The sequence below is a fragment of the Heterodontus francisci genome, chromosome 36 (genome assembly GCF_036365525.1).
Source record: "Heterodontus francisci isolate sHetFra1 chromosome 36, sHetFra1.hap1, whole genome shotgun sequence".
Taxonomy (NCBI): Eukaryota; Metazoa; Chordata; class Chondrichthyes; order Heterodontiformes; family Heterodontidae; genus Heterodontus; species Heterodontus francisci.
In genome coordinates this window covers 51,855,790-51,916,737 of record NC_090406.1, presented here as the reverse complement: position 1 = coordinate 51,916,737, position 60,948 = coordinate 51,855,790, and the positions used below count along the sequence as shown (strand labels likewise).

At 45.4% G+C, this 60,948-nt stretch overlaps 1 protein-coding gene across 1 annotated transcript; it reads right to left on the bottom strand.

Moving 5' to 3' along the window:
• Window positions 1-450: 450 nt before the first annotated feature.
• On the bottom strand, window positions 451-50,701 carry tax1bp3 (Tax1 (human T-cell leukemia virus type I) binding protein 3). Its single transcript, XM_068016694.1, has 4 exons — window positions 50,552-50,701; window positions 41,881-42,000; window positions 7,732-7,809; window positions 451-2,494 (listed from the first exon to the last, which is right to left on the bottom strand). Exons 1-4 carry the CDS (start codon window positions 50,588-50,590, stop codon window positions 2,360-2,362), a joined length of 372 nt encoding a protein of 123 aa, XP_067872795.1. The 5' UTR covers window positions 50,591-50,701; the 3' UTR covers window positions 451-2,359.
• Between the last annotated feature and the right edge of the window lie 10,247 nt (window positions 50,702-60,948).

The following is a 60,948-nucleotide window of genomic DNA, read 5'->3' as shown; positions in this document are numbered from 1 at the left end:
CAGAGAAAGGTTTTTCAAATATTAACAGTGACAAATGTCTCTCCCAATACCCAACAAATTGTTTGTTGTTTAGCCTCTGGGAGGAGCACCTCCCAATTAGCATACTATTCACCTTTCACTTACCCACCTTCAAACTTGAGAATTATTTTTAAAAATTTGTTTAAAATATATAACTTTTCCCAACTTCTTTCTGTGGGAAAACAGCTCAAAAAACCCAGGGCTACAACAGGTTGGAATGGTGATGGAATGTGCTGGACTTGTTGGACCAAGAGGAAGCCACACATGGGCTGGATGTTGATCTGTACAGTGGTCAGTTACAGGATTATTAACAGCAGTGGCACCATTCCCACCAAGCTGCTAACGTGTGCAGAATGCCTCAGATCAAGTAGCAACACATACCTCACCTGCATGAGGCACTGGATTCTTCACAAATGAGTCACAGGCTTCTGTTTAGCAACTTGTGTTTTTATTGAAAACAGTTTAATAGTGACAACTTTATTTTGTGCAATGAGTTATCTCATGTCTTATCTTCTAGATCATCCACTAACAATTTAAGCCCAATCATTAGAGTCTTATACATTAAAAATACAAAAGCATTTTGTGATCCACAAGATTTAGAAACAAAGAATGAACTTTGCAGTCACAATGCTGACAGGCTGTTTTGCAATCATTTGTCCATTTAAAAAATTCAGTCAGAGGTTCAAAATCCCCAGTAAAATTACATAATGACAGATCAATGCCGTGAGGAGCCCAGGCTCAGCGTGTAGTGTCTGTGTGCAATCTAGACAGATCTATTGTCTGGTGTGGGTTAGCAGTGGTTGTGCAATACCCATCAGTACTAGAGTAAAAGGTGCAATGAGGCACAAAAAGAACTGGTAAAGCAGAATGTTAGAATCCAGGAGCCCTCAGCTTCTCAGAATATCCTGTAAAAACCATCCGACCATACATTACTAGTGCTCTAGCTACAGCAAGTACTGGCTACACCAACCAGGCATGCAGACCCACACCCCAGCAAGAACACAACCAGGTAATCAGGCAATCGTGCACACAAGCCCCTGACACTTAGTCCAGGTACAATTTCCAAGGTAAAATTTTACAATTTTATCTTTGTATACGTGGAAGATCCCAACAACCGCAGGAAGAGAAGGGAACACCAACACAGGCTTGTGTTAGGGTCACTGCAGTGAAACGTTCTTTCCCTTCATACATTTTGGTTTTTTTTTTTGGTTAGTTACATGCGAGAGCTGGGAATTAAGGCACTTTAGGGGGCCCTGGATTATTGCTCAGTTGTGTATCTGTGAGCACAGCTCACAAATGAAAGTAACCCTAGGTAGGGCAGAGTGAGAAGAAAGTGCACAGAATAAATAATCTGGCTCCCATTCCTTTTGTGATTAGTCACTCGTGGTTGTACTTTGTAACCCGAAATTAGTAGTGTGGTTAAGTGTATGAAGGCACAGGGTTGTGCTTAAAATAACATTAGAAAAGACTATTCGGTAAAAAGAGTATAAAAAGAACATTTTTAAAAGTGTCTTCAGACAGATCTCAAGAACTTCAAAACACCTGCATAGGTTCCGAATTTAGAGATGTACAGATGTCGATTGTTTTGGTACAAATTGTTTTTTAAATGAATCACTCATTCTGCCAAAACTCCTCTTACCCCCAATGATCCGACAGCCCCAGTGCAGTCCTAGAGCTCGAAGTGCTCAGCACTCATTGGGACACATGACACACAAAATCATACTGCATCTTTGCTCATTTTGGCATAGTGCCCACTACACTGAACTCACACTTTAAACAGCAACTGTCCATTGTGTCACCCAGTGCCAGTACCAGAGGACACAAGCAACCAGTTCTAGTGCACTCCTGCCAAGAAGATCTAATTAGTCATACCATATAAAAGACATCTGGGAATACCAGCAATGTCTTACAGCACTCCTGCATATGGGTGATGGCTTTAATAACAATTCAAGTGGGCTACAGTGTGCATTCAAACAGCAATCAGAAAATGTCACAGGAATATGTCAAGTATTTGTCCATCAACAGGCTCAATGCTCCCGTGTTAAATGTGCCGAGTTCACTCACTTTGGAGTCATGGTCCCAATGATAATATTGTTGAATCAGTGTTGGTGCAGCTTCTCTATAGAATGGTGCATTACACCAAAGAGAGTTTCATATAATTCTCAGTGAGATCTGTGTGCAGATACTTTTGTTATCTATACCCCTAAATAGCAAGTGACTTTACTGGTCTACTAGTGCTGAATACTGGCAGGCCATGACCTGCATAATACCTTCAACTACAGGATAATTTCTCTTTAAATTGTGAAGTTCAAGTAGGCCACCAGTCCCAGTGAGAACTCAACTACTGCAGTGACTGTCGTATTGCCTGCTGCAGAGATTTACGGGTTACCAGAAGCCGAACCACATCCTCATTCTTCTTAGTGAGACGCTTCCTGGCCTGGTCATGTGTTACCATCGTCATATCCCAACCATTCACCTGCAAAGCAAACAGACATCAGGGTGTGTGGATCAGAACACTGTCCATTACAGTCACACTAATTCAACATCAAGAAAGACAATCTTTTTGCAATGGATCCTCTCTGATTTTGAGGTTTTACACTAAATATTTCCTTGGATTCGGTATCAGTGATCAATCCATAAAGTGGACCTGCTGTCCCCTATGAACCAGAGTGTACCCTTTCCTGTCCAGTACCCAGGTAAATGTATCAAGGTTCAGGAACTAAACGAAGAAACTTCAACACTGCATTTCACCTTACTGGAAGGTACCACAGGCCATGCGATCTCATCTTCTGTAGACAGGCTGTAAACCAACAGACACATTTACGAGACATTAATCAGGTAAATGAACAGTACAGAGTACAAGGGGACATAACCTTAAATTCAGAGCCAGGCTGTTCAGGAGAGAAAAGTTAGGAAACACGTCTTCATGCAAGATATAGTAGAAGTGTAGATCTCTCCCATAAAAAGTAGTAGATGCTAACTCAATTAATAATTTTAAAGCTGAGATAGAGAGATTTTTGCTAGTCAAGGGCGAAGGTATAAAAGGATATGGAGCCAAGGCATGTGAATGCAGTTAAGATACAGATCAGTCATGATCTCACTGAATGGCGGAATAGGCTGTAGGTGCTGAATGGCGTTCCCCGTTTCTATATTCCTAGACTGCAAACTGTTTATTTACAGAAGTTATAAATTATACTAATCTCCATGAAGTTCAAAAACAAGAGAGAGACACTTTTCCTGTACTAACCCTCACCACAATCTAAACTGAAGGTGAAGCACCACACCCTGATCGTGTAATTAGCCCAATTAGCTGTGTGAAGGTTGCCACATATAGATCTACAACTGCCAGCAGCTAGCTACACAGCTGTCCATGAAATAGACTGCAAGGAATTACAGCCATGCCCTCTCAAGACTGACCCAAGGCTTCCTTTCATTGCCAGGACAAAGGAATCCAAACAGCTTTTCTACACACAAGTACAGCTGTCTGCTGGAGCCTGACTTTGGGGGGGCGTGGTTCAAGCTGTCCAAATTAAATAGACCAATGACCAGAGCAGAAAAAAAAGTCATGAAATTCTTCTTAGGAATAGTGCATCAGAAGTGATCCTTCAGATCTCAGATGGTTTTCCACAGCTTACTAAATCAACTAACAGTAACTAACTATAACCCTCGGTGCTGTGACCGGAAAGAAACAATGCAATAAATAATCCATCAACAACAAAGAAGCTTCAATACTAATAGATCCTGATTGCATGGTTACCTCACAACACAAGGTCAGCCTGACAGGACATGGTGATTGTATGGAATGGGCATATGGAATTATATTATTAGAATAGTATTTCAGAATACCGAATTAATGATACAGAGACATAAGTCAAATCCCACCGCGGCTGCTGGAGAATTTTAATTCAATGAATTAAATAAATCTGGAATAAACAGCTAGTCTCAGTAATAACAACCAGAAACTACGGAACTGTAGTGTAAAACCCATCTGGCTCACCAATGTGCTTTAGGGAACAAGGCCTGCCATCTTTACCTGGTCTGGCCTATATGTGACTCCAGACTCTCAGCAATGTGGCTGACCCTTAACCGCCTTCTGAAATGGCTTAGCAAGTTTTACCAAACCGCTACCAGCGATTCAAGAAGGCGGCTCACCACCACCTTCTCAATGGCAATTAGCAATGGGCAATAGATCTGTATACACATTGAACCCCTCGTCACTGGATACACTACCTGTCCACATATGTGAGTGTACAATAAACATCAGACCACGCTCCTTCATAGATGACCTGATTAATGACCAGTGAATTGATAAACAGTAGCAAGGACAGACAGACATAACATTACTACAAACTTCAAAGCAATGTCAAATAGGACCTAAAACAAGGCCCTTGAACATAACCATGTGACAGTTCACTGCTAACCTTCCATAACATCTCCTAAATCTGTGTGTATCTCTGTCTGTCATCAGGAGGAATTGTAAATCATGGCCAGTCAGCTGTGAGATGTACTTTCAAAATCTCTGGAGATAAGCCTCTCCTCTACTCCTCCTCTGCACCACCTGCCCCCCCTTCCTCATCCACTACCACATCACACTCCCACCCTCTCCTAGATCCTCCTTTTTTTTTCTCCCTTATCAATCCTCCCTTACTTTCTTCCTCCCTCCACTATCAGCCCTCCCATTGTCTCTCGCTCACTCACTCTCTGTGGGACACAGCTTAACAAAAGTAACTGGCCTTTCGTGACTAAGGGGAAAAATGAAAAAATGTTAACGCTAAAGACACTATATTTGAATGTTCAAATCATTTGCAAAAAAATAGTTGAATTACTAGCAGAGGCAGAAATTAATGGGTTTGAATCTAATGGATATTATGGAGACATGATTGTAGAGTGACCAAGATTGGGAACCAAATATTCCAGGATACTTTTAGAAGGGATAGGTAAAATGGAAAATGAAGGGTAGCCCTGATTATAAAAGGATGGGATAAAGATAGTAGAGAAAAAGGATCTTAGCTCAGAAAATCAAGAAGTAGAATCAGTTTAGGTGGAGCTAAAAAACAAGGGGCAGAAAACATTGGTGAAAGTAGTTTATATGCCCCCCAACAGTGGTTTCTGTGTCGGGAGGAGCAAAAATTGGAAAATTACAGGTGCCTGTATCAAGCATATACAGTGATAATGGGGACTTTAATCTTGAATAGACAGGAAGAAACAAATTTGCAGTAGTGTAGCGGACGAGTCCATGGAATGCATTGAAGAAAGTTTGAGATCAGTATGTCAAGGAACCAACTAGGGAACAGGCGATCTAGTTCCATGCACTGAGACAAGGTGAATTAATAATCTTGTAATAAAGGAGCCTCTGGATAAGAGTGATCATAATATCCAGAGTTTTATGTTGAGTTTCTTCGATTTACTTATGCTTGAAACTAGGGTCTGAAATCTAAAAAAAAAAAATCAAGCTGTGTAGTTATGAGGGGTGAGCTGGCTAAAGCAGATTGGGAAACTAGGTTAAAAGATTTGATGGTAGATAAGCTGTGACAAATATTTAAATAATTAATTCATAATTCATAATGATTATTTAGTATTTAGGAATAAAAAACCCTTAGGAAAAATGGTCCAACTATGATTAACAAGAGAAGTTAAAGATAGTATTAGATTAAAAAAAGGCTTATAATGTTGCCAAACAGAATATTAAACCAGATTGGGAGGATTTTAGAATTCAGCAAGGGATGACCAAGAAATTGATAAAGAAAGAAAAAATACGATGAGAGTAAACTAGCACGAGACATAAAAAGATTGTAAATGTTTCTATAGGTATGTAATTGGAAGAGATTAATAAAAGTAAACATGGGCCCATTAGAGACAGAGACAGATGAAATTATTTTGGTGAATAGGGAAATGGCAGAGACAATAAACAAATACTTTGTATTACTATCTTCACTGTACAAGTCACAAAAAACATTACGGAAGTAATAGAGAACCAAGGGTCGAGTGAAAATTGGGAACTAGTTAAGAAATAGTACTGGAGAAATTAATAGCACTAAAAGCAGAAAAATTCAAGGGACCTAATAGCCTACATCCTAGGGTTTTAAAAGAAGTAGCTAGAGATAATGGATGCACTGGATTTGATCTTCCACAATTCACAATTCTAGGTGGTCCCAGTGGTTCGAAAGGTAACAAACATTAACCCTGCCATTCAAGAGAGGGGGAAAAAACGTGGAACAATAGACCAGTTAGGCTATCAGTAGTAGGGAAAATGTTAGAATTTATTATTCAGGACATGATAGAAAATCAAAATATGGTTGGACAGAGTCAACAAGGATTTATGAAAGGGAAGCAGCATGTGACAAATCTGTTTAGAGCTTTCTGAGGTTGTAACTAGCAGGGTAGCTATGGCGGAAATGAGTGGATGTTGTAATATTGGATTTTCAAGAAGTATTCGATAAGGTGCCACACAAGAAGTTATTAGACAAAATTATGGCTCATGGGATTGGGGTAATATATATGCATGGATTAAGGATTGATTAATGGACAGACAACAGAGTATAGGAATAAACAGGTCATTTTCAGCTGACAGACAGTAAATAGTGGAGAACCGCAAGGATCAGTACTTGGGCCTCAGCTGTTTACAATCTATATCAATTATTTTGATGAGGGGGATCAAGTATAATATATCCAAGTTTGCCGATGATACAAAGTTAGATGAGAAAGTAAGCTATGAGGAGGACTCAAAGTGGCTGTAAAGGGATATTGACAGATTAAGAGTGGACAAGAATGTGGAAGGTGGAATATATCATGCAGAATTGTGAAGTTATCTACTTTGGTAGGAAAAATAGAAAAGCAGAATATTCTTAAATGATGAAAGGCTGGGAAATGTTGGTATTCAGAGGGATTTCAAGCAATTTCAACAGCAAATAGTATGTTAGCCTTTATTACAAACAGATTGATGTCCAACAGTAAAGAAATCTTTATGCAATTGTATAGGGCTTTGGTGAGACCAGACCTGAAGTACTGTGTACTATTTTGGTCTCCTTACCCAATGAACGATATACTTCTCTTTCAGGGAGTGCAACAGAACTTCACTAGACTGATTTCTGAGTTGAGGGGATTGTCCTATGAGGAGCGATTGAATCGACTATGTCTATATGCCCTAGAGTTTTGAAGAATTAATTGAAACAAATAAAATCATTAAGGGATTTGACAGGGTAGATGCTGGAAGGCTGAGAATCTAGAAAACAGGACCTCAGTCACAGAATAAGACAGTCACTTAGGACTGTGACGTGGAAAATTTCTTCACTCAAATGGCTGAGAACCTTTGGAACTCATGACTGCAGAGAGCTACGGATGCTCAGTTGTTGAGTATATTGAAGATGGAGGTTGACAGACTTTTAGATACTAAGGGAATCAAGGGATGAGGATAGTGCAGGAAGGTAGAAAAATCAACCATGATCTTATTGAATGGTGCAGCAGGCTCGAGGGGCCGAACAGCCTACCCTTCGCCCTATTTCCTATGTCCTCCCCCTCCCTCTCCATTCTTTCTCCGCCCTTCTCTGTAGCAGTGCTGTATAAAACTCAGCATGACTCCAACATAAGTTTGGAGTATATCATAAGGGACATAACTGGCGCAGCAATTTTCAGTCAGTTAGCAGACAGAACTGATTACATGGACACTAACTGACTGACCACAATCACTGTACACAGCAACATTGCAAACCCAACCTGCATTATCTTGTCACCAATCAGGAGTCCCGCAACTTCAGCTGGTCCACCCTCTGAGACTCTGGTTACATATATACCCTGTAAATACAAACAGAGAAGCACAATTGGTTGTGGTAGTGTAATGTCAATGGGGGGCTATACTCATTTAAACAGATTAATGACCAAATATGGAGACAGCGGCAGTAAACTGAATTAAGAACTTATCAGCAATAAATATGAGGAGTGAAAAACTGGCAGCCTCTGCACCAAGTGACTTCAACCTCCATATCAATTCATCATGCTTTCTCTATTGAGCTCACTGCTCTCCTATCCTCCCTTAATCTCTCCCTACATGTAAACGCCCCAACCCATATTCACGGTTGCCCCCGTGACCTTGCCATTTCACGTGGTCTTGCTACTCCCATCGTATCAATCTCATCTCTTGCTCAGATCTCTGTATCGCTTTCCATCCACATCCTACTTCTCCCTCCAAACCCTACTTCTTTCTGTGTCCGCCCTGGAAAATACTTCCCCAAATTTATTTACGATTGCAGTCTCAAAATCCCAACTGTATAGCTTTTGGCTCTTCCTTTACCACAACATTTCTGCAGCTACCGATCTGCTTAACAACACCCTACCTCCACATTTAGGAATATAGTTGAGGCCTGCAACAGATCAGCCATGATCTTATTGAATGGCCGGGCAGGCTTGAGGGGCTGAATGGACTACTCCTGCTCCTATTTCTTATGTTCTTATGTTCTAGGAGCAGGAGTAGGCCATGGAGCCTGCCCTGCCATTCAATATGATTACGGCTGATCATCCACTTCAATGCTTTTTTCTCACACTATCCTCATATTTGTATTTAATGCCCTCGTCCCCACTAAAACCATTATTCTCATATTATGGACTGTTCTGTTGCTATGGCCCTCATCTCCACTCCCTTAAGTCTAAGGGACACAGACTTAAACAGATATGGCGAAAACTGGTTTAACCGTTCATCCCCAGATCTGGCTGGATCACGTAAAGCACTATTGGGCCCTGCTCACTATTCCAGGATCATCTGGGAATGTAAAGGTAATGCCCAGCATTTTTTCTTTACTGCAAGAACAGAACCTTAGTGAGGCCACACTTAAAATATTGCGTACAATTCTGGTTGCCACACTACCAGAAGGATGTGGAAGCTTTGGAGAGGGTACAGAAGAGGTTTACCAGGATGTTGCCTGGTCTGGAGGGCATTAGCTATGAGGAGAGGTTGGATAAACTCTGACTGTTTTCACTGGAACGTCAGAGGTGGAGGGGCGACATGATAGAGATTTACAAAGTTATGAGTGGCATGGAGAGAGTGGATAGTCAGAAGCGTTTTCCCAGGGTGGAAGAGTCAGTCACTAGGGGACATAGGTTTAAGGTGCAAGGGGCAAAGTTTAGAGGGGATGTGCGAGGCAAGTTTTTTTTTTTTTACACAGAGGGTGGTGAGTGCCTGGAACTTGCTGCCGGGGGAGGTGGTGGAAGCAGGTACAATAGCAACGTTTAAGAGGCATCTTGACAAGTACATGAATAGGATGGGAATAGAGGGATACGGTCCCCGGAAGTGCAGGAGGTTTTAGTTTAGACAGGCATCATGATCGGCGCAGGCTTGGAGGGCCGAATGGCCTGTTCTTGTGCTGTACTGTTCTTTGTTCCCTCTGCCCTGTCTCCTCCAAGCTCACCTGCAAATACAAGTGCAAGTAACTCATGGATTTCTTCGTCATTAAGATCATTCGATCAGCTGCCTCTGTCATTTCCCTCCTTTCCCCTAGACCACCTGGACAAACTTCCTTTAAGGCTCCCCCTTGCTCATGCCCCCAACTTGCATCTTTCTCTAGTTTCTCTCCTATCTCCCCTTATGCCCTCTCAGAGTTTATCTTGTCCACGAGACCTACCTTCTGCTCTCTCAATCCTATTCCCACTAAACTACTGACCACCCGACTTCCATTCCTGGCTCCCATGCTAGTTAACATTCTGACGTTCTCTCTCCTAAGGTTCTGTCTCATTCTCCTTCAAATCTACCATCATCGTGCCCAACCCCCCCCCAAAAAAAAAAACAACCCTTGGCCCACCGTCCTTGCAAATTACTGCCCCATCTCCAACCTCCCTTTCCTCTCCAAAGTCCCTGAATGTGTTGTCGCCTCCCAAACTAATGCCCATCTTTCGCTGAACTCCATGCTTGAATCTTTCCGATCAGGTTTCCACCCCTGCCACAGTATCGAAATGGCTCATATCAAAGACACAAATTATATCCTGTGTGACTGTGACAAAGGTAATAAACTATTCCTCCTCTTTCGTCTCTACCTGTCCACAGCCTTTGACATCCTTGATCACACCATCTTCCTCCAATGCCTCTCCACTGTCATTCAACTAGGTGGGACTGTACTTTATTATTAGAGATACAGCACTGAAACAGGCCCTTCGGCCCACCGAGTCTGTGCCGAACATCAACCACCCATTTATACTAATCCTACACTAATCCCATATTCCTACCAAACATCCCCACCTGTCCCTATATTTCCCTACCACCTACCTATACTAGTGACAATTTATAATGGCCAATTTACCTATCAACCTGCAAGTCTTTTGGCTTGTGGGAGGAAACCGGAGCACCCGGAGAAAACCCACGCAGACACAGGGAGAACTTGCAAACTCCACACAGGCAGTACCCGGAATCGAACCCGGGTCCCTGGAGCTGTGAGGCTGCGGTGCTAACCACTGCGCCGCCCTACTCACCTGGTTCCATTCTTATATAGATAATGGTAGCTACAGAATCACCTGCAATGGCTTCTTTTCCCACTCACGCACCATTACCTCTGGTGTCCCCCAAGGATCTATCTTTGGCCCGCTCCCGTTGCTCATTTACATCCTGCCACTCGGTGACATCATCCAAAAACACATCAGTTTCCACATGTATGCTGATGATACCCTGCTCTACCTCACCAACACCTCTTTGGTCCCCACCCTAATCACCGCTCCTTACCCGCCAACTCCATCCCTCTCCTTGGCAACTGTCTTAGGCTGAACCAGACTGTTCGCAACCTTGCTGTTATATTTCACCCCGAGATGTGCTTTCAACGACATATCCATGCCATTACTAAGACCGCCTATTTCCACCTCCTTATCATGCGCTGGAGGTGCTTCAGGGGAGGCTTACTAGATTGATACCTGGAATGAGCGGGTTATCTTATGAGGAAAGTTTGGACAGACTTGGCTTGTTTTCACTGGAGTTTAGAGAGTGAGGGGAGACTTGATTGAAGTTTATAAGATCCTGAATGGTCTCGACAAGGTGGATGTGGAAAGGATATTTCTTCTTGTGGGCGAGTCCAGAACTAGGGGGCACTGTTTGAAAATTAGGAATCGCCCATTTAGGACAGAAATGAAGAGAAATTTTTTCTCTTAGAGGGTTCCTTTGGAACTCTCTGCCTCAGAAGGTGGTGGAGGCGGGGTTGAATATTTCTAAGGCAGAGGTAGATAGATTCTTATATAAAAGCAAAATACTGCGGATGCTGGAAATCTGAAACAAAAACAAGAAATGCTGGATTCACTCAGCAGGTCTGGCAGCATCTGTGGAAAGAGAAGCAGAGTTAACGTTTCGGGTCAGTGACCCTTCTTCGGAACTGACAAATATTAGAAAAGTCACAGATAGATAGATTCTTGTTAGGCAAGAGAATCGAGGGTTATCGGGGGTAGAGGGAAGTGTGGAATTGGAGACACAAACAGATCAGCCATGATCTTATTGAATGGCGGAGCAGGCTGGAGGGTCCGAATGGTCTACTTCTGCTCCTAATTCATATGTTTGTATGTATCGCCTGACTCTACCCCTGCCTCAGCTTAGCTGAAACTTTCATCCATGACTTTCTTACCTCTAGACTTGATTACTTCAATGCACTCCTGGCCGGCTTCCCAGATTCTACTCTCTGTAAACTCAAAGTCATCCAAAACTCTGCTGCCCATGTCCTGACTTCCACCAAGTCCCGTTTGCCCATCACCCCTTTATTCACTAACCTACATTGGTTCCTGGTCAAGCAACGTCTTGATTTTAAAATCTCATCCTTGTTTTCAAATCCCTCCATGGCCTTGCCCCTTCCTATCTTTGTAATCTCCTCCAGCCCTACAACTCTCAGATATCTGCACTCATCTGATTCTGGCCTCAAGCATCCGTGATTTTAATTGCTCCACCACTGATGACTGGGTCTTCAACTGTCTTGGTCCAAAGTTTTGGAATTTCCTCCCTAAACCTCTTAACCTCTCTTTCATGCTTTAAGACACTCCTTAAAACCAAGGTCTTTGACCAAGCTTTCGGTCATCTGACCCAATATTTCTTATATGGCTTGGTGTCATATTGTTTTATAATGCCCCTGTGAAGTGTTTTGGGACATTTTAATATGTTAAAGGCGCTATATAAATGTAAGATGTTGTTGAGATACTTTGGGAACAAAACCATATTAATGCTACATGGGCCTCCGGGCAAGCAGCATTTCTCATTCCTCTCAAGATCATAGAATAGTACAGCACAGAAGGAGGTCATTCGGCCCATTGGGTGCACGTTGGCTCTTTCAAAGATATAGTCCCACTCCTCGTATCCATGCAATTTTTTCTCCTTCAAGTATTTATCCAATTACCTCCTGAAGGCTACAATTGAACAGTCCAAGTAAAGCTCACCTCACCAGATCAAAGAGCGAAAGTGGACACGGGCAGTAAACTGGTTAATCACCAGTGCACTATAGCAGTAATAGCCCTATATATGGGATCATCTGGAAAAGCATCATTACAGATATTTGTTAACAAAAGTTTATAACATTTTTTTCTCCTAACCCTGCAACTAACCCCAAAATATTCACATCTGTCTGAAGTCTGTTTCTAGGACTTCACTTGTCTGGTGTATCTGGAATCAATAAAGCAGGGCCAAGGAGTTTAGTTCTGCATCAATTGCAGGCCCCTTCAATGTTTCAGTGGAGAAATATACTGCCTGGTGTGGTACCAAACCACAGATGCTAGGAAGTGCTCAGGAATCTCTGCGCTGTGCTTGGCTAGCCTACTGCAGCCCTGCACTTCAATTCATTATCCCTGAATGCCAGCCAAAAACAGGACTGGTGTTGGATGTAAAAGCAAAATACTGCAGATGCTGGAAATCTGAAATAAAAACAGAAAGTGCTGGAAAAGCTCAGCAGGTCTGGCAACATCTGTGGAAAGAGAGGCAGAGTTAACGTTTCAGGTCAGTGACCCTTCTTCAGAACCAGTTCCAAAGAAGGGTCACTGACCTGAAACATTAACACTGCTCTCTCCACAGATGCTGCCAGGCCTGCTGAGTTTTTCCTGCACTTTGGTTTTATTTCTGGTGTTGGATGTGATGGCCCCACAGTTGTATAGTAAGTGGTGCTCAAGGAAGAAGATGCTACCTAGGCCACAGTGAAAGAGGATGTAATTAATACACTAGAAGGAATTAAAATTGATAAGGAGGAGGTATTAGATAGGCTGTCTATACTTAAAAGTTGATCAAACAACAGGACTGAATGAGATGCATCCAAGGATAAAGAGGGAAGTGGGAGCGTAAATTGCAGAAGCACTGGTCATAATTTACCAGTCTTCCTTAGACTCAGGGGTGGTGCCAGAGGAATGGAGAAGTGCAAATGTTACACCCTTGTTCAAAAAAGGTGTAAAGATAAGCCCAGCAACTACAGGTCAGTCAGTTTAGATTCAGTGGTGGGGAAACGTCTAGAAACAATAATTCAGGGCCAAATTAATAGTCACATGGACAAATGCAGGTTAATTAAGGAAAGCCAGCACAGAGTGGTTAAGGGAAAATCATGTTAAACCAACTTGCTGGAGTTTTTTTTGAAGAGAGTTGATGAGGGCAGTGCTGTTGGACTTCCAAGAGGCATTAGATACAGTACCACACAACAGACCTGTGAGCAAAATTATAGCTCATGGAATAAAAGGGACAGTGGCAATATGGATACGAAATTGGTTGAGTGACAGGAGAAAAAAATAGTGGCTAACGGATGAGCTTTGGCTGGAAAAAGGTTCGTAGTGGAGTTCTCCAGGAGGCAGTGTTGGGACCCTTGCTCTTCCTGATATATATTACCATGACCTAAACCTTGATGTACTGGGCACAATTTCAAAATTTGCATATGATATGAAACTTAGAAGCATTGCGAACTGTGAGGAGGATACACATAAACAAGTTGGTGGAATGGGCAAACAAGTGGCAGATGAAGTTCATTCATTTTGGTAGAGACAACATAGCAAAGGGTACAACAGCAGAGGGACCCGGGGGTATTTGTGCATAGAAACATAGAAAATAGGAGCAGGAGTAGGCCATTCGGCCCTTCGAGCCTGTTCCACCATTCATTATGATCATGGCTGATCATCCAACTCAGTAACCTGTTCCCGCTTTCCCCCCCCCCATATCCTTTGATCCCTTTCGACACAAGAGCTATACCTAACTCCTTCTTGAAAACATACAATGTTTTGGCCTCAAATGCTTTCTGTGGTAGCGAATTCCACAGGTTCATCACTCTCTGGGTGAAGACATTTCTCCTCATCTCAGTCCTGAAAGATTTACTCTGTATCCTCAGACTATGACCCCTGGTTCTGGACGCCCTCACCATCGGCAACATCCTTCCTGCATCTATCCTGTCAAGACCTGTTAGAATTTTATAGGTTCTTATGAGATCCCTCCTCACTCTTCTGAACTCCAGCGAATATAATCCTAAACCATTGAAGGTGGCAGGACAGCTTGAGAAAGTGGTTAATAAAGACTAGGATTCCGAATTAATAGGGGCATAGCATACAAAAGCAAGGACACAAGAAATAGGAGGAGTAGACTGTATGGCCCATCGAGCCTGCTCCACCATTCAATACGATCATGGCTGATCTTAGGCTTCAATTCCACTTTCCCACCTGCTCGCCATATCCCTTGATTCGGAGAGACCAAAAATCTGTCTATCCCAGCCTTAAATGTATTCAATGATGGAGCATCCACAACCGCCTCGAGTAGAGAATACCAAAGATTCACAACCCTTTGAGTGAAGTAATTTCTCCTCACCTCAGTCCTAATTATAATCTTCTAAAGTTTTAAATTTAAAGGGTTTAGTCATGGCAGGAGAGCTTGAAGCCGTGGTTTGCTCCTCTTGCTGCATGTGGGAATCCGGGAACATTTGCAGTCCCCGGGACCAGCATGTGTGCAGGAAGTGTGTCCAGCTGCAGCTCCTGGAAGCTCGGGTTTCAAAGCTGGAACGGCGGCTGGAAACACTGTGGAGCATCCACGAGTCTGACAGCATTGTGGATAGCACGTATAGAGAGGTGGTCACACCGCAGCTGAAGGGACTTGAGGAAGGAAGGGAATGGGTGACCACCAGGCAGTCCAGGAGAAACAGGCAGGTAGTTCAGGAGTCCCCTGGGGTCCCGCTTGCAAATCGGTATTCCATTTTGGAGGCTGATGAGGCTGGTTCCTCCAGGGAGTGCGGACAGAGCCAAGCTTCTGGCACCACAAGCAGCCTGTCTGCAGAGGAAGGGGAAAGAGAGGAAGATAAATAGTAATAGGGGATTCTATAGTCAGGGGACCAGATAGGTGCTACTGTGGCCGTCAACGTGACTCCAGGGTGGTATGTTGCCTCCCTGGTGCCAGGGTCCGGGATGTCACTGAACGGCTGCAGGGCATCCTGAAGGGGGAGGGTGATAAGGCAGAGGTCATGGTACATGTTGGTACCAATGACATAGGTAGAAAGAGGGATGAGGTCTTAAATCAAGAATTCAGGGAGTTATGCAGTAGACTAAAAAGCAGGACCTCTCGGGTTGTAATCTCTGGATTACTCCCAGAGCCACGTGCTAGCGAGTATAGAAATTGGAGAATAGCACAGATGAATGCGTGGCTTAAGAGTTGGTGCAGGAGGGAGGGTTTTAGATTCCTGGACCACTGGGACCGTTTCTGGGGAAGGTGGGATCTGTACAAGCGGGACAGTCTACATCTGAACCAAGGGGGACCAACATCCTTGCTGGCGGGTTTGCTAGTGCTGTTGGGAGGAGTTTAAACTAATTTGGCAGGGGGAGGGGATGCAGACTCCTAGCAGAATAGGGACACAGCTGAGCACAGGAAAGTGAACAAGTCAGAGGGAATACAGCAGAAGTAAGTTACAAGGGAGGTGTGTCCAGCTGCAGCTCCTGGAAGCTCGGGTTTCAAAGCTGGAACGGCGGCTGGAAACACTGTGGAGCATCCACGAGTCTGACAGCATTGTGGATAGCACGTATAGAGAGGTGGTCACACCGCAGCTGAAGGGACTTGACCACCTCCAGGCGCGTATCCATTGTCTCTCGAGATAAGGAGGCCCAAAAGAAAGAAAAGAAAGAAGTTACAAGGGAGTAAGACCAGGATGGAAGGCCTCTACTTTAATGTCAGGAGTATTGCAGGTAAAACGGATGAGTTAAGGACAATGATTGACACGTGGAATTGTGATATAGTAGCCATCACGGAGACATGGTTGAGGGAGGGGCAGGATTGGCAGCTCAATATCCCGGGATATAGAATCTTCAGGCGAGACAGAGGAGGGAGTAAAAGAGGAGGGGGCATTGCAATATCAGTTAAGGTATCAGTTACTGCAGTAAGGAGAGATGATTTCTTGGAGGGGGCATCAAATGAAGCTTTATGGGTAGAGTTTAGGAATAAAAAAGGGACAGCCACATTGCTAGGTGTTTATTATAGACCCCCAGATAGTCAGCGGGAAATTGAGGAGCAAATATGTGCGCAATTTGCAGAGGTGTGTAAAAATAATAGGATAATTATATTAGGTGATTTCAACTTTCCCATTAATTGGGATAGTCATCGTGTTAAGGGCTTAGATGGAGTGGAGTTCTTAAAATGTATACAGGAGAACTTTTTAGCTCAATATGTAGAGGATTCAACAAGGGAGGGTGCAGTGCTGGACCTAATTCTGGGGAATGAAGCCGGACAGGTGGTTGATGTGTTGGTGGGGCAGCATTTTGGTGATAGTGACCACAACATGGTACAATTTAAGCTTGTTATGGAGAAAGAAATAGACAAGTTGGAAAAAAAGGTTTTTGAATGGGGGAGAGCGAATATTAGTAAAATAAGGCAGGATCTGGCCAAGGTAGACTGGAAAGAGTTACTTGTCGGGAAATCTACAGAAGAGCAGTGGGGGGCATTCAAAAAGGAAATGGGAAGGGTACAGGCCCAACATGTTCCCTCTAGGGTAATAGGTAGGAGCAACAAGCCCAGAGAACCATGGATGACCAGAAACATTCAGGGTCCGATGAGAAGGAAAAGAGAGGCTTTTAGCAAATACAAGGAGAGCAAATCAATGGAAGCATTAGTGGAGTACAGAAAGTGTAGGATGGAGCTCAAGAAAGCAATTAGGAGAGCAAAGAGGGGAGATGAGAAAGCTCTGGCTGGTAAAAGTAGGGAAAATCCCAAGATATTCTATAAGTATATCAATGGGAAGAGGATAACCAGGGAAAGAGTAGGACCCATTAGGGACCAAGGGGGAAATTTGTGGGTGGAGCCAGAGGACATTGGTAGGGTGTTGAATGAATACTTCACATCTGTCTTCACCCAAGAGAAAGAGGATGTAGATATGGAACTTAGAGAGAGAGACTGTGAGGTTCTTGAGCAAATTGTCACAGGGAATGACAAGGAGGTTTTGGAAGGCTTAAAAGTAGACAAATCTCCAGGTCCGGATTTCAACACTCCCACCTGCTCTTATGCTCACATCTCTGTCCTGGGATTGCTGCAGCGTTCCAGTGAACATCAACGCAAGCTCGGGGAACAGCATCTCATCTACCGATTAGGCACACTACAACCTGCCAGACTGAACATTGAGTTCAATAATTTCAGAGCATGACAGGTCCCCCACTTTGCTTTCATTCTTAGTTGTTTTTTCTTTTTTCTTCTTTTTTTCTTTTTTACATTTTTTACAACCTTTTTTTTTTGCATTTACTTCATTTCATCTTAGTTTGTTCAGTTTGCTTACCCACTGTTTTTTTTCATGTTTGCACTTGCTGCTGTTCAATATTCAGTCCGTTAACACCTATTCTGTACTAATGCTTTGTCTTTCAACACACCATTAACATATTGTTTGCCTTTGCTCCATGACCTTTTGGTCAGCTATGTGGCTTTGTCCTGCACGTTCTCCTTTGTTATCTCTTGCCCCACCCCCACCTCACTTGCTTATAACCTGTGACATTTTTAATATTTGTCAGTTCCGAAGAAGGGTCACTGACCCGAAACGTTAACTCTGCTTCTCTTTCCACAGATGCTGTCAGACCTGCTAAGTGGTTCCAGCATTTCTTGTTTTTATTTCAGATTTCCAGCATCCGCAGTATTTTGCTTTTACCCCTTATTTGAAGGGTCAGTTACGAGGGGTCACAAGTTTAAGGTGAGGGGCGGGAGGTTTAAGGGGGATTTGAGGAAGAACTTTTTTACCCAGAGGGTGGTGACGGTCTGGAATGCCTTGCCTGGGAGGGTGGTAGAGGCAGGTTGCCTCACATCCTTTAAAAAGTACCTGGATGAGCACTTGGCACGTCATAACGTTCAAGGCTATGGGCCAAGTGCTGGCAAATGGGATTAGGTTGACAGGACAGGTGTTTTAATGCATCGGTACAGACTCGATGGGCCGAAGGGCCTCTTCTGCACTGTATTATTCTGTGATACTGTAAATGATCGACACCTCATCCTGAGACTGTGCCCCCCCCCCCTTTCCAGCCCCTTCAGAATCTTGTATGCTTCAATGAGATTGCCTCTCATTCTTCTAAACTCTAGAGAATATAGGTCCAATTTACTCAGCCTCTCATCATAGGACAACCCCCTCATCCCAGGCACCGATTTAGTGAACCATCGCTGTACCGCCTCCAATGCAAGTATAGTCTTTGTTAAATGTGCACACAGTGCTCCAGATGTGGTCTCCCCAAAATTGTATACAATTGTAGCAAGATTTCTTCATTCCTGCACTTCAATCCACTTGCAATAAAGGCCAACATGCCATTTGCCTTCCTAATTGCTTGCTGTACCTGCATGCGTACTTTCTGCATTCCTTGTACCAGCACACCCTAGTCTCTTTGAACATTAATACTTACAAGTTCCACACCTTTTAAAAATATTCTGCTTTTCTATTCATACGACCAAAGTGAATAACTTCACACTTCCCTACATTATGCTCCATCTGCCATCTTGTTGCCCACTCACTTAGCCTGTCTATATCTCTTTGCAGCCTCTCTGTGTCTTCTGCACAGCTTACCTTTCCACCTAACTTTGAATCATCAGAAAACTTAGACATATTACTCTCTGTCTCTTCATCTAAGTCATTAATATCGATTGTAAATAGCAGAGGCCCCAGCATTGATCCTTGTGGCACCCCACTATTCACTGCCTGCCAAGTTGAAAATGCCCTGTTTATGCCCACTCTTTGCTTCCTGTCCATTAATCAATCCTCTATCCATGCTAACTCCATGAGCCCTTATCTTGCCTATTAACCTTTTGTGTGGCAGCTTATCAAATACCTTTTGGAAATCCAGGTATACTACATCTACTGGTTCCCCTTTATCTACCCTACATCAAAGAACAAAGAACAGTACAGCACAGGAACAGGCCATTTGGCCCTCCAAGCCTGCGCCGATCATGATGCCTGTGTAAACTAAAACCTTCTGCACTTCCGGGGTCCGTATTTCTCTATTCCCATCTTATTCATGTATATGTCAAGATGCCTCTTAAACGTCGCTATCATACCTGCTTCCACCACCTCCAGCAAGTTCCAGGCACTCACCACCTTCTGTGTAAAAAAAAAAAATTTGCCTCGCACATCCCCTCTAAACTTTTCCCCTTTGAGCTATGCATTCATTTCTCTAATCTTAATTGTCCTATACCAATTTGCACTTGGATCAGGTAATAATCCTGAGATTATCTTTGAGGTTCTGCTTCTTAATTTGGTGCCTAGGTCATCATACTGTCTGTGCAGAAACTCTTTCCTTGTCCTGCCTATGGCGTTGGTACCTACACGGACTACAATGACTGGATCCTCCCCCTCTCACTGCAAGTTCCTCTCCAGCCCTGAGCAGATGTCCGGAACCCAGGCAACATAGCCTTCTGGACTCTCACTCTTTGCTGCAGAGAACAGTGTCAATCCCCCTCACTATACTGTCCGCAACTACCATTACTGTCCCTTTTGCTCCCCTCGCTTGAAAGGTTTCCTGTACCATGGTGCCACAGCCAGTCTGCTCACCCACCCTGCAGACCTCGCTTTCGTCCACACAGGTTGCAAGCACCTCAAACCTGTTTGACAACTGCAAAGGCTGATGCTCCTCCACTACTGTCTGCTTGATCCCTTTACCTGTCTCACTCAAGGTCGCACCCTTCTATCCCTCATCACTAGCCAAAATAGATGAGCTTATTCTACCTCCATTAACCCGTCTTTCACTGCAAGTAAGCTTTCAGAATTGTAGCAGAAAAGGCACAAAGCTTCAGGACTCATGTTTTCAGCCTGCGGAGAATTGAAGAGAAAACAGACACACTATAGCAGTACAAAACAGAGATGCAGACAGCAGTAAAGTACCACTAGGAGGAGCCCAGCAGGGTACGGGAGCACAGAGGCATTAAAGAAAAAGTCTTGTATTTCTATAGTACCTTTCACAACCTTAGGACGTCCCAAAGTGCTTTACAGCCAATTAAGTACTTTTGAAATATGGTTACTGTTGTAATATAGCCAATTTGTGCATAGCAAGCTCCCACAAACAGCATTGAGAGAATGATCAGGTAGTCAGTTTTTGTGACATTGATTGAGGGATAAATATTGACCAAGACACTTGGAATAATTCACCTGCTCTTCTTCGAAATTGTGCTGTGGGATCTTTTACTTTTACCTGAAAGGCAAATGAGGCCTTGGTTTAAGATCCCATAGAAAGACAGCACCGCCAACAGTTTAGCACTCTCCAAGTACTGCACTGGAGTGTCAGCTTAGATTTTTTTACTCAAATCCTGGGACTTCAACTCACAACCTTCTGACTCAGAAGCGAGAATGCGATCGCTTCCCATATCGAGTAAACTTCAACACTAGGAAAAGGACACCGGGTCATCCCCTGGAGGCAAGATAACAGAGACACTGTGCATTTAAATGCATCAGATTATCTTCACCATTCTTAGGCACCTTCCTCAGTACAAGCTGTAGTTCTAGTGCCTGCCTGGTCATGGCAGCAGAGACAACGATATTGAACACATATCCAAGAGAAAAACAAGAGTCAGTGCTGACATTTTCTATGTCAAGTTGAATGGCATTCACAGAATAAGGAAGACCAGACCAAACTGCTTTCCTCAGTTATTTAAATCCACATGTACTCAGTGTGCTAAAAGTAGCGCAGAATCTGAAAGTGGGATTCCAAGGACCAGACCACCTTGGAGCACTGTGATAACAAAGAAAACAGGGGGAGGCTATTCAGTCCCTCATGCCTATTCTGTCATTTAATTAGATCATGGCTGATCTGTACCTCAATTCCATTTACTCACCTTCGCTCTATATCCCTCAGTCTCCTTAACTAATAAAAACTACCATGCAGCGTAGAGCATCAAGGGAGGAGCTAACCATTTTTAAATAGGAGCAGCAACGAGAAAGAATTACAGGCAGCGTGGGAGGGGCCGACCTTGCTTTAAAAAGGAGTGATGCTGGCAGAATCACCAGTCAGTGCTGAGCATCAAGGGAGCAAAGGATTCTCTGAATTTTGGTAATGTGACTTCAATAATGCCATCACAGAGTGCACCGAGGAGGAGCTCTGACGGTGAGTATATCAGGTGAATCAACAGTTCGTCATTTCTTTAACAAAAGCAGTCTTCAATTGGAGAGCCCAGAGGTAAGGGAGAGCAAGGTGATTGGTGAGTAACTGTTAAGTTTCTTTTGTCCAAATTAGGGACAAGTCTCGAGTATTTTCTGGCAAGTTTAGCTAGAGATCTAATAAACATAGGAATGGCAGGGCACACCAATTCCATTGAATGCACATCCTGTTGCATGTGGGAACTCCAGGACGCAAGAAGTGTCCTGGACAACTATGTGTGCAGTAAGTGTCGTCAGCTGGAGGAACTTGAGCTCGGGGTTTCAGAGCTTGAGCGGCAGCCGCAAGGCTGAGAGCTACATGGATAGCATGCTTCTGGAGGTAGTTACCCATCAGCTTAATAGTATGCAGGCAGAGGGGATGCGTAACTGCCAGGCAGTCAAGGAGCACCAGGAGACCCCAAGTCCTCCATCGTGTGGTGTGGCACTACCACTGTCCTAAATAGATAGATTTTGAACAGATCTAGCAATGCAAAACTGGGAGCCATGAGGCGCTGTGGGCCATCTGCAGCAGCAGAATTGTACTCAACCACAATCTATAACCTCATGGCCCAGCATATCCCGCACTCTACCATTACCATCAAGCCAGGAGACCAACTCTGGTTCAATGAAGAGTGCAGGAGCGCTTCTGCAGCCACAGACATGACTCCAGGATGGTATGTTGCCTGCCTGGTGTCAGGGTCAACAATGCCACTGAACGACTGCAGAGCACTCTGAGGGGAGCCAAAGGTCATGGCCCATATCAGTACCAATGATATAGACAGAAAGAGGGATGAGGTCCTTAAAGCAGATTTGAGAGCTAGGAAGGAAATTTAAAAACAGGACTCCCAAAAGGTAGTAATCTCTGGATTTTTCCTGGAGGCACACACTAGCCTGTACAGAAATAGCTGGATAGTGCAGATGAACACATGGCTGGAGAGATGGTGCAATAGGGATGGCTTTGGGATGGGTTCTGGGGGGATGGGACCTGTACAAGCCAGACAGTTGATAGTAAGGAAGAAAGCTGTGGACTGCAGGAAGATAACAATGGACTGGTTAGGTGGGCAGCAAAGCAACAAATGGAATTCAATCCAGAGAAGTGTGAGGCAATGCATTTGGGGAGGGCAAACAAAGCAAGGGTTAAAAAAAAACAAAGTAAGAAGTGTAGAGAACAGAGAGACTTTGGAGTGCATGTCCACAGATCCCTAAAGGTAGCAGGAAGGTAAGATTAGTTAAAAAGGCATATAGGATACATTTCTTTATTAGCCAGGGCTTAGAGTCATAGAGTTATACAGCACAGAAACAGGCCCTTCGGCCCATCGTGTCCGTGCCAGCCATCAAGCACCTATCTATTCTAATCCCATTTTCCAGCACTTGGACCATAGCCTTGTATGCTATGGCATTTCAGGTGCTCATCTAAATACTTCTTAAATGTTGTGAGGGTTCCTGACTCTACCACCTCTTCAGGCAGTGTGTTCCAGATTCCAACCATCCTCTGGGTGAAAAATATTTTCCTCAAATCCCCTCTAAACCTCCTGCCTCGTACCTTAAATCTATGCCCCCTGGTTACTGACCCGTCCGCTAAGGGAAAAAGTTTCTTCTTATCTACCCTGTTTATGCCCCTCATAATTTTGTACACCTCAATCAGGTCCCCCCCTTAACCTTCGCTGCTCTATGGAAAACAATCCTAGTCTATCCAGTCTCTCTTCATAACGGAAATGCTCCAGCCCAGGCAACATCCTGGTGAATCTCCTCCGCACCCTCTCCAGTGCAATCACGTCCTTCCTAGTGTGGTGACCAGAACTTTACACAGTACTCCAGCTGTGGCCATCATAACCTCCCTGCTCTTATATTCGATGCCTTGTCTAATAAAGGCAAGTATCCCATATGCCTTCCTAACCACCTTATCTACCAGTCCTGTTGCCTTCAGTGGTCTATGGACAAGTACACCAAGGTCCCTCTGACCCTCAGTACTTCCTAGGGTCCTACCACCCATTGTATATTCCCTTGCCTTGTTAGTCCTCCCAAATGCATCACCTCACACTTCTCAGGATTAAATTTCATTTGCCACTGCTCCGCCCATCTTACCAGCCCATCTATATCGTCCTGTAATCTAAGGCTTTCCTCCTCACTATTTACAACACCACCAATTTTTGTGTCATCTGCGAACTTACTGATCATATCTCCTATATTCACATCTAAATCATTAAACAGGAAGGGTCCCAGCACTGATCCCTGTGGTACACCACTGGGCACAGGCTTCCAGTAGTAAAAACAACTCTCAACCATTACCCTCTGCCTCCTGCCACTAAGCCAATTTTGGATCCAATTTGCCAAATTGCTCTGGGTCCCAGGGGCTCTTATCTTCTTAACCAATCTCCCATGCGAGACCTTATCAAAAGCCTTACTGAAGTCCATGTAGACTACATCAACTGCTTTACCCTCATCTACACCTCTAGTCACCTCCTCGAAAAATTCAATCAGGTTAGTTAGACATGATCTCCCCCTGACAAAGCCATGCTGACTATTCTTGATTAATCCCTGCCTCTCCAAATGGAGATTAATCCTGTCCTTCAGAATTTTTCCCAATTGTTTCGCTACCACTGATGTTAGACTCACTGGCCTGTAATTACCTGTTTTATCCCTGCTACCCTTCTTGAATAATGGTATCACATTCGCTGTCCTCCATTGTGGCCAGAGAGGATTTGAAAATTTGTGTCCGAGCCCCTTTGCCTCATATAACAGTCTGGGATACGTCACATCTGGGCCTGGGGATTTATCCACTTTTAAGCCCGCTGAAACTGCTAATACCTCCTCCCTTTCAATGCTAATTTGTTAGAGTGGATCACAATCCCCCTCCCTGATCTCTACACCTACATCGTCCTTCTCCATAGTGAACACAGATGAAAGGTAATCATTGAAAACCTCACCTACGTCCTCCGGCTCCACACACAGATTGCCACTTTGGTCCTTAATGGGTCCTACTCTTTCCCTGGTTATCTCCTCTAGGGCCTCCGCTGTTTTCAGCCCTCTGAATCGGTCATAAGCCTCCTTTTTTTCTCTTATCCAATCCTCTATTTCCCTTGACATCCAGGGTTCCCCGGACTTATTAGTCCTACCCTTCACCTTTACGGGAACATGATGGACCTGAACTCTCACTATTTACTTTTTGATTGACTCCCACTGGTCTGAAGTAGACTTTCCTAGAAGTAGTTGCTCCCAGCCCACTTTGGCCAAATCCTGTTTTACCAAATTGAAACAGACCTTCCCCCAATTCAGTACCTTTATTTCCGGTCCATCGTTGTCCTTTTCCATAACTACCTTAAATCTTAGAGTTATGGTCACTATTCCTGATATGCTCCCCCACTGACACTTCTACCACTTGTCCGGCCTCATTCCTTAGGATTAGGTCCATTACTGCCCCTTCTCTTGTAGGACTTTCTATGTGTTGGCTCAAAAAGCTCTCCTTTATGCACTTTAAGAATTCGGGCCCCTTTAAGCCTTCTGCACTAAGACCATCCCAGTTAATATTGGGGAAGTTGAAATCCCTTACTAGAATATGAGCAAGGAGGTTATGCTAGAACTGAATAAAACGGTAGGTGTATGCAATTATGAGGGGCCTATATAAAGTGGATAGGAAGGATTGATCTGCCTTAAAATAGAGGTCAATAATAGGGGGCATTAACTGGGGTAGAGAATTCCAAAGATTCACAACCCTCAGAGAGGAAATCCCTCCTGATCTCCAACTTAAATGAGCGATCCCCTTCAAAAAAATAAGTCAACAGATTCCCCTATGAGGAGAAAAATCCTCTCAGCATCTACCCTGTCAAGGCCCCTCAGAATCTTTTGTGTTTCATTAACTCTATGACTCTAAGATTACCTCATTCTCCAATGAGTATAGGCCCAAACTACTCAACCTTTCCTCATAAGTAACCCTTCATCCCAGGAGTCATCTTAGAAAATCTTCTCTGAACTGCCTCCAATGCAAGTATAACCCTCCTTAAATATGGAGACCAAAACTGTATGCAGTTCTCTCAGTATGGTCTCACCAAGCCCTGTACAGTTGTAGCAAGACTTCCCTATTTTTATACTCTATCCCTCCTTGCAATAAAGGCCAACATTCTATTTGCTTTCCTAATTAGTTGCTGTACCTACATGCTACCTTTTTGTGATTCATGTACAAGGACACCCAAATCCTCTGGACTGCAGCACTCTGTAGTCTCTCTCCATTTAAATAATATTTTACTTTTCTATTCTTCCTACCAAAGTGGACAACCTCACATTTTCTCATTATATTCCATCTGCCAAATTTTTGTCCACTCACCTAACCTATCTATATCCCTTTATAGACTGTGTCCTCTTCACAACTTGCTTTCCCACCTATCTTTGTATTGTCATGTTCGGAAGGAGCCATGGTGAAATAAACAATGAACTGGAGAAATTAGGACAATAAAAAGTCAACTGTTAAACTGAACCACAAGAAAATGGGCACATCTGTACCACGGACAAAATGGAGTAGAGGTCAGGTGACCCCTCCTATACTGGCAATCAACAAGCCTGTCTGCAAAGACAAAACTCATTAACTGCGTATGAATTGGCTCTGGGGAAAACCCATTGAAATTGAAAGGAGCCCATTGCCTCTTAATGACTCCTACTCAGAAGAATGGGACAAACAAATGTCCTATAAGACAGACTGACTCCACAACCCAAACACAGATGAATGGGCATGAAGTAGCACCATTGTAACAGAATTGTCCCCATCCAGATACCAAGATAGCAATGGTTTCCATATCCTGGTCACACCAGGGGAGAAGGCCCTGCAACACCTGAAAGAGACTCTGTGATGGATTTTTACCTTAAAAAGGTAGCCTACCCGAGAGGGGAGATCAAGAAATAACCACAGAAAGCCAGTTCCAGCCAAAGTCTACGCGATCCGTCCAGCATAAGGAAGAAGCCCTGCTGCTGATACTATACTTCAACTTGCTGAGAACTTATAAGTGACCATCATCCCGGTCTGCAGTTTTAATCACCAGAAATCTACAACATCTCAGCAAGTTCATGACTACAAACATCCAGGCCTGCACCTTTGAAAAGACTTTCCGCCCAAGAAGATTCAACAGGTTTCTGTGAACCATGAACCGTTACATCACTTTAGACTTGAACTGCAATCTACCCTTTCTCTTTCTATCTATTCTTGTGTATTTTGGTCTTCGCTTTTAGACGGGCACGGTTGAACAACCTGCCACCTGATCTTGTGTGGAGGAAAATTCCTTCTTCTGAGGACTTGAACATATGTGAGAGCAGCAGGGAGAAGATCCCAAACAGTGTAGGTGCGAGAACACAGCCCTGTTTCACGCCACTCAGGATTAGAAAGGGGTCTGATGAGGCGCCGCTATGCTGAATTGTGCCTTTCATATCGTCATGGAATGAGGTGATGATACTTAGTAGCTTTGGTGGACATCCAATCTTTTCTAGTAGTCTGAAGAGACCACTTCTGCTGACGAGGTCAAAGACTTTGGTGAGATCAATGAAAGCAACGTAGAGAGGCATCTGTTGTTCACGGCATTTCTCCTGTAGCTGGCGAAGGGAGAACAGCATGTCAATGGTGGATCTCTCTGCTCGAAAGCCACACTGTGCCTCAGGATTGACACGCTCAGCCAGCTTCTGGAGCCTGTTTAAAGCGACACGAGCGAAGACTTTCCCCACTATGCTGAGCAGGGAGATTCCACGGTAGTTGTTGCAGTCACCGCGGTCACCCTTGTTCTTATAGAGGGTGATGACATTGGCATCGCGCATATCCTGTGGTACTGCTCCCTCATCCCAGCACAGGCAAAGCAGTTCGTGCAGAGCTACAAGTATAGCAGGTTTGGCACTCTTGATGATTTCGGGGGTAATGCCATCCTTCCCAGGGGCTTTTCCGCTGGCTAGAGAATCAATGGCATCACTGAGCTCCGATTTTGTTGGCTGCACGTCCAGCTCATCCATGACTGGCAGAGACAGGGTTGCATTGAGGGCGGTCTCAGTGACAACATTTTCCCTGGAGTACAGTTCTAGGTAGTGCTCCACTCAGCGGTCCATTTGATTGTGTTGGTCAGTGAGCGTGTCCCCTGATTTAGATTTGAGGGGGGCAATCTTCTTGACGGTTGGCCTAAAAGCTCTCTTAATGCCATCATACATCCCTCTGATATTTCCTGTGTCAGAGGCCAGCTCAATTTGACTGCATAGGTGTTGCCAGTAGTCATTTGCGCAGCGCCTGGCTGTTCTTTGTGCAGCACTTCTAGCAGCTTTAGGTGCTATGGATGTTAACTCACCAGGGGCTTTCTTGTAGTTCAGCAGTGCAATGCGCTTAGCGGCTATGACAGGTTCCAGCTCTTCAATGTGAGATTGAAACCAGTCTGCATTCCGCTTCACACAATTGCCATAGGTGGTCATTGCTGAGTCACAGATGGCTTCTCTGATGTGGGCCCACTTGGTCCCTGCATCCCCTGTGGGAGTGTTTTGGAGGGTTTTTCAAGTGAATTTAGAAACTTGCGTAACAGCTGTGGATGAGAAATTCTGCTCACACTGAAGAGTGTCTGCAGAGACTCATCGACAGGATTGCGGCTGCCTGCAATGAATTTGGCCTAACCATCAGCCTCAAGAAAACGAACATCATGGGACAGGACGTCAGAAATGCCCCATCTATCAATATCGGCGACCACACTCTGGAAGTGGTTCAAGAGTTCACCTACCTAGGCTCAACTATCACCTGTCTCTCGATGCAGACTGGCCAAAAGAGTGTGGGAAAATGGCGCACTGTCACAGAACACAAAAGTCCCAGTGTATCAAGCCTGTGTCCTCAGTACCTTGTTCTACGGCAGCAAGGCCTGGACAACGTTCGTCAGCCAAGAGCGACGTCTCAATTCATTCCATCTTCGCTGTCTCCGGAGAATCCTTGGCATCAGGTGGCAGGACCGTATCTCCAACACAGAAGTCCTCGAGGCAGCCAACATCCCCAGCATATACACCCTACTAAGCCAGCGGCGCCTGAGATGGCTTGGCCATGTGAGCCGCATGGAAGATGGCAGGATCCCCAAGGACACATTGTACAGCGAGCTCGTCACTTGTATCAGACCCACCGGCTGTCCTTGTCTCCGCTTTAAAGACGTCTGCAAATGCGACATGAAGTCCTGTGACATTGATCACAAGTCGTGGGAGTCAGTTGCCAGCGATCGCCAGAGCTGGCGGGCAACCATAAAGGCGGGGCTAAAGCGTGGCGAGTTGAAGAGCTTTAGCAGTTAGCAGGAAAAAAGACAGAAGCACAAGGAGAGAGCCAACTGTGCAACAGCCCCGACAACCAATTTTATCTGCAGCAACTGTGGAAGAGTCTGTCACTCTAGAATTGGCCTTTATAGCCACTCCAGTGGCGGCTTCACAAACCACTGACCACCTCCAGGCACTTACCCATTGTCTCTCGAGACAAGGAGGCCAAAGACAAGACAATTCTTGTGTATGCATGCGTGTGTGTGGATGTGTGAGTGGGTGAAGGTTGCGAACAATTTGGGTTTTGCTGTTTAAATTAAAATTTATACTGCCTTTTTTAAACCTATGAGAAAACCCATCATTATTTGACCCTAAAACACTCAGGGACTGACATACCATTTTTAACAAAACACTATTTGTGGCCAGTTGGGAGGTGAGAAGTGAAAGTAACCCATATCACTTACTACCTGTCCATAATAGTATTGTCAGCAAATTTGGCTACAATGCACTCGGTCCCTTCACCCAAGTCATTAATACATATTGTAAATAGTTGATGCCCAGCACTGATTCCTGGAGTACCCCACTAATTAGTTTGCCAACCTGAAAATGACCCATTTATCCCTCTGTTTTCTGTTAGATAGTCAATCCTCTATCCATGCTATTACCCCCAACACCATGAGTTCTTATCTTGCGCAGTAACCTTAAATGTGGCATGTTATCAAATGCCTTTTGGAAATTTAAATACAGTGGGCTGAATTTTACCAGCTCCCTGACATCAATGGTCGTGGTGGGGGTGGGGGGGGGGGGGGTGATGCCCGGAAAATACTTCTGGGAGGGGCCCGCCACGGGGCTCGGCACCAGGAAGGTCCCATCCCATTTTATTGGCAGCAGCAAAGCCTCGGAGTGGTCCCCCAGCCGCTTGAGTGAGTGGCTGAGGGGGGGAAAAGAGCGTTTTTCTGCGCATGCACTTGTTAGTCCTGGCAAGGCAAGACGTAGGCTGCACATGCTCAGCATCTCAGAGCGCAGGAGATCATTTGTGCATGTGCGCAGCTTGGAGTGCTCGGACGTCTGCAGGCCACTGCATTGTTAGGAGTCACTTTGTAAAAAAAATTGGCTTAAGGATAGAAAGCATGAGTTGTGGTAAATGGTTGCTTTTCAGACTGGAGGATGGTAGATAGTGATGTTCCCCAGTGTTCAGTGCTAGGACCACTGCTTTTTTTGATATATAAATAAATGACTCGGCTCTTCGAATAAAGAGAAAAGTTTCAAAAATTTGCCAATTAGACCAAACCTTGCAGTGTGGCAGACAGTGAGGATTATATTCATCGACTGCAACAGGACAGACAGACCTGCAGAAAGGGAAGACTAAAAGCAGATGGAATTTAATATAGATTAAGTGGGAGGTGATGCATTTTGGCAGAAAGGAGAGGGAGAGCTAATACAGAATGAATGGGATAGTGATAAAGAGTGTACATGATCAGAGGTACCTGGGGGTTGGGGGTTCACATGCATAGATCTTTGAAGGGAGCAGGGCGTATTAAGAGAGTAGTTAGCAAAGCAAATGGGTTCTTGGGCTTCGTAAATAGAAGTATTGAGTACAAAAGTAGGGAAGTGATGCTGAAACTTTAGAAAGCTCTGTTTAGGCCACAAATATAATAATGTGTCCAGCTCTGGTCACCACACTTTAGTAAGAATATGAGGGTCCTTGACAGAATGCAGAGGAGATTTACCAGAATAGCTCCAGGGCTGAGGGATTTTAGCTACAAGCTTAGGCTAGAGAAGCTGGGGTTGTTCACCTTGGAGTAAAGGAGATTGAGGGGAGATTTGGTAGAGGTGTGCAAAATTACGACAGGCTTAGATAAAGTAGACAAAGAAAAGCTGTTCCCAGTAGCTAATCGTACAAGGATTAGGGGACACAGATTTAAGGTTTTGGGCAAGAGATGCAGAGAAGATGGGAGGGAGAACTTTTTTTTTTTAAAAACATAGTGCGTAGTAATCACCTGGAACTCGCTGTCTTCGAGGGTGGTGGAAGCAGAAATGATGAATGATTTCAAAAGGAAATTGGATGGGCACTTGAGGGACATAAACTTGCAGGGATATGGGGACAGAGTGGGGGACTGGGACAGATTGGATTGCTCTACAGAGAGACGGCATGGACTCCTTATGTGCCATAACGACTATGGCTAGTTTGCCTCGTACTTTCTCTAGTGAAATTGTCCATCTTGGCAGGGAGAAGATTATCTAAATGATGAGAGATTGCAGAGCTCTGAGATGCAGAGAGATCTGGGTGTCCTAGTGCAAGAATCGCAAAAGATTAGCACGCAGGTACAGCAAGCAATTAGGAAAGCTAATAGAATGTATCATTTATTGCGAGGGGGATTGAATACAAAAGTAGGGAGGTTATGCTTCAGTTATACAGGGCATTAGTGTGACCACATCTGGAACTGTGTACAGTATTGGTCTCCTTATTTAAGGAAGGATGTAAATGCATTGGAAGCAGCTCAGAGAAAGTTTACTAGATTAATACTTGGAATGGATGGGTTGTCTTATGAGGAAAGGTTGGACAGGCTAGGCTTGTATCCGCTGGAGTTTAGAAGAGTTAAAGGCGACTTGATTGAAATATATAGGATCCTGAGGGGTCTTGACAAGGTGGATGTGGAAAGGATGTTTCCTCTTGTGGGAGAATTTAGAATGAGGGGTCACCATTTAAAAATAAGGGGTCGCCCATTTAAGTCAGAGATGAGGAGGGTCGTGTGTTTTTGGATCTCCTTTCCTCAAAAGGCAGTGGAAGCAGAGTCTTTGAATATTTTTAAGGCAGAGGTGGATAGATTCTTGATAAGAAAGGGGGGGGGAAGAAAGGTTATTGGGAGTAGGCAGGAATGCGGAGTTGAGGTTACATGCGGTCAGCCATGATCTTGTTGAATGGCGGAGCAGACTCGAGGGGCTGAGTGGCCTACCCCGCTCCCAATTCATATGTTCGTATGTAAAATACTTTCAAAGTCTCTCCCATTTCCTCATTTCACATTTTTAATTCCCAATCAGGAGGAGATTGAGTGAGACCAGCGGTGTTTAAAAAGAGCAGAGACAGCACGCCTGCGTTTTGAAAAAAAAAGCAAACAGTGACATCAGAGGAGCTGCAAGGTGATTGGTTGGTGAGTAGCAGCTGTTAGAATATCTTAAAAAAAATAAGGGGTTCGTTTTTTTTTCTGAAAATAAAACCTCTGGTGATAAGGCGAGTACAACTAAAGTGATTTTTTTTTAAAGGACTTTAGATTGGAGTGGGTAGAACAAAGCCCCTACTATAATTAGTATTTTTAAATTAAGGGAGTAACTAATTAACCCAAGGGTAAGTCATGACAGGAGAGCTCAGCCCCGTGATCTGCTCCTCCTGCGCTATGTGGGAAATCAGGGACGCTTCCAGTGTCCCTGATGACCATGTGTGCAGGAAGTGTATCCAGCTGCAGCTACTGGCTACCCGCATTACGGAGCTGGAGCTGCGGGTGGATTCACTGTGGAGCATCCGCAATGCTGAGGAAGTCGTGGACAGCACGTTTAGTGAGGTGGTCACACCGCAGGTCATGGCTGCACAGGCAGATAAGAGATGGGTGACCACCAGACAGAGTAGTAGGTGCAGGCAGATAGTGCAGCAGTCTCCTGTGGCCATCCCCCTCTCAAACAGATGTACCGCTTTGGATACTGTTTGGGGGGGGGGGGGGGTGGGGAGGAGATGACCTCCCAGGGGAAAGCAGCAACAGCCAAGTTTGTGGCACCACGGAGGGCTCTGCTGCACAGCAGGGGAGGAAAAGAGTTGGAAGAGCTATAGTGATAGGGGATTCTATCATAAGGGGTGCAGATAGGCGTTTCTGTGGCCACAAACGAGACTACAGTCGGACTTCGTCTCACTTTGTGTAACTAATGGGATCCAACAACTTGGCGTAGTCGGCAGGATCGTTGGAGGATAAAGACCGAAGCCACAGACATCGGACCTATATTGGCGCCCCTGAGGTAGAGACTCCTCTTTACATTAAAAGTCCTTGGTCGTTGTTTAAATTTCGGTTCCCTGCCACGTGATCCCGAACTTGGCGGTATTTGACGGAAATACCTTTTCTTGTGCAGCTCGAGACCCCTTTATAGACGTCTAACTTGGCGGTATTTGACGAAATACCTACTCGGCGGAAAAGCCTGACGGCTCGAGACCTACTTCCCTACTCGAATCGATAACATGACTGACGAAGGCAACCGACAGTTATCAACTACCGTCAAAGGGGGGCGAGCCCCACCTGACGTTCCCGAAGATGAAATACTTCGGCAGTTGAAAGAATATGTGGAGCAACAGTTTAATTTGGCTAAAACGTACACTGAAATTGGGCAAAAATATGGCACCTCCACGGGACAGTGGTCCCTAGAAGATATAAAGAGTGTCTGGGGAGAAACAACCCGTTTAAAAGGATAAAGAACGGACCCAATGGTCCCTAGCCGTAATGGGCCAGATTCGGCAGTGCAATGAGATTATGCGACAAACCCAATGTGATCGCAACCTAACGAGTGCAAAGGATCAACTGAACACGGTATGCGAACAACTGAAAATTGAAAAGCTTAAATCGGAAAGGCTAGAGATTGAAAATAAAGAGCTTAAAAAACAACTACAAGACCAGCAGACGACCCAACCGAAGGAACCAGGACAGCTCTGCAAACCCCACCTCCAACTAACTTGTATCCGAGTTTGAAGTTGTTACAAACAGAACAACGGAAGACGCAACTGCGTGAAGCAGGTCTAGCAGAGTCTTCCAGTGAAGAAAGTGACAATGATGCTGGGTTACCGTTTCTGCAACCAGCTCCCCTTAAACAGAAACGCGTTAAGGTCAAGACAGAAAAGAAGACTGTGGACGGTAACGAGGTCACCATGGCCAAGCACAACACGTACTGGACACACATCCCGGCTGCCCCTGAGAAAATCGACAAGTGATGCACAAGATTGCCCGACCCGAAGAAAGGGGGTCTGAAAACGTGGGAGCAGGTGGAACGATTGAAGGGAATTTACGATCTCCATCCATGGGACAGGGTACAGATTCTGACCGTAATGGTGTCCGGGCGAACGAGCCGAAAGCTAAGGAGAGAGGTCCAAATTGCTTTGGGTGAAGATGGTCAACTACTAGACGCCGGATGGACTGCGATTAACAAGTGGTTGCGAGAGTTTTGTCCTGCAAAAACGGACTGGGGCAAAATTGCAGCCTGTCAGCAGAAGAACTCGGAGGAAGTGCGGAAGTATGAAGAAAGGTTTAGGTCCACCTGGGTGGAATACTCAGGGATAGTAGACCCTGCTCCAGAGGAGCTGGACGACACCAGTTTTGGACCCTTAAAAACCGCTTTTGTTGCTGGACTAAAGCCAGAATTGTCTAAAATACTGAAGGCCACCCTACCGGATTGGGACGCAGTAAGAGTAAAATACTCAGTTAATTGACAGATGCGCTCAGCTGGACAGGGATATGGGAGTCAAGCTTCGAGCCCTGCAGACGGATCCAGTACTGAAAGAGTCCGACAAAGAGCAAGATAGGCGATAGGTTATTACTGCGGGAAGGAAGGCCATTGGGCTAAGGCGTGTAGAGCGAGAGGACGAGGTAGAGGACGTCAAGGACGCAACCCGGCACCCAAACCAGCTCCCTCCCCTGATGCCAACGACCTCTTTGAGAAGTTCAAACGGTTGACGCCCCAGCAACAGAAGGAGATGTCCTCCTTACTCGATGCGACAAAAAACTAGAGGAGCCCTCCCTCGCCTTTTTGGTGCCTCTCCTGGCGCTAGTAGAAAATAGAAAAGATGGATTGTATGTAACTGCGAGGGTGGGCGACCAAGACATTGACTTCTTATTGGATACCGGAGCCGAATTAACGTGCCTACCTCAACAATACGGAAACTCCCTACCAATGGACGGTAAGACTAAAAGAGCTCACGCAGCTGGGGGCAATGGATTGGTAATTGAGAGGACCCAGCCTGTACGCATTGGTCTTGGTCCGCACGAGTTGATAACACCGGTCTGGATAGGCCCGGTGGAACAAGCCCTTCTCGGTATGGACGTTCTCACTCAGCTGAACTCTTCGTTGCATTTTGAAGGCGGCCAGGTAACTTGGTCTATCAGAAGTTTGAAGGAGGAGGAGCTGAGGGAGCACCCAATATGGGCCCAGGATAAGAACGATTGTGGGCTGCTTCAGATGGAACCAGCAACGTTTACGGGATCCGCTCTGCCCTGTACTAAGCAATACCCCATCAGTCAAACATCTATTGCAGGAATCCTACCCGTAAATTAGACAGCTAGAGGAGAAAGGCGTGCTGGTTAAAACACACAGTACCTCAAACAGCCCTGTGTGGCCAGTACGGAAACCTAACGGGACCTGGCGGCTTACTGTCGACTATAGAAAGGCTAACCAGTGTATTGATCAAAAGGCCCCTCTGGTAGCTGACCCCTCTATGGTATTTAATGCCCTGAAGCTGGAACACGAATGGTTCTCTGTTATCGATATGGCCAACGGATTTTGGTCGGCACCCGAGGTTCAACCGTGGTTCGCCTTTACCGTACTACAACAGTACACCTGGACACGCCTGCCGCAGGGTTTCCACAACAGCCCTACAGTATTCCATATGGCACTACAAAATCATTTGAGGAAGTTACCTTCCATGCACTCCACGGTCATCCAGTACGTGGACGACATTCTGTTAGCCTCTGAGACAGAAGAACAGCACGAACAAGATCTGCGTACCCTGCTGGACCACCTTCATCAGAGAGGACACAAGGCCAGTATTGACAAAGCACAGATAGTAGAAGGAGAGGTCGTGTACCTGGGACAAAAGATTTCGAAAGGAAAGAGAGAACTCACCCAGGACAGGACCGTCGCCATTCGAGCTGCCAAACTGCCCACCACTATCCAGGAGCTTAGGTTCTTTTTGGGTTTGTGTAACTTCAACAGAAACTGGATCGACTCCTACACACAGCTGGCTCAACCATTAACCGATCTCTTGAAGGGAAAGCGGGCCTCTAAAGAATCAGTTACCCTAACCAAAGAACAAGAAGAAGCTTTCGAAAACTTAAAGAGGGCTTTGTGCTCACCGCCAGCCCTGGGAATCCTGACAACGGGAAACCATTTACCCTGTTTGTACACGAGAAAGAGGGATATATGACTGCCACGCTGACACAGGAGCACGGGGACAAACAGAGACCTATTGGATACTATTCGAAAAGACTGGACACCGTCGCCCTAGGATGGGGCAGTTGCTTAAGAGCCATGGAAGCTACATGCCAAGCGGTGATGGCTACTGCAGGTCTGGTATTAGATCAAAAGTTAACCATTAAGTGTCCGCACACAGTCCACACATTGCTATCTATGAACAGAGTATCCCAAGTGACAGCAGCCAGATGGACCCGATAGACAACAGCCCTAGAGGCTCCCAATCTCCACATCGTCCGGGCCAGCCCGGTAGATCCGGCGACTATGCTCCCTTGGCCTGGAGAGATGGAGGAAGAAGAGCATGATTGCGTGGAGATTATGGAAGAAACAGAGGAGGTAACCCTAGCGGCAGAGGAAGCATTGCTCAACCCAGATTTAATCCTTTTTACAGACGGATCCTTCTTTGTCGACAATGGTACACAGAAAGCAGGATGGGCAGTTACAACCCTACATGAAGTTGTGGAAGTGGGATGCCTGCCTTCAGGGACATCAGCCCAACAAGCCGAACTGCGAGCCCTGTCGGAAGCGTGTCGAATAGCAGAGGGGAAGACAGCTAATATTTACACAGACTCACGGTATGCTTTTGGAGTCGCTCACAACTTTGGTCAGCTGTGGCGCAAAAGAGGATTTCTCACTGCTGCTGGTACACCTATTCGAAATGGGAAAGAGGTCCGAGACTGACTAGAGGCCATGCAATTGCCACAAAAGTTATCTATCTTGAAATGTAAAGCCCATACGAAAGACAACACCATAGAGGCAAAGGGGAATGCCCGAGCCTACAAGGCAGCCGCCTCGCAAGGTGATCCCCCCGGACACAAATATGTAAACTGAATGCATCCCATCTGACACAAGACCTACAAGTGATGCAGAGTGAATGTTCCAAAGGTGCAAAATGGACCTGGATAGAAGCAGGGATGAAGGTATCAGCATCTTGGGGTGACCCACCAGAAGGAGGGCACGACATCATCCCGGGAGTCTGGGTCTACATGAAGAAAATACACGAAGAACCTTTGGGCGCCAAGTGGGAGGGACCTTTCCAAGTGCTACTGACCACCCAGTCAGCAGTTAAAGTCGAAGGAAAGAAAGCCTGGATACACGCCTCTCACGTAAAACGAGCGACCCGTGATTGAACGCCGAATTCTTTTTAGTGATGATTGTAATTCTGTATTTGACGTTTTTGCTTATTAAGTGTTGTCGTAAACAAGTAACTGAAGCCCCTGCAAAACTTATGCCTTTACAGAGCTCCCGCGGGCCCCTCTTGTGGCACAAGCAGGCAACGTATTGAGTGTGACCCCTCCGGGTGTTGAAGGCTGTTTCTAGACAAGTAGAGACCACTAAAGGCACCTAGGTGGGATCAAGGGAATGATTCTTAAAAGTGTTTGAAGAATCAAAGGGGAGACTGTGGGAACAGAACTATGGGGACAGAATAATGGGGACATGTAAGGTGAAATAATTAATCAATCATTTATTACTAACAAACTAACTTCAGTGCTGCACAGACAGCTTATCAGTAGAAGCAGACTAACGAGCAGAAACTAACAGGAACGCTGCAGACTGTTTAACAGTAGCCTATTGTATCACAATCAGCCTAATGGTCCAAGGAGATAGGGGGATGAGAAACTGCTAGAGGAGAAGGTGACAAGACAGTACCCCAATCAGGCCATGACACCAAGAAACTGCAAAGTTTGTAAACCAATTGGGAACATAAAGGGGGTGTCACTGATCTGTATGAAGACGTTTAAGAAAGGCTTGATTTCCCTGCACAAGCAGGAAGGTGGAGGCAGAGGTGTGTGTATGTTCGCTTTGCTGATGATGTAACCATTTCGTACTGCAATAAAGTTTCTTAAAGCTACAGTCGGACTTTGTCTCACTTTGTGTAACTAATGGGATCCAACATATGTTTAAAGCAGAGATTGATAGGTTTCTAATACAAATTACATAAGGGGATATGAGGATAGTGTGGGAAAAAGGCATTGAAGTGGATGATCAGCCATGATCATACTGAATAGCGGGGCAGGCTCGATGGGCTGAATGGCCTACTCCTGTTCCTATGTTCTTATGAATTAATTGAATTTAAATTCCCCCAGCTGCTGCAGTGGGATCTGAACTCGTATCTCCAGAGCATTAGCCCAGACCTCTGGATTACTAGTCCAGTAACACTACCACTATGCTACCGTTCCCTATGAAACGGCAACAGTGGCAAAAAATCTCATCGTATTTAAAAAGTTCTTGGATATGTACTTGAAGTGCCATAACCAACAAGGCTAACAATCAAGAGTTGCGATTAGAATGGATACCTCTTCTTCAGCTGGTACAGACATAATGGGCCTACTGGCTTCCTTCTGTGGTTTCTAGTTTTCTGTTATCACAGTCAGTTTTGAAATTTTCAATTGACTAAGCACTTTATATAACTGTAGTATAATTTCCACCCCATTGTATTGCAGCCCCTTGAGATAAAGGCCAACATTCCATTAGCCTTCTAATTATTTTATGCTACTACCAACTTTTAGTGATTCCTGTACTTCTGCAGGAAGTATACTTGACTTTCTGCTGTAATGTTTATACATCACATTTTTTGTGCTCATCTTTCCCATTATACATTCTAAGTTGACATTTAATATGGATATTTCCTATGTAAACACATCACACGTCAACTGTACACCCTTGGCGCTGCGATTAGTCAAAACCTCCAACTTGAACACTGCACATTGTCGATCTGCGCGCACCCTCCCCCCCCACCCCTCCCACCACCCAAACTCGGAGGGCGCAATTCGTCAAACCCCCCTCCCAAACTCGGAGTGCGATTAGTGGAACCCACCCCGCACCCCCCAACTTGGGGAGTGCAATTAGTTGAAGCCCCCCTCAGCCCCACCCCAAAACTCAGGGAGCACGATGAGTCGAACCCACCAAACTCGGGGAGCGCAATTGGGCAAACCCACCCAACTCAGGCACTGCGATTAGTCCACCCTAGGCACTGTAATTAGTTGTTCGCTGTCTCCAAACCAGTTCTGGGATTTGTCACCATCGGGTTGAAGCGACGCCCCATCTTTCTATATAAGGGTGGAAGCAATGACCTGTCTCTCTACTGGGGGAAGCAACACACTCTCTTTCCCTCTCTGTATACAGGGGAAATGACACATTCCTTCTTTACGGGTGAAAACAATGCACTCTTTCCCTCTCTATACAGGCGGCAGCTATGCACGCTCTCTTTATAAGTGGAAGTGTCTTTCTCTCTCTCTCTCATACTCTCCCTCCCTCTATACAGGCAGAAGCAGTGTCCTCTTTCTCTCTCTTTCTGCAGGGCTCAGTACTGGGTCCCCTGTTTTTTGCAGTATATATTAACAATTTGGACGTAAATGTAGAGGGCATGATCAAGAAGTTTCCAGACGACAAAAATTGGCCGTGTGGTTGACAGTGAGGAGGATAGCTGTAGGCTGCAGGAAGACACTGATGGACTGGTCAAGTGGGTAGAAAACTGGCAAATGGAATTCAACCCAGAGAAGCACCAGGTGATGCATTTGGGGAGGTCAAACAAGGCAAAGGAATACACGATTAATGGGAGAATACTGAGAGGTGTAAAAGAAGCGAGAGACCTTGGAGTGAATGTCCACAGATCCCTGAAGGTAACAGGACAGGTCTATAAGGTGGTGAAGGCGGCATACGGAATCCTTCCCTTTATTAGCTGAGGTATAGAGTATAAGAGCAGGGAGGTTATGCTGGAAATGTATAAATCATTAGTTAGGCCACAACTCGAGTACTATGTGCAGTTCTGGTCACCTCATTACTGAAAGGATTTAATTGTACTGGACAGGGTACAGAGGAGATTTACAAGAATGTTACTGGGACTGGAAAAATGCAGCGATGAGGAAAGATTGGATAGGTTGGCGTTGTTATCCTTGGAACAGAGAAGGCTGAGGGGAGATTTAATTGAAATGTACAAAATTGTGAGGGGCCTGGATAGAGTTGAGGTGAAGGGCCCATTTACCTTAGCAGAGAGGTCAGTGACTAGGAGGCATATATTTAAAGTGATTGGTAGAAAGGTTAGAGGGGAGATGAGGAAAATGCTTTCATCCAGAGAGTGGTGGGGGTCTGGAGCTCACTTCCCCAAAGGGTAGTAGAGGCAGTAGAGGGGAGGCGATGGCGTACTGGTATTGTCACTGGACTAGTAACCCAGAGACCCAGGTATTGCTCTGGGGACATGGGTGCGAATCCCACCACAGCAGAAGGTGGAATTTGAATTCAATTAATTAATTAATCTGGAATTAAAAAGCTAGTCTAATGATGGCCATGAAACCATTGTCGATTGTTGTAAAAACCCATCTGGTTCACTAATGTCTTTTAGGGAAGGAAATCTGCTGTCCTTACCTGGTCTGGCCTACATGTGACTCCAGACCCACAGCAACGTGGTTGACTCTTACATGCCCTCTGAAATGGCCTAGCAAGCCACTCAGTTCAAGGGCAATTAGGGATGGGCAATAAATGCTGGCCTGGCCTGTGACGCCCACATCCCATGAAAGAATATAAAAAAAATTCATTTAAAAAGCGTCTGGATATGCACCTCAAGTGCCACAACCTACAGGGCTACGGACCAAATGCTCTAGAGACAGAAAGGATGCAGCCTCAAGAAATATAAATGTTACATTCTTAAATTCTTCGCAAGAAACAGGTGATAATTTGTGTGGTAGCTAATTAATCCAAAATGTGTTCAGCATGCTTCATGTACAATCCACCACTTTCTGACCTCAGTTACAATTTCAGCTTGCAACAGCCATCAAGTATCTTGAGTAAAAGGCAAGGGCGCTGGCTGTTCTAGTAAAGCTTTATTTATTTCCCAAAATATTTTTCTGAAAGTGAACGATGCTGCAAAAAGCTATCACTCATCCTGACTCCTTCTGTATCCCTCCCTCAAACTGTTCAACAGCACTGAAGAACTAAATGTCATATTATGGAATAAATAAGTATGTTCAAGAAGGGTAACAGGGATAAAGGCCTGTGGGTGGTAGGGAAATTATTGGAAAAAATTTTGAGAGACAGCATTAATCTCCACTTGGAGAGGCAGGGATTAAACAAGGATAGTCAGCATGATTTTGTAAGGGGGAGATCATGTCTAACAAATTTGATTGAATTTTTCGAGGAGGTGACTACATGTGTAGATGAGGGTAAAGATGTGCAGAGGAGATTCACCAGGATGTTGCCTGGGCTGGAGCATTTCCGTTATGAAGAGAGACTGGATAGACTCGGATTGTTTTCCATAGAGCAGCGAAGGTTAAGGGGGGACCTGATTGAGGTGTACAAAATTATGAGGGGCATTGATAGGTTAAATAGGAAGAATTTTTTTCCCTTAGCGGAGGGGTCAGTAACCAGGGAACATAGATTTAAGGTAAGGGGCAGGAGGTTTAGAGGGGAGTTGAAGAAAAATATTTTCACCCAAAGGGTGGTTGGAATCTGGAACCCACTGCCTGAAGGAGTGGTAGAGGCAGGAACCCTCACAACATTTAAGAGGTATTTAGATGAGCACTTGAAATGTCAAAGCATACAAGGCTACGGGCCAAGTGCTGGAAAATGGGATTAGATTGTATGGGTGCTTGATGGTCGGTGCAGGCACGTTGGGCCGAAGGGCCTGTTTTTGTGCTGTAAAACTCTATGACTCGATATTTTTCAGAAGATTGGGTATAATATGCAAATATCCAACCTCCGTTCATAGTTGGCAATTCATTTCTTCTTACATCAGGTTAATGGTATACTTGGCATCTTAATGCAAGGCTCTGCTGAGAACTGGGTGTGAAAGCAATTGAAACTGTTTGCTAGTTACTAACATGCATCCACAGAGCCATTTCCTGCTTTTCAGCCTTGCAGAATTTGGACCCACAATTCCCACCTTGTCTGTTTTATCCTCCGAGTAGGGGTTTTGCGTTGGGTCCTGGTCGATTCCGCCTCCGATACTGAATCCCAAAATTAGGTTATCACCATGACGCAGTTTACGGATTTCGATACGTTGCTGAAACAAAGAATTCAGAATCAGAAGACAGTCTGGGGACTATCTGTAATCAATAAATTCAACAGGATAGTAAACTGTCACTGTACCTCCAAGAATCATGGAAAGTTTACGACTCAGAAAGAGGCCGCTTGGCCCATCATGTCTGCACCGGCCGAAAAACGAGCCACCCAGCCTAATCGCAACTTTCCCGCATTTGGTCCGTAGCCCTGCAGGTTACAGCATTTGAGGCGCATATCCAGACACCTTTTTCGACTCTACTACACTACCCACCACCCTTTGGTGAAAACATTTTCCTCATCTCTCCTCTAATCTTTCTACCAATTAAAGGCTTGCTACCCGACCCGAACCCGACGACATGTGTCGGGTTGGGCTCCTCTTCCGGGTCCAGCTTTTGGGCTGCTCTGCTGGTAAGTATTAAAATTAAAAAACTTACCTGAGCTGGGATTCCAGGACGAAACTGAGTCTGCGCAGTGAGCTAGTGACGTCACTATGACAGCAGCACGCATGCGCTGCAGCTTCCTGGAGATTCCGAGTCCGAAGGTAAGTAAAGGGATGGTCGGGTCGGGCTCAGGTTGAGTTGGGCTTGGGCTCGGGGCAAAACCGGAGGGGCTGGGGCCGGGTCGGGCTCGGGTCTGCTGTGATTTGGTTGGGTTCAGTTCGGGTTCTTTTTCCGGACCCGAGCAGGCCTTTGCTACCAATTACTTTAAATCTACACCCCCTATTCATTGACCTCTCTGCTAAGGTACACAGTCAGTCAGACCTCCAACACATAACAATACATTTTTCCAAGGCAGCACAACTCTTCGGACTAAAAATCAGTTCAAAGAAAACTGAAGTTCTCTATCAGCCTGCAACCCAAGAAGAATATAGACAGACAATCAAGTATTGTCATTGAGGGAACCGAGCTGAATGCCGACAAGCAATTTACCTATTTGAGGACCATCATCTCGTTTGATGCCACCGTAGTCAAGGAAGTGAACAGCAGGCTTTCAAAAGCAAACAGTACATTCAGCAGACTCTACAAACGTGTGTGGAGCAACCACAGCCTCAGAGCACAGACCGAACTCAGTGTAAAAAGCCATTGTCCTCACCACCCTTCTGTACGGCGCCGAGCCAAGGGTCCTATACGGCATCACGCATACCTTCTAGAGCTCTTCCATCAGCGCTGCCTCCGCAACATCCTCAAGATCCGCTGGCAGGACTGCATCAAACACTGAAATCCTGGGAACAGCCAAAATTACCAGCATTGATGCCATCCTCCTGCAAAGCCAACTGCGTTGGGCAGGCCACGTTGCTGGGATGGACGACAGTCACCTGCCCAAGATCGTGTTGTATGGAGAGCTGATCACGGCTAAAAGGAACAGAGGGGCCCCACGCAAACATTTCAAGGACTCCCTGAAGAAGTCCCTCTCTGTGTGCCACATCGACCATCGCCAGTGGGAATAGATCGTGATGCCTGGAGATGCTACATCAGGAGGGCTACAGACACCTTTGAGACTGAGCGAAGAACCAGCATGAAAGAGAGGAGGTGAAGGATAGATCCAATTGCCCCAGCAGCAAATACACCTTCACTTGCTCCTGCCGTGGGAGAGTCTGCCTGACTAGCCACCAGCAGGCCTGCAATCGATAAGTACAACCTTCCCAAAATCTTTGAAATGCCAAGATATGCTAATCCACTCTATCCAGGCCCCTCACAATTTTGTACATCTCAATCAAATCTCCCCTCAGCCTCCTCTGTTCCAAGGAGAACAACCCAAGCCTATCCAATCTTTCCTCAAAGTTGCAATTTTCCAGTCCTGGCAACATCCTCGTAAATCTCCTCTGTACCCTCTCTAGTGCAATTACATCCTTTCTGTAATGAAGTGACCAGAACTGCACACAGTACTCAAGTTGTTGCCTAACCAATGAGTTATACAATTCCAACAAAACCTCCCTGCTCTCATATAATATACCTCAGTTAGTAAAGGAAAAGATTTACCTTACAGACCTGTCCTGCTACCTTCAGGGATCTGTGGACATTCACTCCAAGGTCCCCCACTTCCTCTGCACTTCTCAGTATTCTGCAATTAATCGTGTATTCCTTTGCCTTGTTTGACTTCCCCAAATGCATCATCTCACACTTCTCCAAGTTGAATTCCATTTGCCACTGTTCCACCCACCTTCATGCTGTCTACAGCTATCCTCCTCACTATCAACCACACGGCCAATTTTTGTGTTGTCTGCAAACTTATTGATCATGCCCCCTACATGTACGTCCAAATCATTAACATATACCACAAAAAAGGGGACCTAGTACTGAGCCCTGCGGAACGCCACTGGAAACAGCGTTCCAGTTGCAAAAACACCAGTCAACAATTACCCTCTGTTTCCTGCCATTGAGCCAATTTTGTATCCAGCAGCAAGATCAGCCACTTTAGGAATGGGAAAAGACCATTATATCCAACAACCCATCTTTTTCTGATGGATTTCAGCCTTCCCTACCCACCTTCTCATCATATCCCTCAATGCCATCTCCTTCCACATTGCCTCTTATTCTCATTTACACTGTCCACTTCAATGGCCTTCCCTCGTTCAGCAGAAACAGTTCCATCTGACTTCCCTTCTTCCTAATTTTCAACTAATACCCTCAGCGTTTGAACTGTTCCCCATAGTGAGCAACTAGGTAAACAATGTCAATCCCCTTCATGACCTTGAAAACTCCAAACCTTGTGAGTTCAACCTCCTTAATGTTTTTTTCATAAATTTCAGATGTTGAAAATCATCTCTTAACCAGCATTTACGCTCAATATCTCCTGGACCTTTGTACTAATCAGCAAGCTGTATTATTCTTCCATTCATACTGGGTAATATATACTGTCAAGTAGAACTGTAGACACTAAATTCACACAACGGCCTGGATTTTGCAGTCAGCAAACAAACGGCACTAGCCATTTATTACACTGATATTGCCCACAAACATTCTTTTGTCTTTTGCACTGGAAGTTGTAGTTGTTAGAAACCAAAAACAGCATGGTGCTCTCCACAGTGGATGTGGGAGAACAAGGCAAGCAATGGTATGTCTGCTTAATCAATCCAATTGAAGATTCCTCAGTGAGGCATGCAGAGTCTGAATCAGGTAATAAAAATGAAAAACTTACATTTCCATAGCAACTTTCACAACCTCAGTTATGTCCCAAAGTGCTTCACAGCCAATTAAGTACTTTTGAATTATAGTCACATGTGTAATGTAGGTAACACAGCAGACAATTTGCACATCCAAAAGACTGCCCCTCTGAAAGTGGAAGTGTGAGATGCAAGTTCCAATGCTAAATTATGTATAAAAAACAAAATAAAGAGGGGGAAAGAAAGATTGGATTAAGAGATTATTAATGTGGGAAAATGTGAAGCTGTTCACTTTGGCAGGATGAATAAAAAAAAGCAGAGTATTTCTTAAATGGCGGCACAGTGGTTAGCACCGCAGCCTCACAGCTCCAGCGACCCGGGTTCAATTCCGGGTACTGCCTGTGTGGAGTTTGCAAGTTCTCCCTGTGTCTGCGTGGGTTTTCTCCGGGTGCTCCGGTTTCCTCCCAGAAGCCAAAAGACTTGCAGGTTGGTAGGTAAATTGGCCATTATAAATTGCCCCTAGTATAGGTAGGTGGTAGGGAAATATAGGGACAGGTGGGGATGTGGTAGGAATATGGGATTAGTGTAGGATTAGTATAAATGGGTGGTTGATGGTCGGCACAGACTCGCTGGGCCAAAGGGCCTGTTTCAGTGCTGTATCTCTAAACTAAACTAAACTAGACTGCAGAATTCCAATGCGCAGAGGGATCTAGGTGTTCTAGTGCATGCGTCACAAAAGGTTAGTATCCAGGTACAGCAAGTAATAAAGAAGGCTGAAATAAAAACAGAAAGTGCTGGAAAAACTCAGCAGGTGAGTGCCTGGAACTTGCTGCCGGGGGAGGTGCTGGAAGCAGGTACGACGTTTAAGAGGCATCTTGACAAATATGTGAATAGGTTGGGAATAGAGGGATATGGTCCCCAGAAGTGCAGAAGGTTTTAGTTTAGACAGGCATCAAGATCGGCGCAGTACATGTTGTACTGTTCTTTGTTCTATTGTCAGGCAGCATCTGTGGAGAGAGATACAGAGTTAACGTTTCAGGTCAGTGACCCTTCTTCAGAACTGATGAAGGGTCACTGACCTGAAACGTTAACTCTGCTTCTCTCTCTCCACAGATGCTGCCGGATCTGCTGAGTTTTTCCAGCACTTACTGTTTTTATTTCAGATTTCCAGCATCTGCAGTATTTTGCTTTTACAATAAAGAAGGCTAATGGAATGCTATCCTTTATTACGACAGGAATTGAAAATAAAAGTAAGGATGTGATGCTTTAGTTATACAGGGCATTGGTGAGACCACATCTCGAATACCATGTGCAGTTTTGGTCTCCTTATTTAAGGAAGGACGTGAATGTGTTGGAGGCGGTTCAGAGGAGATTTACTAGATTGATACCTTGAATGAGTGACTTGTCTTACTAAGAAAGGTTGGACAGACTGGGCTTGTTTTCACTGAAGATTAGAAGAGTGAGGGGAGACGTGATTGAAGTATATAAGATCCTGAATGGACTTGACAGGGTGAATTTGGAGGGGATGTTTCCTCTTGTGGGTGAGTCCAGAACTAGGGGGCACTGTTTGAAAATTAGGGACTGCCCTTTCAGAACAGAGACAAGGAGAATTTTTTTCTCTCAGAGGGTGGTGCGAATTTGGAATTCTCTGCCTCAGAAAGCAGTGGAGGCAGGGTCATTGAATATTTTTAAGGTGGAGGTAGATAGATTCTTGTTAGACAAGGGAATCAAAGATTATCAGGAATAGATGGAAGTGTGGAATTTGAGACAGAAACAGATCAGCCATGATCTTATTAAATGACAAAGCAGCCTCAATGGGCTGAATGGCCTACTTCTGCTCCTAATTCGTATGGTTGTGAGAGAGATAAAAGTGACAGAATGAGTTTTTAAAAAATTAATTTTCCAATAATAATTAAAATCTGAAGGAATCTCATTGAAGCATACAAAATTTTTTACAGGGCTTGACAAGGTTGATGCAGGAAGGATATTCCCCCTGGCTGGGGGTCTAGAACCAGGGGATACAGTCTCAGAATAAGAGGTAGGCCATTTAGGACTGAGATGAGGAGGAATTTCTTCACAGAGGGTGGTGAAACTTTGGAATTCTCTACCCCAGAGGGCTGTGGAGGCTCAGTCAGAGCATATTAAAGACAGACATCAATAGATTTCTAGATAATAAAGGGATATGGGGATAGTGCGGGAAAATGGTATTGAGGTAGAAGATCAGCCATGATCTAGCTGAATGGTGGAGCAGGCTCGAGGGACCAAATGGCCTCCTTTTGCTCCTGTTTCCTATGTTCCCTATGCATGAGACTCCACAAGTTCGTCTTCTGTGCCAGAGGATATTTTGAAAAAATTATGACTTATCATGCCATTAAAAATTCACTTATATTTCAATGAACAAGGCCTAATTTTTTTGCCATGGTTAGTGGTTGTATATCACAAAAGAACAAAGAACAGTACAGCACAGGAACAGGCCATTCGGCCCTCCAAGCTGATCATGATGCCTGTCTAAACTAAAACCTTCTGCACTTCCGGGGTCCGTATCCCTCTATTCCCATCCTATTCATGTATTTGTCAACATGCCTCTTAAACGTCCCTATCGTACCTGCTTCCAGCATCTCCCCCGGCAGCAAGTTCCAGGCACTCACCACCCTCTGTGTAAAAAACTTGCCTCGCACATCCTCTCTAAAAAGTACCCCAAGTTCACGCTGTTGTGGACATTTGAATGCTGGGCTCCTTTGCGAGGTATCAGTATAGCGAATCTTCTGGAGAAACAGGGCAAGTCAGGCAGCGACGCCCTTATTTCTGTGATTAACTACACGTGCCCAGGCGACAAAAGTTGCTGTCTAAGTTACTCCTTAATAATGGTGAACTCTAATAGCTTTACATATCTACTGCAAAACCCAGGCCAATAAGTTGTGGCTTTGCTTTGGTGAATAATTTAATCTGAATCTCTTCTGACTCCTTCTTTGGAAGTGCAATCTTTTTCCCCACCCAGTACATAGTGTTGGTATCAGAGTGCAAGGCCTCGCCCACTAATCTCACATACTACCAGTTATTATGTTGACAAAATGGAATTCAAAAGCTGCAGCAGTTAGGGCACAATCTTTCAAAGTCAGGCTGGAACATGACTAAATGAAGGCAGAGGAAACAGACCACACAGGCAATTCCATAGGCTCCAGTAAAAGGTCATCCCATTCCCCCTTGCAACTGATCAACATACAACTGAATGCAAACCTCAAACTTAACCCAAACTGTCGTATGACAGTCACAACGGAGCTCCCCTTGTAAACTGACACTTCCTACAATAACCAGAGAGCTGCACTCTCACCAGATGGGAGACCCCACCTCCCAAGATAAGCACAGCATTCTGCTAAATGCTGAAGCAATGGGGGTTGAAATACGCTGCAGGAGAAAGTAATTCACAATCACTACAGAAATCATGCAGTCATTCATGAATTATGTACAATTAGATGTCCTCTGACTTTCCCCCAGGAAATGTAACCATTTCAGCATTAGATTTTTCCATCCAGAACAGCGGAATACTGAAAGGCACAAAGCAAGGCCTCACCCATTGACCTCATCGCCTGTCTCAACATTATGGAATTCAAACCTTGCAGTGACAAGTACCTACCCATTCAGGGAGTGGGGCTGGAACATGGTTAAACAGCGTAAATAAACAATGCAGCGTCGAAAAGACTATATATCTGTGGCCCCTACACAGCCACGATGCACAATACAGTCACAATAGCTTGCATTAGTTTTGTATCACTGATTAGAAAATTGTCTCATGGTGCTTCACAGAGGCACAATGAACATCAAATCAAAGGGGAACAAAAGTAGGGTCTTAAAGGAGGAGGAGGTGGTGGCAGGGAAGTTTAGGGAGAAAATTTCAGAGCTCAGGACCGAGACACTTGAAGGGCACCACCACCAATGGTGGGCAAAGGCAGTGGGTTGGGGGACGGTTGGGGGGGGGAGCCATTGTGCAATGCACAAATACAAAGTCGGGAAACAGAGTTTGGGGGAAGGTTGCAGAACTGGGTGAGGTTACAGAGTTAGGGAAGGGTAATATCATGAAGCAGTTTAAAGACAAGGATGAGAATTCCAAATCAATGGAAGACCAAGAGTTAATATAGGTCAGTAATAACCATTAAATGGAATTTGGCGTGGATAGGTGCTTTAGATGAGCAGAACTGTATAGAGGATAGCAGACGGGACAGTGACCAGAGAGGATTAGTATAAGATAAAAACAGAAAATGCTGTAAATATTCAGCAGGTCAGGCAGTATCTGTGGAGAAACAGTTACCATTTCAGGTTTTTATTTATATTTATTTATTTAGAGATACAGCACTGAAACAGGCCCTTCAGCCCACCGAGTCTGTGCCGACCAACAACCACCTATTTATTCTAATCCTACATTAACCCCACATTCCCCACCACATTCCCATCATTCTCTTACCACCTACCTACACTAGGGGCAATTTACAATGGCCAATTTACCAAGGAACCTGGAAGTCTTTGGCTGTGGGAGGAAACCGGAGCACCCGGCGGAAACCCAAGTGGTCACAGGGAGAACTTGCAAACTCTGCACAGGCAGTACCCAGAACTGAACCCAGGTCGCTGGAGCTGTGAGGCTGCGGTTCTGACCACTGCGCCACTGTGCCGCCCTAAAAGGTTGACAATCTTTAATCAGAACAGGATTAGAACAGTTGAGCATGGTAGCGACAAATCATAAATTAAGTATTCCAGCAGCAGCGGAGCTGAGACAGGAGGCGTGGAGATGGGTGATGCTATGGAGGTTGAAGTAGGCAGTATTGATAATAGAGGATATGGGTTCAGATGCTCTGGTCAGGACAAAATAGGGCAAGAAATGGAGTTGGTGGCAAGGGAACAGAGTTTGTGGCAGGGATGAAAGATAATGGCTTTGTCCTCCCAAATTTTCGCTGGAGGAAATTTCTGCTCATCGAGTACTGGATGTCAGATAAGCAGTCTGACAAATCAGACTCTGCAGGGGTAGAGAGTGATGATGGCGCAGTGGAGCTGGGTTTCAGATGAGAAATAGGAAGGGGCCAAGGATAGATCCCTGGCGGTCACCAGAGATAACACTGTGAGAGTGGGTGAGGGGGCCAAGAACCCAGAATCCAGGTGAGGTGGGAACGCCCCAGCAGCCCCTTGGGTCGTCTACCACTGGCCCGGGCCCAGTGATCCTGGGTACAGTGGCCCAGCCCCCGGCTCTCCTCTTACACAGTGATCGGGTCTCCACCCCGGGAGCCGGGCCCGGACTGTCCATGTCCCCGCCCAGCCCCTCCCCGGCCCACCCTGTCCCCGCTCGGCTCCGATCGGCAGCTGGGACAAAGCGACAGCATCGAGCTAAGTCCGCTCGCCTGGGGCAACTCCTGGAAACAAATAGAGTCCGCTCCGACAGAGCCGGCCCTCAGTGACAACTCACCACGACGGCTGTGACAGGCTGCCCGGCGATGAAGGCCATGGTAGCGCCGCTGCCGTTGCTCCAATTTCGGGATTGGCCGTTTCTCCGGGTTACGGGCTGGACCCCGACCCGAACCCGCCCTCGGCCAAATCACATTACGTCACCCAAGCGCGAGCATCGGTTCAGCCAAACATTGGAAGAATATTCAGGAGAGCGCATGTACAAGCCAATGAAAAGGCCGATTCTACTGATTGGCATTAAAGTGCCCGCCCACGGCTTGCCCTGGGCGCACCTTGCAGCCAGAGATGGGCGGGGCCAATTCAGAAGTGGGCGGGGCCGAGCTCAAGAGTCGGGCTGGAATCGCATAGGAGTGGGCGGTGTCTAGCTCCGGAGTAGGCGGAACCTAGCTCGGGAGTGGGCGGGGCCTAAGCTCGGGAGTGGGCGGGGCCTAAGCTCGGGGGAGGGAGTGGGCGGGTCTTGATTCAGCAGCGGCTGAGGACTGCAGCTGGAATGTGCACAGGAGTGTATTTTGTTTCCTTTTCCCTGAGTTTATTGCGATGCATTAACTAGCATCTTTCAGTTTATGATGGAGCTTTTTTTTATTCGTTAATGGGATGTGAGCATTGCTGCCAAGGCCAGCATTTGTTCATCCCTAACTGCACTTGAGAGGGTGGTAGTGAGCCACTTTCTTGAACCACTGCAGTCCATGGTGTAGGTACATCCACAGTGCTGTTAGGAAGGGAGTTCCAGGATTTTGACCCAGTGACAGTAAGGGAACAGTGATATAGTTCCAAGCCAGGATGGTGTGTGGCTTGGAGGGGAACTTGCAGGTGGTGGTGTTCCCATATGTCTGCTGCCCTTGTCTGTCTAGGTGGTAGATGTCATGGGTTGGAAGGTGTTGTTGAAGGAGGCTTGCATAAGGTACACACTGCTTCCACTGCACATCAGTGGTGGAGGGAGTGAATATTTAAGGTGGTGCATGGAATATCAATCAAGAAGGCTGATTTGTCCTGGATGGTGTCAAGCTTCTTGAATATTGTTGAAGCTGCACTCATCCAGCCAAGTGGAGAGTGTTCCAACACACTTATGCCTTGTAGATGGTGGACAGGCTTTGGGGAGTCAGAGTCACTCAATGCAGATTTCCCAGCCTCCACCTTGCTCTTGTAGCCACAGTATTAACGTGGCTGATCCGGTTAAGTTTCTGGACAATGGTAATGCCCAGAATGTTGAAGGTGGGATATTCAGTGATGCCAATCCCACTGAATATCAAGGGGACATGGTTAGATTCTCTCTTGTTGGAGATGGTCATTACCTAGCACTTGTATGGCATGAATGCTACTTGCTACTTATTCTCCCCAAGCCTGAATGTTGTTGGGTCTTGCTACATGTGGGCATGGACTGCATCAGTATCTGCGGAGTTGCAAATGGAACAGAACACTGTGCAATCATCAGCGAACATCCCCACTTCTGCCCTTATGATGGAGGGAAGGTCATTGATGAAGCACCTGAAAATTGTTGGCCCTAGGACACTATCCCCAGGAACTCCGGCAGCAATGTATTGGGCTGAGATGATTGGCCTCCAACAACCACAATCATCTTAACCATCTGTTCTGATGAAAGGTCATCGACCTGAAACATTGGGCTGCATTTTAGCAGCGCACTGCCGCGGAACCCCCACGACATTACGTGCGGGGACTCATTTAAATGGAGGGGGCAAAGCAGCTGCCCCTGATGACATAGGGGGGTGTCCGCCGTGTCCCCGGCAATGGCATCCAGCGCCACCGCGGAGGCGCCGGCACCATTTATATTGACATTTAAATTTTTAAAGATAAAGGATGGTCCAAATGTAAGTGAAACACCTAATAACTTTCTCACTGCCCTCACACCCCCTCCCCTCCAAGAAAGAATCAATGGATTAATTGAACATTGACCCCCAAAAAATTTTTGGTCTGATCCCGATCTTCCCCCCGCCCCGCCACCCCCAACCAACCTATAGCTACTTTAAACCTTGGCCCCTTCCCACCATCCCCCCGAACAAGCAAAAGTCTTTTCCCCGCTTCCACCCCCGCCCTCCCACCCTGACATTTGCACTCCTCCTCCCTCCCCACCAGTGTCTCACCTCGGAGCTCCATACGGAGTTCCGAAGGCGCATGAGTGCTGTGGGATGGCCACCATGACCAGGTAAGTTCATTATGATTTAATTTACATTAAGTTGATTATTCAAATGAAGGCAGGGCTGCACCGAGGCCTCGTCACTGCCGGTACTATGCAGGGGGGAGGGGGGGGGGTGTTCTCAGTGTCATGGGTCGTGGCGGGCCTCCCCACCACCATCCACGGCGTCGAGGGGCTGGTAAAATCCAGCCCATTATCTCTGTTTTTCTCTCTCCGCAAATGCTGCCAGACCTGCTGAGTATTTCCAGCAATTTCTGTTTTTATTTCAGATTTCCAGCATCTGCAGTATTTTGCTTTTATTACCATCACCATCTTGCTTTGTGCTAGGGATGACTTCAGCCAGTGCAAAGTTTTCCCCCTGATTCCCATTGGCTTCAATTTTGCTAGGACTCCTTGATGCCACACTCGGTCAAATGCTGCCTTGAAGGGCATTCACTCTCACCTCACCTCTGGAATTCAGCTCTTCTGTCCATGTTTGGACACAGTAAAATGTCTCAAGTTGCTTCACAGAGGCATTATGAAACAAAATTTAACACTGAGCTACATAAGGGGTTAAGGACAGATGACTTACTGCTTGGTCAAAGAGATAAGTTTGAAGGAGCATTTCAAAAAGGAGAGAAAAGTAGAATGTCAGAGAGGTATCAGGAGGGAATTCAGAGTTTAGAGCCAAGCTAGCTGAAAGCAATGTCACCAATTCTGGAGGAACTATTAAAATTGGAGCTGTGCAAGAGGCCAGAACTGAAGGAGCGCAGAGAACTCAGAGGATTACAGGCCTGGAGAAAATCGGGTAGAGTGAGGCCATGGAGGGATTTGAAAAGAAGGATAATAATTTTAAGACTGTAGTGTTGCCGAACTGGGGGCCAGTGTAAGTCAGCAAGAACAGGGTCAACAAATGAACAGGGCTTGGTGCAAGTTAGGAAACAGGCAGCAGAGTTTTTGATGAACTCCAGTTGATGGAAGATGGGAGACTGGCCAGGAGAGCACTAGAACAGTCAATTTTCAAAGTAAAAAAGGCATGGATGAGGGTTTCAGCAGCACGAGCTGAGACAAGGATGGGATCAAATCCTACTTCATCTAACCCTATCAGCATACCCTTCTCTTGCTCATTTCTTACTCATGTGCTTATCTAGCTTCCCCTTAAATGCTTCTAAGCTAGTCGACTCATCGACTCCCTGTGGTAGCAAGTTCCACATTCTTACCAGCCTTTCCTGTGAAGTATATCCTCTCAGTTCTAGTATCACCCTATGAATCATTTTTGCACCTTTTTCCAGTGCTTCTATATAATATAGAGACCAGACTGTGCATTTATATGTTTATAGACGACGTTTATGTTTTTTTTTTATGTTACCCACCAATCTATTCTCATACTCTTAATGAAGTATCCAAGTGATGGTTACAGGATTCCACAAATGCTGGTGTGAAACTAATATAGGTCCTGTTGTTTCTGACATTGAGCCATGCTCTAACATTAGAGCACTGGTATGTGACTACTGTCTGCCTGGAAGTGTTTGTTCCAGCTTCTCTACTAGAAATGTAGCCCGACAAATATTTTCTCTTCAGGTGTTTATCCAACTCCCTTTTGAAGGCCTCGATTGAATCTGCCTCCATGAAATTCTCAGGCAGAGAATTCCAAATCCTAATCCTAAATTGTCCTTGACAGGTGTGGCCATTGCTAGACAATGGGTTTGGCTGTTGCTCATCACAATGCCATCTTGATAAAATGGTGTTTATCCTGAGTTGGAGTCTGGAGTCTCCATGTCTGCCAGGTTATTGTTAGCCCATTAACATTGAATGGTCCATTTACATTTCTAATGCTTTCTTCAAACACTTGACCAGACATGACGATTTGTTCAGGGTTCCAACAGTTACCATGTGTATTTGGAGTACAGGAGAAGTCACCTGACTTCTTACTCCAGCTTGCTTTGCAGCAAAAGGTGTCCGTTTTGAGTTCAATTCATCAGTTCATTTTATAGTTTATAATTTCTCCTTGCGTAAGCATGACAGTATTAGCACACCTAAGCTTGATTTTCAGTTGGTTTTCAATGTCTTTGTGGTTTATTTATTATATGGATCTTGGGTCCTCTATGGCTCTTCACAGCTTCTGTTGTGACCACGGACTGAATCTAGCCGATTTCTGTGCTGTTGCTCTTAGATGAAGCAAGATGGTGCAGGAGGGAGGGCATCTGATTCCTGGGACATTGGGACCAGTTCTGGAGAAGGTGGGACCTGTACAGGCCATACGGGTTGCATCTGAACAAATTTCCTTATGGGGTGATTTGCTAGTGCCATTGGGGAGGGTTTAAACTAACTTAGCAGGGGTGTGAGAATCAGGAGGAATTATTAGAGAGAAATACCAAGGTGCACAGAATACTGGGAGAGATAGATAGCATTACAGTAGAGAATAGTAAGTTATTAGGTGGGGTCTCAGAGTAAGGGAGAAAGTAATAAAGTCTAAATTAGGGTTAAAGTGCATGTATGTGAAGGCACGGAGTGTTCTTAATAAGATTGGTGAGTTACAGATGCAGATTGACATGTGGAAAGATCATGTTGTGGTTATAATAGAGACCTGGCTCAAAGAAGAACAAGACTGGGTATTGAATATTCCTGGATACAAGGTGTTCAGGAAAGATAGGAAAGGGGGAAGGGGTGGCGGTGTTGATTAAGGAGAGCATTGCAGTGCTGGAGAAAAAGGATCTCCCAGAGGGGTCGAGGACAGAATCAATTTAACTAGAGCTAAGGAACAAAGAATGTGCAGTTCCATTGCTCAGTGTTGTCTATAGTCCACTAGCTAGTGGGAAGGACGGGAGGAACAAATTTGCAAGGAAATTACAGAGAGGTGCAAAAATTCTCGGGTAGTTATAATGGGGGACTTTAATGACCCAAACATAGACTGGGATGGTAGTAGTGTAAAGAACAGTGAGAGGCAAGAGTTCCTAGCATGTGTTCAGGAAAATTTTCAACAGCAGTATGTTTATGGTTCAACGAGAAAGGAGGCATTACTAGACCTGGTTCTTGGGAATGAGGTGGGCCAAGTGGATCAAGTATCAGCAGGAGAGCATTTAGGGAACAGTGATCATTGTATCATAAGGTTTAGGCTGACTATGGAAAAGGACAAAGAATAATCCAGAGTAACAATAATTAACTGGGGGAAAACCAACTTCAATGGGTTAAGAATGGAGCTGGGGTGAAGAAATTGGAGTCAAAGGTTGGCAGGAAAAACAGTAGCTGAACAATGGGCAACCTTCAAAGAAGAGATAGTTCAGGCACAGTCAAAGTATGTTCCCTTGAAGGGGAAAGGTGGGGCAAACAAATCCAGAGCTCCCTGGATAAGAAAAGAGGTAGAGATTAAGATAAAGAAGAAAAAGTCTGCTTATGACAGATGCCAGGTAGAAAATACTATTGAGAACCAGGCTGAATATGGAAGGTCCAGAGGGGAAGTGAAAAAGCAAATAAGATAAGCAAAGAGAGAGCATGAAAAGAGACTGGCAGCTAACATTAAAGGGAATCCCAAAGTTTTCTATAGACATATAAACAATAAAAGGGTGGTCAAAGGAGGAGTTCAGCAGATTAGGCACCATAAAAGATATTAGGGTTATGGGAGAAGGCAGGGGAATGGCACTAAGTGAATTGCTCTTTCTGAGAGCCGGTGCAGATACGATGGGCTGAATGGCCTCCTTCTGCGCTGTAACAATTCTGTGATTCTGTGAATTCCCCAATGACCGCATGCTTTCCTTCTCTGAGTTTCAGACTCTGTTCTAAGTCGCTATGATAATCAGTTGCCAGTTGAGTTCCCCCAGTCTTCCACTTGCTGTTGCCTCCTTTTGCATCCTTTCCATTGCTGCTGATGTTCCCCAGATCAGGTCCTCTGGAAGTAACATAATAGAGGAGGCATAGAACATAGAACATTACAGCGCAGTACAGGCCCTTCGGCCCTCGATGTTGCGCCGACCTGTGAAACCATCTGACCTACACTATTCCATTTTCATCCATATGTCTATCCAATGACCACTTAAATGCCCTTAAAGTTGGCGAGTCTACTACTGTTGCAGGCAGGGCGTTCCACGCCCCTACTACTCTCTGAGTAAAGAAACTACCTCTGACATCTGTCCTATATCTATCACCCCTCAACTTAAAGCTATGTCCCCTCGTGTTTGCCATCACCATCCGAGGAAAATACTCTCACTATCCACCCTATCTAACCCTCTGATTATCTTATATGTCTCTATTAAGTCACCTCTCCTCCTCCTTCTCTCTAACGAAAACAAGCTCAAGTCCCTCAGCCTTTCCTCGTAAGACCTTCCCTCCATACCAGGCAACATCCTAGTAAATCTCCTCTGCACCCTTTCCAAAGCTTCCACATCCTTCCTATAATGCGGTGACCAGAACTGCACGCAATACTCCAGGTGCGGCTGCACCAGAGTTTTGTACAGCTGAAGCATGACCTCGTGGCTCCGAAACTCGATCCCCCTACTAATAAAAGCTAACACACCATATGCCTTCTTAACAGCCCTATTAAACTGGGTGGCAACTTTCAGGGATTTATGTACCTGGACACCAAGATCTCTCTGCTCATCTACACTACCAAGAATCTTCCCATTAGCCCAGTACTCTGCATTCCTGTTACTCCTTCCAAAGTGAATCACCTCACACTTTTCCGCATTAAACTCCATTTGCCATCTCTCAGCCCAGCTCTGCAGCCTATCTATGTCCCTCTGTACCCTACAACATCCTTCGGCACTATCCACAACTCCACCGACCTTCGTGTCATCCGCAAATTTACTAACCCACACTTCTACACCATAAAAGAACTTGCATTTCTATAGTACCTTTCATGTCCTTAGGACACCCCAAAGCACTTTATTGCCAAAAATATATGTGAAGTGTAGTCATTGTTGTAATGTGGGAAATACAGCAGCCAATTTGTGCACAGCAAGCTCCCACAAACAGCAAAGCAATAATGACCAGATCATCCTTTTTTTCAGTGCTGTTGATTGAAGGATAAATATTGGCCAGGACACTGGGGAGAACGCTTCTTGGGACACTAGAAAATAGTGTCTTTACATCCAACTGTGTTGGCAGATAGGGCCTCGGTTTAACATCTCATTTGAAAGACAGAACCTCTAACACTGCAGCACTCCCTCATTACTGCACTGGAGTGGCAGCCTCAGTAGTAAGTGCTAGCACTGGACCATGTTGATGCTTCTTTCCGTCCCCTTGGAAATTTTTAATGTGCAAGTAATGCCTGACCAGGGCTGGAATCCCCATTTAGCACATGGTGACTATTTTAAAATGGATGTAAAATAAAAAAGATAAAGCCCAAGACTTCTCTTTTAGTTAAAATAGGAACAGAAATTCCTGTAAATCCTCAGCAGGTCTGGCAGCTTCAGTGAAGAGAGAAACAGAGTTAATATTTCAGCTCGACCTTTCATCAAAACCGGAAGATGCTGGTGTTAAGCAATTTTTAAGGAGATACAGAGGCTGGGGAAAAGGGGCAAGCAAAGAAAAAAAATAAGGTCTGTGATTGGATGCAGGGTGAGAGATGATTGAATGCCAGAAGTGCAAGGCGAAAGGAGATAATAATGAGCAAAATAAGAGCAACAAAAGCTGCGTCTGCAAGAGGCAGAATAGCAGAGGGGAGGGAAGCCTGGAAAATCTGGCAAAAAGGAGAAGGCTCCCGTTGCCCGGAAATGTGGCGGGATGCGGACCACCCCATTGGCTGTGCACCTAAACGGGATCCATCACTCCAAGCGCCAGCCCACTTCTGCCCCACCCCCTGTGCTCTGGTGTAGCCAGCCTCCAGCACCTGCTGCCTGAGATAAATAGCATAGTGGACTAGTAATCCAGAGACCTGATCTAATGCTCTGGAGATGTGAGTTCAAATCCCACCACGGCAGCTGGAGGAATTTAAATTCAATTAATTAATAAATCTGGAATAAAAGCTGATCTCAGTAATGATGATCATAAAACTACCGGATTGTCTTTAAAAACCCATCTGTTTCACTAATGCCCTTCAGGGGAGGAAATCTGCCGTCCTTACCCAGTCTGCTGCAGATCCACAGCAATGTGGTTGACTCTTAAATAGTCTAACAAGCCACTCAGTTGTATCAAACTGCTACAGAAAAGTTGACAAAGCATTGAACTGGAGGAATCACCTGGTATCGACCTAGTCACCACAAACAACAAAGGCAAACCCTGCAAAGTCCTCCTCACTAACATCTGGGGGATTGTGCCAAAATTAGGAGAGCTGTCCCACAGACCAGTCAAGCAACAGCCTGACATACTCATACTCACGGAATCATACCTTAGAGCCAATGTCCCAGACTCCTCCATCATTATCCTGGAGGTGGCAGCACTGTGGTATACAGTTGGGAGGGAGTGGACCTGGGATTCTTCAACATTGACTCTGGACCTCATGGAGTCTCATGGCATCAGCTGAAACACGTGCCAGAAAACCTCCTGCTGATTACCGCCTACCGCCCTCCCTCAGCTGATGAAGCAGTACTCCTCCATGTTGAACAGCACTTGTCACTGAGGGCGGCAAGGGTACAGAATGTACGCTGGGTGGGGGACTTCAATATTCATCACCAACAGTGGCTTGGTAATACCACTACTAACCAAGCTGGCTGAATCCTGAAGGAGATAGCTGCTAGACTGGGTCTGCGACAGGTGGTGAGGGAACCAACAAGAGGGAAAAACCTACTTCACCTTGTCCTCACCAATCTACCTTTCATAGATGCATCTATCCATGACAGTATTGGGTAGGAGTGACCACCACACAGTCCTCGTGGAGATGAAGTCCCATCTTCACATTGAGGATACACACCATCATGTTGTGTGGCACTACCACCATGCTAAATGGGATAGATTGTGAACAGCAACACAAAACTGGGCATCCATGAGGTGCTGTGGGCCATTGGCAGCAGCAGAATTGTACTTAACCACAATCTGTAACCTCATGGTCTGGCATATCCTCTACTCTACCATTACCATCAAGCCGAGGGATCAACCCTGGTTCCAATGAAGAGTGCAGGAGGGCATGCCAGGTGCAGCACCAGACATACCGAAAAATGAGGTGTCAGCCTTGTGAAGCTACAACACAGGACTATCTGCGTGCCAAACAGTGGAATCAGCATGAAATAGACAGAGCTAAGCGATCCCAGAACTAACAGATCAGACAAGCTCTGCAGTCCTGCCACATCAATGGTGGTGGACAATTAAACAACGAACAGAAAGAGGAGGCTCCACAAATGTCCTTGTCCTTAACGATGGGGGAGCCCAGAACATTAGTGCAAAAGACAAGGCTGAAGCATTTGCATCCATCTTCAACCAGAACTGCTGAGTTGATGATCCATCTCAGCCTCCTCCTGAGTTCCCCAGCAACACAGATGCCAGTCGTCAGCCAATCCGATTCACTCCACATGATATAAAGAATGGCTGAAGTCACTGTATACTGCAAAGGCCCTGACAACATGTGGCAATAGTACTGAAGACTTGTGCTCCAAAATTAGCCAAGCCCCTAGCCGAGCTGTTCCAGTACAGCTACAACACTGACATCTACCCGGCAATGTGGAAAATTGCCCAGGTATGTCCTGTTACAAAAAACAATTGAACCCAGCCAATTATAGTCCTATCAGTCTACTCTCAATCATCAGCAAAGTGATGGAAGGTGTCATCAACAGTGCTATCAAGCGGCACTTGCTCAGCAAAAACCTGCTCAGCGACGCTCAGTTTGGGTTCCACCAGGGCTGCTTAGCTCCTGACCTCATTACAGCCTTGGTCCAAACATGGACAAAAGAGCTGAACTCCAGAGGTGAGGTGTGAGTGACTGCCCTTGACATCAAGGCAACATTTGACTAAGTATGGCATCCAAGGAGCCCCAGCAAAACTGGAGTCAATGGGAATTGGGGGAAAACTCTCCACTGGTTGGAATTGTACCTAGCACAAAGGAAGATGGTTGTGGTTGTTGGAGGGCAATCAAGTCAGTCCCAGGGTAGTGTCCTAGGCCCAACCATCTTCAGCTGCTTCATTCAATGACCTTCCCTCCATCATAAGGTCAGAAGTGGGGATGTTAGCTGATGATTGCACAATGTTCAGTACCATTCACGACTCCTCAGATACTGAAGTAGCCCATGTCCAGATGCAGCAAGACTTTGGACAATATCCAGGCTTGGGCTGATAAGTATCAAGTAACATTCACGCCACACAAGTGCCAGGCAATGACCATCTCCAACAAGAGAGAATCTAAC

Excerpts from the sequence above, each read along its gene's own strand:
- tax1bp3 (XM_068016694.1), bottom strand. The coding sequence starts at position 50,590 with ATGGCCTTCATCGCCGGGCAGCCTGTCACAGCCGTCGTG. Across the intron at positions 42,001-50,551 it reads AGCCTGTCACAGCCGTCGTG|CAACGTATCGAAATCCGTAA; the intron begins GTGAGTTGTCAC and ends TCTTTGTTTCAG. Across the intron at positions 7,810-41,880 it reads CGGAGGATAAAACAGACAAG|GGTATATATGTAACCAGAGT; the intron begins GTGGGAATTGTG and ends TTGTATTTACAG.